This window comes from Bubalus bubalis, chromosome 1 (assembly GCF_019923935.1).
Source record: "Bubalus bubalis isolate 160015118507 breed Murrah chromosome 1, NDDB_SH_1, whole genome shotgun sequence".
Lineage (NCBI taxonomy): Eukaryota > Metazoa > Chordata > Mammalia > Artiodactyla > Bovidae > Bubalus > Bubalus bubalis.
Genome location: NC_059157.1, coordinates 182,324,924 through 182,397,012, shown reverse-complemented (window position 1 = coordinate 182,397,012; position 72,089 = coordinate 182,324,924).

The window sequence follows — 72,089 nt, the reverse complement described above, 5'->3', positions numbered from 1 at the left end:
AAAGTATTGGAGTTTCAGCTTCAACATCAGTCCTTCCAAACCCCAGTCCTTCCAACACCCAGGACTGATCTCCTTTAAGATGGACTGGTTGGATCTCCTTGCAGTCCAAGGAACTCTCAAGAGTCTTCTCCAACACCACAGTTCAAAAGCAAAAGTTCTTCAGGGCTCATCTTTCTTTATAGTCCAACTCTCGCATCCATACATGACTACTGGAAAAACCATAGCCTTGACTAGACGGACCTTTGTTGACAAAGTAATATCTCTGTTTTTTAATATGCTGTTTAGGTTGGTTATAACTTTCCTTCCAAGGAGTAAGCGTCTTTTAATTTCATGGCTGCAATCACCATCTGTAGTGATTTTGGAGCCCAGAAAAATAAAGTCAGCCATTGTTTCCACTGTTTCCCCATCTATTTGCTATGAAGTGATGGGACCAGACACCATGATCTTCGTTTTCTGAATGTTGAGCTTTAAGCCAACTTTTTCACTCTCTTCTTTCACTTTCATCAAGAGGCTCTTTAGTTCTTCTTCACTTCTGCCATAAGGGTGGTGTCATCTTCATATCTGAGGTTATTGATATTTCTATTAGAAGAGTCTAAAACATGGTCAAGGGGCAGTACCAAGATGGTGGAGGAATAGGATGGGGAGACCACCTTCTCCCCCACAAATTCATCAAAAGATTGTATGAATGTGGAGCAACCTCCACAAAACAACTTATAAACACTGGTGGAGGACACCAGATACCAAAAAAAAAAAAAAAAAACTCTTCAAAAGGAGGTAGGACAAAATATATAAGATGTAAAGAGAGACAAAGGATTTAGGGAAAGAGACCTATCGTGAGGAGGGAGTCGTGAAGGAGGAGAATCTTCCACACAATAGGAAACCCTCTTACAGGTGGGGTCAGTGGAGAGTTTTGGAATCTCAGAGGACAACATAACCGGAAAAAAAAAAAAAAACAAACACCACCACAGAATGCAGGCAACACTGCAGTTAGCAGCAGAGAAATGGCTCAGATGCTCACATCCATCTACCAGCAGCAAGTGGAGGCTGGGTGCAGAGGCGCAAACTGCATCATTGGTCCTTAGGGTAAGGACCGGGCATAAATGTCCTGAGTACAATCTGAGGGGGACAATGTGACATAGCAACTCATAGTGTGGGAATGCCAGAGAGACAAGAAAAAAAAAAAAAAAAAAAGGACCTTTCCTGAGAGAAGGCCCTAATGCTACTGGTAGATGACCCCTGGCATGCTCACAGAACAAAAGATTGTGCCCTAGCAAATACCAAATGAGAGCAAGCCTGCTGCCATTTACAACCCTCCCTACCCAGGAGCCCAGAGGCAGGTGTGCAACAGCCAGAGGCAGAAGGCAAAGGGCCACTGCAATCTCGGCCCCAGAGACCACACTTTCCACCGAACTGTGAGCAGGCTGCCAGTTGCCAACCTTGTCCTCCTGGGATCCTGGACGGTTCACATTAGCCAGGAGGGTCACAGCCTGAGATCAGCTCCCCAGAGGATCATATGGCACACCTGAAACTGTGCCCTCACAGAGCACCACACCTGGGAAACTGAGCGACTGGGACCTGAGAGGTGCATAAGCGCACCTGGGACAGTGCACTTGCTAAGCACCCGGATGCCTGTAAGGCTTGGACCTGGGAAGGATGCAGAATGCACAGCCCATCTGGGTCTGTGCCTGTGTGGAGTACCTGAGAGTCTAAGCAGCTTAGACCTGGGAAGTGCACAAAACACAAGACTCAGTTGGGACAGTGCCCTCATAGAGCACCATGGGTGGCTTGGACCTGGGAAGGGAGCAAAACACACAGCCCATCTCGGGTGCTCCATGCAGAGCACCTGAGAGCCTGAGCAGCTTAGATCTGGGAAGTGCACAAAACTCAGGGCCCTCTTGGGACAGTGCACTCACGGAGCATCTGGTAGCCTGAGCAGTGTGGACCTGGGAAGTACCCTCCACCTTGGGCTGTGGCATCCCCAGTGTGGTCCATCCACTGCGAGCACACCCCACATATGCTAGTGGTATTTGCAGTGTCCCTGCCTCTCCACAGTACAACTGAGCAAGTGAGCCTGAATAAGTAGCCACCTTCACCCCCTGGTGTCAGGGCAGAGATTAGACACTGAAGAGACTTCCAAACAGAGGAAGCCAAGATAAGCAAAAAGGGGGAAACCACCCTGTAAGTGACAGGTGCAACAGATTAAAACCCTGCAGTTAAGCTGAGACTGTGCATTTGAGGAGCAACTATAGACTCTGAGAATAAGTACAAGCCAGGACAAGGGACTCTCTGACACTGAAATGACCCCACACTGCCCAAAACAGCTCCAGAGAAATTCCTACATATATTTTTACTATTATCACTTTTTTAAAAAATTTTACTTCTTTATTACTCCTCTAACTTTCATTTTTATACCCTACCAATAAAAACAAAACCCTGTTGTTTTTTTTTAACAAATTCCATATACATATATTTCTTTTAATTTTTGTGATCAATTTTGTTTTGTATTTTTTATATTGTATTTTTGAGAGTCTAATCTCTACACTAGATTTTTGATCTTTGCTTTTTTATATTTGGTGTCAATTTTGTACCCTTAAGAATCTAATCTTTAGTATCCATTTTCATTTAGAGATTTGATTACTGGTTTGATTGCTGTCTCCCCTTTTGATTCTTCCTTTTCTCTTCCTGGACATCTCTATCTCCCTCCTCCCTCTTCTCTTCTCTATATAACCCTGTGAATCTCTCTGGGTGTTCCTGGCTGTGGAGAGTTGTTTCACCATTAACTTAGGGGTTTTCTCTTCTGTGCTGTGCGAATGGAGAAGTCTTGAGGCTACTGTAAGAGGGAGACCAAAACACAGAGGCAGGAGGCTCAACTCTAGAACTTTAGATCATCATAGAACTTCTGACCCCAGGGAACATTAGAAGATAAGAGCTCACCCAAAAGACAAGGATTCCCAATCTCACCACTATTATTCAACATAGCTTTGAAAGTCCTGCTACTGCTAAGTCACTTCAGTCGTGTCCGACTCTGAGCGACCGCATACTGGACTGCAGCCCACCAGGCTCCTCCATCCATGGGATTTTCCAGGCAAGAGTACTGGAGTGGGGTACCATTGCCTTCTCCATTGAAAGTCCTAGCCACAGCAATCAGAGAAGAAAAAGAAATAAAAGAAATCCAGGTCAGAAAAGAAGAAGCAAAACTCTCACTGTTTGTAGATGACATGATCATCTACATAGAAAACCCTAAAGATGATACTAGAAAATGACTAGAGCTAATCAATGAATATAGTAAATTCGCAGGATATAGGATTAAAACACAGATATCCCTTGCATTTCTATACATCAACAATGAAAAATCAGAAGATAAATTAAAGAAACAACCATTCACTATTGCAAGGAAAATGAAAATATACTTAGGAATAAATTTACCTAAAGAAACAAAAGTGAAGTGAAGTCTCGCAGTTGTGTCTGACTCGTTGCGACCACATGGACTGTAGCCTACAAAGCTCCTCTGTCCATGGAATTTTCCAGGCAAGAGTACTGGAGTGGGTTGCCATTTCCTTCTCCAGGGGATCTTCCCAATCCAGGGATCAAACCCACGTCTCTGGCATTGCAGGAAGACACTTTTACTGTCTGAGCCACCAGGGAAGGCTAAAACAAAAGACTTGTATATAAAAAACTATAAAGCACTGATGAAAGAACGCAAAGACGATACATATAGATGGAGAAATATACCATGTTCTTGGATTGGAAGAATCAATATAGTGAAAATGAGTATACTACCCGAAGCAATCTATAGATTCAATGCAATCCTTATCAAACTACTGAGGTAGAAATTATTAGGAAGCCAGTGTAGAACTCTGAGTAAACATCCTGCTACATTGTCCTGAATTTCTGGAATGTGTCTTTAGTCTAATAAATTATAAGCACTCAGATCTAGGGGAGGACAGTAGTTAAATTCTGTTCCATATATTTTAGGAAAAAACAACTGGTTATGATTAATCTTAAACCCATACATTTGGTCAATAAAATGGCCAGAGGGCATGAAAAAGGATGGTGAGTTTACACATGGATCAAGAGAAGCCATAAAGATATTAAGTATCTTGACCTTTAAATTGATTGGTTAGAAATAAGCAAATGTTCAAGCTGGATTTAGAAAAGGCAGAGGAACCAGAGATCAAATTGCCAACATCTGCTGGATCATCAAAAAAGCAAGAGAGTTCCAGAAAAACATCAACTTCTGCTTTATTGACTATGCCAAAGCCTTTGACTATGTGGATCAAAACAAACTGTGGAAAATTCTGAAAGAGATAGGAATACCAGACCACCTTACCTGCCTCCTGAGAAATCTGGATGCAGGTCAAGAAGCAACAGTTAAAACTGGACATGGAACAACAGACTGGCTCCAAATCGGGAAAGGAGTATGTCAAGGCTGTATATTGTCACCCTGCTTATTTAACTTCTATGCAGAGTACATCATTTGAAATGCCAGGCTGAATGAAGCACGAGCTGGGATCAAGATTGCTGGGAGAAATATCAATAACCTCAGATATGCAGATAAAACCACCTTTATGGTAGAAACCAAAGGAGAATTAAAGAGCCTCTTGATGAAAGTGAAAGAGGAGAGTGAAAAAGTTGGCTTAAAACTCAACGTTCAGAAAACTAAGATCATGGCATCCAGTGCCGTCACTTCATGACAAATAGATGAGGAAACAATGAAAACAGTGACAGACTTTAATTTTGGGGGCTCCAAAATCACTACAGATGGTGACTGCAGCCATGAAATTAAAAGATGCTTGCTCCTTGGAAGAAAAGCTATGAGAAACCTAGACAGCATATTAAAAAGCAGAGACATTACTTTGTTGACAAAGGTCTTTTTAGTCAAGGCTATGGCTTTTCCAGTAGTCATGTATGGATGTGAGAGTTGGACTATAAAGAAAACTGAGCACCGAAGAATTGATGCTTTTGAAATGTGGTGTTGGAGAAGACTCTTGAGAGTCCCTTGGACTGCAAGGAGATCCAACCAATCCATTCCGAAGGAGATCAGCCCTGGGATTTCTTTGGAAGGAATGATGCTAAAGCTGAAACTCCAGTACTTTGGCCACCCCATGCGAAGAGTTGACTCGTTGGAAAAGATCCTGATGCTGGGAGGGATTGGGGGCAGGAGGAAAAGGGGACAACAGAGGATGAGATGGCTGGATGGCATCACTGACTCGATGGACATGAGTTTGAGTGAACTCCGGGAGTTGGTGATGGACAGGGAGGCCTGGCGTGCTGCTATTCATGGGGTCGCAAAGAGTTGGACACAACTTAGCGACTGAACTGAACTGAACTGACATAGTTTAAGGAAAAACATATCCTTGGGCAAAATGATTTGTTTTGTTGTGTAATCATTAGCTCTGGTCTTAAAGAAAAAGGTGTTTTAGTAGATTAAGACAAGGAATGTAGACCAAAAAAAAAAAAAAAAAAGTTTGTCTTTTCTCCTCCTTGAGAACCCCAGACCCCTATCTCCTCCTTGAGAGTCCCAGATCCCTTTCTCCCCCTTGAGGACCCTGGACTTCTTATCAACCTACCTAAGAATTGACTCTCTCACCCAGAATGGGAGAAAATAATAGACCAAACAAGTGACAAAGAATTAATCTCCAAAATATACAAGCAACTCATGCAGCTCAATCAGAAAAAAAGGAACAACAAATCAAAAGGTGGGCTAAAGAACTAAACAGACATTTCTCCAAAGAAGATATACAGATGGCTAATATGTTAGTTCCTCAGTGGTGTCCAACACTTTGTGACTCCATGGACTGTAATCCATCAGGCTCCTCTGTCCCTGGAATTCTCCAGGCAAGAATACTGGAGTGGGTTGCCATTTCCTTCATACAGATGGCTAATAAACACATGGAAAGATGCTCAACTCATTATTAGAGAAATGCAAATCAAAACCACAATAAGGTATCATCTCATGCCAGTGAGAATGGCCATCATCAAAAAGTCTACAAACAATAAATTCTGGATAGGGTGTGGAGACGGAGAAGGCACTGGTGACCCACTTCCAGTACTCTTGCCTGGAAAATCCCATGGATGGAGGAGCCTGGTAGGCTGCAGTCCATGGGGTCGTGAAGAGTCAGAGACGACTGAGCAACTTCACTTTCACTTTTCACTTTCATGCATTGGAGAAGGAAATGGCAACCCACTCCAGTGTTCTTGCCTGGAGAATCCCAGGGACGGGGGAGCCTGGTGGGCTGCCGTCTATGGGGTCGCACAGAGTCGGACATGACTGAAGTGACTTAGCAGCAGCAGCAGCAGGATGTGGAGAAAAAAGGAAGCCCTCTTTACACTGTTGGTGGGAATGAAAAGTGATACAGCCACTATGGAGAACAGTATGAAGAGTCCTTAAGAAAAAAAAATGGGAATATAACTGCCATAAGACCCAACAATACCACTACTGGGCATACACCCTGAGGAAACCAGAATTGAAGAAGACACGGGTACCCCAATGGGATAGGGTGAAGAGGGAGGTGGGAGGGGGCCTCAAGATGGGGGAGACATATGTATACACATGGTTGATTCATGTCAATATATGGTAAAAGCCATCACAATATTGTAAAGTAATTATCCTTCAATTAAAATAAATAAAATAATTTTTAAAAAATAAAACATGGTCAAGAGAACACAGTTTGTGGTTTACTCATGCCACCCTTATGGCAGAAAGTGAAGAGGAACTAAAAAGCCTCTTGATGAAGGTGAAAGAGGAGAGTGAAAAGTTGGCTTAAAGCTCAACATTCAGAAAACTAAGATCATGGCATCTGGTCCCATCACTTCATGGGAAATAGATGGGGAAACAGTGGAAACAGTGTCAGACTTTATTTTGGGGGGCTCCAAAATCACTGCAGATGGTGACTGCAGCCATGAAATTAAAAGACGCTTACTCCTTGGGAGAAAAGTTATGACCAACCTAGATAGCATATTCAAAAGCAGAGACATTACTTTGCCGACAAAGGTCCATCTAGTCAAGGCTATGGTTTTTCCTGTGGTCATGTATGGATGTGAGAGTTGGACTGTGAAGAAGGCTGAACTCTGAAGAATTGATGCTTTTGAACTGTGGTATTGGAGAAGACTTTTGCAAGTCCCTTGGACTGCAAGGAGATCCAACCAGTCCATTCTGAAGGAGATCAACCCTGGGATTTCTTTGGAAGGAATGATGCTAAAGCTGAAACTCCAGTACTTTGGCCACCTGATGCGAAGAGTTGACTCATTGGTAAAGACTCTGATGCTAGGAGGGATTGGGGGCAGGAGGATAAGGGGACGACAGAGGATGAGATGGCTGGATGGCATCACTGACTCGATGGACATAAGTCTGAGTGAACTCCGGGAGTTGGTGAAGGACAGGGAGGCCTGGCGTGCTGCGGTTCCTGGGGTCGTGAAGAGTCGGACAAGACTGAGCGACTGAACTGAACTGATTACATGAAACAGAGTTCCATGAACAACTGTGTTTTAGAAAAAGTCAGAAGGATTTCTTAGCAGGACTTTGCAGTCCCTTTATAGTAATAATGTTTATTGGAAGTCTCCAAGAAATATATATAGTTCCATTGTTGTTTTTTGTCACTAAGTAATAAGTATATTGTTTACTTGCTAAGTCAAGTCCAACTCTTGCAATCCCCTGGACTGTCACCCACCAGGCTCCTCTGTCCATGGGATTTCCCAGGGAAGAATACTGGAGTGGGTTGCCATTTTCTTCTCCAGGGGATCTTCCCAATTCAGGATTGAACCTGTGTCACCTGCATTGCAGGTGGATTCTTTACCACTGAGCCACCTGGGAATCCCCCATATGGTTCATGCTGCTGCTGCTGCTAAGTCGCTTCAGTCGTGTCCAACTCTGTGAGACCCCATAGAGGGCAGCCCACCAGGCGGTCCCCTTTCCCTGGGATTCTCCAGGTAAGAACACTGGAGTGGGTTGCCATTTCCTTCTCCAATGCATGAAAGTGAAAAGGGAAAGTGAAGTCGCTCAGTTGTGTCTGACTCTTAGCGACCCCATGGACTGCAGCCTACCAGGCTCCTCCGTCCATGGGATTTTCCAGGCAAGAGTATTGGAGTGGGGTGCCATCGCCTTCTCCGCATTTGGTTCATAGCATTCGGCAAACTGATTGATGAAACCCACCTTTTTAGAACACTTCAGCAAAACACACTTTAGGAAGCATGAATAAAGTGACAAAAATCAATTAAATTTGCTTTTTACTTACAAACTGTATAGCACCAGAATAAGGTTATAAAAGAAAAACTTAAGTATAACAAATTATATTGTCATCCACTTAACTGCTTTACTCATTTAACCTTTTGTGATTTTCTTTTCTTTTTTAAAAATCTATAAGGGCTAACTTTTTAAAAATTTATTTATTTTTTAACTGAAGGATAATTGCTTTACAAAATTTTGCTATTTTCTGTCAAACCTCAACATGAATCAGCCATAGGTATACGTATCAGTCAGTCAGTCAGTTCAGTCACTCAGTCGTGTCCGACTCTTTGCAACCCCATGAATCACAGCACGCCAGGCCGCCCTGTCCATCGCCAACTCCTGGAGTTCACTCAGACTCATGTCCATCGAATCGGTGATGTCATTCAGCCATTTCATCCTCTGTTGTCCCCTTCTCCTCCTGCCCCCAATCCCTCCCAGCATCAGGGTCTTTTCCAATGAGTCAACTCTTCGCATGAGGTGGCCAAAGTACTGGAGTTTCAGCTTTAGCATCATTCCTTCCAAAGAAATCCCAGGGCTGATCTCCTTCAGAATGGACTGGTTGGATCTCCTTGCAGTCCATGGGACTTGCAAGAGTCTTCTCCAACACCACAGTTCAAAAGCATCAATTCTTCGGCACTCAGCCTTCTTCACAGTCCAACTCTCACATCCATACATGACCACAGGAAAAACCATAGCCTTGACTAGACAGACCTTTGTTGGCAAAGTAATGTCTCTGCTTTTGAATATGCTCTCTAGGTTGGTCATAACTTTCCTTCCAAGGAGTAAGCATCTTTTAATTTCATGACTGCAGTCACCATCTGTAGTGATTTTGGAGCCCCCAAAAATAAAGTCTGACACTGTTTCCACTGTTTCCCCATCTATTTCCCATGAAGTGATGGGACCGGATGCCATGATCATTTTCTGAATGTTGAGCTTTAAGCCAACTTTTTCACTCTCCACTTTAACTTTCATCAAGAGGCTTTTGAGTTCCTCTTCACTTTCTGCCATAAGGGTGGTGTCATCTGCATATCTGAGGTTACTGATATTTCTCCCGGCAATCTTGATTCCAGCTTGTGTTTCTTCCAGTACAGCGTTTCTCATGATGTACTCTACATATAAGTTAAATAAGCAGGGTGACAATATACAGCCTTGACGTACACCTTTTCCTATTTGGAACCAGTCTGTTGTTCCACGTCCAGTTCTAACTGTTGCTTCCTGACCTGAATACAGATTTCTCAAGAGGCAGGTCAAGTGGTCTGGTATTCCCATCTCTTTCAGAATTTTCCACAGTTTATTGTGATCCACACAGTCAAAGGCTTTGGCATAGTCAATCAAGCAGAAATAGATGTTTTTCTGGAACTGTCTTGCTTTTTTGATGATCCAGCGGATGTTGGCAATTTGATCTCTGGTTCCTCTGCCTTTTCTAAAACCCCTCCCTTTTGAACCTCTCTCTCATCTCCTTCCCCATCCCACTCCTCTAGGTTGATACAGAGCCCCTGTTTGAGTTTCCTGAGTCATACAGAGAATTCCCATTGGCTATCTATTTTATATATGGTAATGTAAGTTTCCATGTTGTTTTCTCCATACATCACACCCTCTCCTCCCCTAGGGCTAACATTTTAATTTGATTAAATAGCTTTCTCTTCTGCATTTCCTTCTACTGAAATTCCCATATCAGAAACATTTATTTCCCTTGAGAATGATTATTGTATACCTGTGTTTCTCAAAACTTAATGTCAGCCAGAGGGGAAAAAGCAATATATTTTAAAGGAGCACCTCATAATCCAGGAAGATATGGGTCCTTGCAAGCAGATAGGGTCCCTGACTGATATGGATGTGGAAATTAGACTACTAGTAATGAAAAGTCTCATGGTGGCTTAAACTTTCCAGATATTTGTCGTTTACTTAACATGCCCAGAGGTGAGGAGCCTATGGCTGGTTCAGAAACTCAAAAGTGTCCTCAAGGATCTAACAATGGCTATGCTTTCTTCCACTCTTCTAAGGATTTGGTTCTTTAAGCTTATACTTGTCACTTCAAGGCCCCAAGGCAAGAAGTGATAGGGATGAGAGCAGTCTAATTAGAAAACCTTCCCATTAACTCACTGACACAATTTTACCTCTAGGCCAGAGAGGCAGAGAAAGCAGAACCAGAAAGCCATGATACACTGCACTAATCATAAGCATTCTGTCAAGGCTGGATACGCTGCTGTTGGAAACTAAACTGAGGTTCTGTTAACCCTCCTATACTGTTGATGGGAATATAAATTGGTGCCACCACTATGAAGAACAGTATGGCAGTTCCTCATAAACTAAAAATAAAGCTATCATGTGACCCAGAATCCCCACTCACAGACATAGAGAATAAACTTGTCATTGCCAAAGGAGAAGGAACTGGGGGAGGGATGGATTCTGAGTTTAGGATTATAGTTGAAATATAATTATTTATAGTTAAATAATTATATAGTTAAATATATATAATTACATATAGTTAAAATATAGCATATTTTAGGATGAAAAGTATTATATAGACTGGATAAGCAACAGGTACTACTGTTTAACACAGGGAACTATCCTGTGATAAACATAATGAAAAGGAATGTATATATTAAAAAACTGAAGTTCTGTTAGCCAGGACTAAGGGAAAGTAACTCACAGTGTCTCCCACATATACAGATACTTTTTGCATAAGTAAGCACCCTATAGTCTAATTCTTAGCAAATAATTTTTTAAAAGACACTCCTTTACTTAAAAACACAGGAATTTTTTACCACCATATATGAGGGAGTAGAACTATGAAAGCTCCAGGCAAAACAAAGCTGTCAAAATCTAATGGTAATGCCTACAATCTCTTTTTTCCATTTAGGAAAATTAGTGTCATCTTAGACCATTATGTTCACTGAGAAGGACAAGTGTGGGATTCACAGTGACTGAGAAATTGTGTTTGCTGAGACAATAAATTATTTTTTAGCACTGCTCTAAAGAGATGAGAAAGCTGCAAAGTGTCCAGCCTTCTTGAGCCTAGAACAAGTTGTTTTTCAAATTTCTCTGAGTAGTAAGGGTTATAAATTGTATCTGTACACAGTAATTGTTAAGCAAAATTTTATAGAAAAGTAAGATAATAGGAACTATAAAGACTAAAGAGTAGAAATTAATCATAAATACCAATAATCTTTGCCACTGGAAAAAAAAAAAAAGGACTTCCATTCTGGCTCTCACATGAAAATTAAAATGCACCTCATGAGCTACTTGAACACTGGTCAGTTGGAAGACCTCACCTCAAGAGAGGCCAAACATCCTCTGCAAGGATATGTCAGTTCATGGGAAGAAGTGACATGTTCATAAACCAAATGGAATTGAATTGCATTTAACCATTAGAAGTACATGTGGGCCCAGAACAAAAAATAGACTTGTGGTTGCCAAGGGGGAGGAATGGATTGGAAGTTTGGAGTTAGTAGAAGCAAACTATTATATGCTGCTGCTGCTGCTAAGTCGCTTCAGTCGTGTCCAACTCTGTGAGACCCCATAGATGGCAGCCCACCAGGCTCCGCCATCCCTGGGATTCTCCAGGCAAGAACACTGGAGTGGGTTGCCATTTCCTTCTGCAATGCATGAAAGGGAAAAGGGAAATTGAAGTCGCTCAGTCCTGTCTGACTCTTAGAGACCCCATGGACTGCAGTCCACCAGGCTCCTCCATCCATGGGATTTTCCAGGCAAAAGTACTGGAGTGGGGTGCCATTGCCTTCTCCAACTATTATATAGAGAAGGAACAAACAATAAGGTCTTACTGTATAGCACAGAGAGCTATATTCAATATCCTGCCATAATGGAAACTATAATGGAAAAGAATATGAAAAAAGATATATGTGTGAATCACTTTTCTGTACAGAAGTTAACTCAACATTACAAATCAACTATACTTCAATAAAATAAATTTAAAAATTAAAAAGGAATACATGTGGGCCTATCATTTCAAAAGTTGTTTATTATATTTCTACCCAGTTTTGGATACTGAGGTAGGTCCTGGCAATATAGAAGCAAAGAGAAGCAAGCCCTACCCTCAGTGATTGGTAGCCTAGAGGAAAGACAAATGGGAAAAGCGATAAAAGCCATTCCTTAGAATGACAGTTCTTTTTCAGCCAAGCAGAGATGTTCAAGAAATCTCTCATGGAGAAGGGTAATGCTTTATCTAGTTCTAAAGATGAGTAGACACTTTCATTTGAAAACACCCTGATGCTGGGAAAGATTGAAGGCAGGAGGAGAAGGGGACAACAGAGGATGAGATGGTTGGATGGCATCACCGACTCAATGGGCATGGGTTTGAGTAAACTCCTGGAGTTGGTGATGGATAGGGAGGCCTGGCGTGTTGCAGTCCATGGGGTCACAAAGAGTTGGACACAACTGAGTGACTGAACTGAACAGACACTTTCCAGCAGGGGCAGAAGTTAAACAAGATTCCTGAAGAAGAAAAACAGACAGCAATTAGAGAAGAAGAGTGATGTTCAGAGACCAGGCACACAGTACCCCATGAATGTAACAGCACAGATTAGGATGACTATGAGGAGCAGCAAGAAAAAAAAAGCTGGAAGACACACAAGAGGTTGTGCTCCATGCAGTGGGGTAGGAGGCATAGAGTTTTGAGTTTTGAAAAGACCTTTCTTTTGTCCCATCCCCTTCACTACCAGTTTCCTGATTTGAATAGGATGTTTCCACTTTCTGAGGCTCATTCTCTGCCTCATCTGTAAGCTGGGATCATAAGTACATCCCAGGAGTCATATGTGGAGGAAATATAATGATTATACTAAGCACTTGGTGAGCTGCAAAGCAGTACCCTGACTTCCATAATTATTTTATCATCATGCATGCATTATTGCTAAGCTGGATATAAACAAAGAGCAACCTGCATTTATAAATATATGCCAACCAGGAAATAAAAATGGTGTTACTGTTTTCAAGTGAACAAGTGAAGGCAAAAGAAGCAGTAAACTAACTTAAGTTGTGAAAACTCACGTGGCAGCCAGAAAAATGCTAGTTCATTTAACTGCACAGTGATGATATGGCTGAGAGCTGTTAAACAGAGCACTGAACACTTCTTAGAGGGCTGATCAATATAATTCAGTGGTGATCTTACAGGAAACTTTATGAAGCTTCTTCATTTCTGTTGGAAACCTGTTTGCTGTTGGACATGCTCTAGTCCTCTCCCCAGGAACAGTGAGGCAGTCTTGTTATTGGAAGTGATGGGGAAATATACTGGCTATAACTTCACCACCATCACCATCCTAATTGTGTCTGGTTACCATGGAACCTGCTTATCAGAACAACTATTCACCCTTTCTCTGTAAAGACCTTTCTAAGGGACTCTGGTAGGATATAGGTGGTAACCAAAGCCAGAGCTGGCCCAGATACATAAATCTGAGCTCTGGCCTTAGCTAAGTAATTAAATATTCATATTCCTACATATTGAGAAGTGACCTCAGTTTTTCAGGCTCTGATTGCTCTGGACACAAAGAAAGAAGATTAGTGTGCTCTATTCTACCTTTGTAAGGCTACATGAGTTCACTTATTGAAATGAACACTTACTGAAAGCCTACTGCACATCAGGGACTTTACTAAATGGTCTCCCAGGAGTCCACAGGGCTGTGAGCTTTTTCATCGGGTGTTTATAATGGTTTCCTTCAGTCTCTTGTCTTTCTTTTCAACCATCCAAGAAAGTTTCTCAATTAAAGTTAAGTCTTTTTAAAAAGATGCAATTACTCTCTCAAAACTTGTTTCCGATGCATGATACTGGATGCTTGGGGCTGGTGCACTGGGACGACCCAGAGGGATGGTATGGGGAGTGGGGAGGGAGGAGGGTTCAGGATGGGGAACATGTGTACACCTGTGGTGGATTCATGTTGATATATGGCAAAACCAATACACTATTGTAAAGTTAAAATATAAAATAAATTTAAAAAAATAAATAAATGGCAATGCCTTTGCAATATTTCTGAAAGAGTGAATCTTACTGTCAAAATAATCTCAGACTTTCCAAAGAACTCTAGTACAGGAACTCATGAAACCAAGCCCCAGGGCTAATGTGCCAATAAGTATAAACATCATGTATTAGTGCATTTAAGTGGGAAAAAGATGGACTTTGAATGGGATGGTCCAGACTCAAAATTTTAATTATTTCATTCATCACATGTATAACTTTGGGTAAGTCACTTAATTTCTTGTCTGCAATCATTGCAATATCTGAAAACATCAAGACTACCTCTCAAGGTTATTGTGAAACTCAAATAAGGTGAGTATATGTAAAAAATTCTTTTTAAGAGCTGTAAGTTGTTATTTTCTCATATATCCTTCTTCTAATTCTAAAATGGAAGTATAACCAACTCCCAGTGAAGGTGTGAGTGATACAATTGGTCTGACAGTTCATGCTGCTTGGACAGGGGAAATGGGATGGTAGCAGCACACCCACTCGACATACTGGATGAGGAAAAGCAGAAGAAAATAAAAGTGATCAGTCTGAAATAAATTAATTAGGCCAAGGAGGAAGGTACTGCTTTCTTCAAACTCTTTAAAGATGACCCCGTGAAAGCAGGGAAAGACTTGTGAAGGAAGGCAGGAAGAGAATGCAAACTTCAGAATGCAGAATTAACTGATTACAGAACATCATAGCAACATGACTAGTAATTTAGGCTTCAGAATCAGGCTAAACTTGTGTCAAATTCCCATTCTGTCATTCTTTCTGAATGAGCTTTGGTAGGTTATTTAATTTTGTCAGGGCTTAGTTCTTATATCAGTATAAATGGAATTAATAACACTACTTGAACAACAAGGTCATACTGAATAGCAAAGGGAACTGTATTCAATATCTTGTGATAAACCATAATGGAAAAAAATATTTAAAAAAATAATATATATATATATATACACACACACACACACACATATAACTGAATCACTTTGCTGCACAGCAGAAATTAACATAACATTGTGAATCAATAATACTTCAGTTTAAAAAATACTACCTGTCTCATAGGGCAATTGTAAGAATTAAAGCTAAGAAGAGTCCCCCTGGATAATATCTCCAGCAATGGAGAGGGTAAACTGATACCATCTCAGTTCCCCTGTCTAAAAGCAGCATAAACTTTTAAACTCTGGATGGTGCTCCAAGCCAGTGATCTTTACCCACAAAAATCATATGAGGGTGAAACTGAATCCTTTCTTTGTTTGAGAACTTAGATGTGTGATGCTGAGGAAGCAACTAAGGAAGCAGTGGAGCCTGATAAAGAATTCATTCAAAATCCCAGATGATATGCAAAAATATCACCAAGCTACCCATAGCTGGTTAAAGAGGAAGGATCCCAGACACAGGCCAACAATGGAGCCAACAGGGAAGAGGAAGAGTTAAAACGTGGAGCCACTCTCACCCATGAAGCAGCTGCTGGAATTCTGTGGATGCATGTGCCCAAGACTATGCAGTGGGCATCCTTGGAGCAAATAAAGGCCCTGCCAGGGGTAGATGCCCTCTTAAGGCATTAGGTTTGCAGTCACCAAACATTTTCCTGCAAATGCAAGTGCCCTCCACCAGGAATCCTAAGATGATTTTCTGTCCCTAGCGAAGAACTGGGTCTATGTATATTACTTCTCATCCCTTTAGCTCTAATTGTTGTGCAGGTCTATGGAGGATAAGATCCCACTCAATCATCCCCTATAGAGTTATTCTTTTTGCTTATCTTCTTCTAGGCATTTGGAGCCCGGTAAAGAATTCATTCAAAATCCCAGATGATATGCAAAAACATCACCAAGGTACCCATAGCTGGTTGAAGAGGAAGGATCCCAGAAAGAGGCCAACAATGGAGCCAACAGGGAAGAGGAGGAACATGCATTTATCAAGCACCTGCTGTATAGCAGACTTCACTAGTTACCAAGGAACATGGCTCCTGTCCTCAAGGAGCTTACAGACCAGAAATGCTGCCCATTCTACATATAATGTGAATCATGAATGTCCACTGACATTTTCTAGTCATCACAGTAACAAATGCAAAAAATAAAGGGTGAAATTCATACTTCAAACACACAGTCATATCCAATTATTTGTGACACCATAGACTGCAGTACACCAGGCTCCTCTGTCCTCTGCTATCTCCCAGAGTTTGATCAATGTCATGTCCATTGAGTCAACAATATTATCCAACCATCTCATCCTCTGATGATCTCTTCTCCTTTTCCCTTCAAACTTTCCCAGCATCAGGCTCTTTTCCAATCGGTCAGCTCTTGGCATCAGGTGGCCAAAGTATTGGAGTTTCAGTTTCAGGATCAGTTCTTCCAGTGAATATTTGTGGTTGATTTTCTTTAGGATTGACTGGTTTGATCTCCTTGCTATCCAACAGACTCTCAAGAGTCTCTTCTGGCACCACAATTCAAAAGCATCAATTCTTTGGCACTTAGTTTTTTTTATGATCCAACTCTCACATCCATATATGACTATTAGAAAAACCATAGCTTTGACTGTATGGACTTTTGTTGGTAAAGTAATGTCTCTGGTTTTTAACATGCTGTCAAGGTTTGTCATAGCTGTATTACCAAGGAGCAAGCATCTTTGAATTTCATGGTTGCAATCACCATCCATAGTGATTTTGGAGTGTAAGAAAAAAAAAATCTGTCACTGATTACACTTCTACTCCTTCTATTTGCCATGAAGTGATGGGACCAGTTGTCATGATCTTAGTTTTCCTAATGTTGAGTTTTAAACCAACTTTTTCAATCTCCTCTATTCCCCCAAGAGGCTATTTAGTTCCTCTTCATTTTCGGCCATAAAGTTGGTGTCATCTGCTTATCTGAGGTTACTGATATTTCTCCTGGCAATCTTGAGTCCAGCTTGTGATTCATCAAGCCTGGCATTTCACATGATATACTCTGCATATAAGTTAAATAAGCAGTATGACAATATACAGCTTTGTTGTACTCCTTTCCCAATTTTGAACCAGTCATTTGCCCCATGTCTGGTTCTAACTGTTGCATCCTGACCCACATACAGATTTCTCAAGAGACAGGAAAGATGATCTGGTATTCCCATCTTTTGAAGAATTTTCCACAGTTTGCAGTGATCCACACAGTCAAAGACTTTCTTATTGTCAATGAAGCAGAAGTAGATGTTTTTCTGCAATTCCCTTGCTCTTTCTATGATTCAATGAATGATGGCAATTTGATCTCCGGCTTCTCGTCTTTTCTAAACCAGATTTGTCCATCTGCAAGAGCAGAGGGAAATTAATGATAGCTCCAGAAAGAATGAAGAGGCTAGGTCAAAGTGGAAATGATTCAGTTGAGGATGTGTCTGGTGGTAAAAGTAAAGTCTGATAAGGCAAAGAATAATATTGCACAGGAATGTTAGGTTTATGAATCAAGGTAAATTGGTTATGGTCAAGCAGGAGATTCTTGCACTCCAAAATCACTGTGGATGGTGACTGCAGCCATGAAACTCAAACATCTTAGGTATCAGTGAGCTAAAATGAGTGGGAATAGGCAAATTTAATATCTACTACTGTGGGCAATATCAATAACCTCATATACGCAGATGACACAATCCTTATGGCAGAAAGTGAAGAGGAACTCAAAAGCCTTTTGATGAAAGTAAAAGAGGAGAGTGAAAAAGTTGGCTTAAAGCTCAACATTCAGAAAACTAAGATCATGGCCTCTGGCCCCATCACTTCATGGGAAATAGTTAGGAAAACAGTGGAAACAGTGGCAGATTTTTTTTTTTTTTTTTTTGGCGGTGCAGGGGGGGAGCTCCAAAATCACTGCAGATGGTGATTGCAGCCATGAAATTAAAAGAGCTTACTCCTTGGAAGGAAAGTTATGACCAACCTAGATAGCATATTCAAAAGCAGAGACATTACTTTGCCAACAAAGGTCCGTCTAGTCAAGGCTATGGTTTTTCCAGTAGTCATGTATGGATGTGAGAGTTGGACTGTGAAGAAAGCTGAGTGCTGAAGAATTGATGCTTTTGAACTGTGGTGTTGGAGAAAACTCTTGAGAGTCCCTTGGTCTGCAAGGAGATCCAATCAGTCCATTCTAAAGGAGATCAGTCCTGGGTGTCCTTTGGAAGGAATGATGCTAAAGCTGAAACTCCAGTACTTTGGCCACCTCATGCAAAGAGTTGACTCATTGGAAAAGACCCTGATGCTGGGAGGGATTGGGGGAAGGGGGAGAAGGGGACGACAGAGGATGAGATGCCTGGATGGCATCACCGACTCGATGGATGTGAGTCTGAGTGAACTCCGGGAGTTGGTGATGGACAGGGAGGCCTGGTGTGCTGCGATTCATGGGGTCACAAAGAGTCGGACACGACTGAGCAACTGAACTGAACTGAACTGAACTGTGGGCAAGAATCCCTTAGAAGAAATTCAGTAGCCCTCATAGTCAACAAAGAGCTCAAAATGCAGTCCTTGGGTGCAACCTCAAAAATGACAGAAAGATCTGGCTTCATTTGCAAGGAAAACTATTCAACATCACAGTAATCCAAGTCTATTCCCCAACCACTGATGCCAAAATCTGAAGTCATCTGCTTCTAGGAAGACCTACAACACCTTCTAGAACTAACGCCAAAAAAAAAAAAAAAAATGTCCTTTTCATCATAGGGGACTAGAATGCAAAAGTTGGAAGTCAAGAGATATCTGGAATAATAGGAAAGTCTGACCATGGAGTACAAAATGAAGCAGGGCAAAGACTAACAGAGTTTTGTCAAGAGAACATATTGGTCATAGCAAACACCCTTTCTCAACAATATAAGAGATGACTCTACACATGAATATCACCAAATGGTCAATACCTGAATCAGACTGATTATGCTTCTTGCAACTGAAGATGCAGAAGTTCTACACAGTCAGCAAAAACAAGCCCTGGAGCTGACCATGGCTCAGATCATGAGCTTCTCATTGCAAAATTCAGGCTTAAATTGAAGAAAGCTGGGGAAACAACTAGGCCAGACATCCTGAAGTTTGAAGTCAAGTGGGCCTTAGGAAGCATTACTAGGAACAAAGCTACTGGAGGTGATGGAATTCCAGCTGAGCTATTTCAAATCCTAAAAGATGAGACTGTGAAAGTGCTGCACTTAATATGTCAGCAAATTTGGAAGACGTAGAAGTGGCCACAGGGAAGGAAAAGATCAGTTTTCATTCCAGTCCCCAAGTAGGACAATGCCAAAGAATGTTCAAAGTGAAAGTGAAAGTGTTAGTTGCTCAGTCATGTCCAATTCTTTGCAATCCCATGGACTATAACCTGCTAGGCTTCTCTTTCTATTGAATTCTCCAGGCAAGAATACTGGAGTGGGTTGCCATTCCCTTCTGCAGAGGATCTTACTGACCCAGGGATCAAACCTGGGTCCCCACCATTGCAGGAGGATTATTTACTGTCTGAACCACCAGGGAAACCCTGGTTCAAAAAGGTTCAAACTACCTTGATACAATGCATTGTATTAAATACAATGCATTGTATTAAATACAATGCATTGTATTAAACTAAACATATCCAAGATATTATCATTTCAACATGTAGTCAATAGTTTTTTTTTTTTTTAACTTTACATAATTGTATTAGTTTTGCCAAATATCAAAATGAATCCGCCACAGGTATACATGTGTTCCCCATCCTGAACCCTCCTCCCTCCTCCCTCCCCATACCATCCCTCTGGGTCGTCCCAGTGCACCAGCCCCAAGCATCCAGTATCGTGCATCGAACCTGGACTGGCAACTCGTTTCATACATGATATTTTACATGTTTCAATGCCATTCTCCCAAATCTTCCCACCCTCTCCCTCTCCCAGAGTCCATAAGACTGTTCTATACATCAGTGTCTCTTTTGCTGTCTCGTACACAGGGTTATTGTTACCATCTTTCTAAATTCCATATATATGCGTTAGTATACTGTATTGGTGTTTTTCTTTCTGGCTTACTTCACTCTGTATAATAGGCTCCAGTTTCATCCACCTCATTAGAACTGATTCAAATGTATTCTTTTTAATGGCTGAGTAATACTCTATTGTGCATATGTACCATAGCTTTCTTATCCATTCGTCTGCTGATGGACATCTAGGTTGCTTCCATGTCCTGGCTATTATAAACAGTGCTGCAATGAACACTGGGGTACACGTGTCTCTTTCCCTTCTGGTTTCCTCAGTGTGTAACCCTCTTACACTGTTGGTGGGAATGCAAACTAGTACAGCCACTATGGAGAACAGTGTGGAGATTCCTTTAAAAACTGGAAATAGAACTGCCTTATGATCCAGTAGTCAATAGTTTTTAAAAGATTAATGAGATATATTTTTCCTACTAAGTCTTGAATGTTTGGTGTATATTTTACACACACAGAACAGCTCAGCCCAAACCAGCCACATTTCAAAAGCTCAGAAAACACACATACCTAGTGTTTCCATGCTAAACAGTGCAGGTATAGTAAAGAAAATTTATTTTAGAAAATAATGACCATATAAATTGACGGAGAAGTCCTGTCCTGTAGGGTTAACAGTGGTATACTGGTAATTGTTTAACTCATTACAGAGGGGTAAACAATTTGTACTATTTTCTGAGTTCCATGGTACCTTAATTGAAATTTGGGGCCAAGTGGGAATTATACTTCTTCTGGAGCCTGGTGGGCTGCAGTCCATGGGGTTGCTAAGAGTCGGACAAGACTGAGCTACTTCACTTTCACTTTCTGGAACCATGAAATTGTCTGCAAGTGCTAATGAAGTAACTTGCCTCTCCTAGAAGGTAACCACAGAAGGAAGTCAGGTATGTAGGGCAGGAATAGAGATGCAGACATAGAGAATCACTTGTGGACACAGTGGGGAAGGAGATGGGGGGATGAATTGAGACAGTAGCGTTGACATATATACACTATCATGTGTAATATAGATAGCAGAAAGCTGCTGTGCAGCACAGGCAGCTTGGCTCAGTGCTCTGTAATGACCTAGAGGTGTGGGGGTGAGTACGAGGGAAGCTCATGAGGGAAGAGATATATGTATACACATGGCTGATTCATGATTTCATACAGCAGAAACCAACATAATACTTTAAATCAATTATAAAAATTGAAAATGTTTTTTAATTTAAAAAGGAAGTAAGACATAATGTGCTCTTGTCAATGGTCAGGTGATCTGGATTCTAATCCTGGAAATGTAACTACTATAAGGAAGCACTAGCACTTGTTCTTCTGTGAAATGGAGATTTTAGTGATTGCTATGAAGGAGCAAGGGCTTCCCTTGGTAGCTCAGATGGTAAAGAATCCACCTGCAATGTGGGATACCTGGTTTCCTTCATGCATTTTTTTCTCTTTGTTCCTTCATGCTGTGCTGTGCTTAGTCGCTCATTTGTGTCCGACTCTTTGCAATTCCATGGACTGTAGCACATCAGGCTCCTTTGTCAATGGGGATTCTTCAGGCAAGGATACTGGAACAAAGAGAAAAAATGCGTGAAGGAATCCTGCAAGATTTTCTACAAATGTCTAGTTTTATTACTGACTTTTGCAAACTTCAGTCAATGAGTTCTATTAATAATTCCAGCTTCCCCACTAAGTCAGGAGAGACTAAGGGAAGGAAGGCAGGTGGCCTCTTAAGAAGCCCTAAGGAAGCTCCAGACTATTGTGTTCATTCTGAAAAGATGAAGAGCAGTTGCCATACTGGGCTTGCCCAGTCCCCAAACACCCCAGCTGCCTGGGAAAAGGAGTTTCCTGGAGAGATCATTAATATGCCATTGAAATTTCTACATGTCCTTGTGACTATTAATGTAAAGAAGGGGAGAAGCATAGTTTACTCGTGATTTCATAATTATCACAAAGCAATGCAGCTTCTCAAATGCATCAGTTCAGTTCAGTTCAGTCGTTCAGTCGTGTCCAACTCTGCGACCCCATGAATCGCAGTATGCCAGGCCTCCCTGTCCATCACCAACTCCCGGAGTTCACTCAAACTCATGTCCATTAAGTAAGTGATGCCATCCAGCCATCTCATCCTCTGTTGTCCCCTTCTCCTGCCCCCAATCCCTCCCAGCATCAGGGTCTTTTCCAATAAGTCAACTCTTCACATGAGGTGGCCAAAGTATTGGAGTTTCAGCTTTACCATCATTCCTTCCAAAGAAAACCCAGGGCTGATCTCCTTGAGAATGGACTGGTTGGATCTCCTTGCAGTCCTAGGGACTCTCAAGAGTTCACCAACACCACAGTTCAAAAGCATAATTTCTTTGGCGCTCAGCCTTCTTCACAGTCCAACTCTCACATCCATACATGGACCACTGGAAACACCATAGCCTTGACTAGATGGACCTTTGTTGGCAAAGTAATGTCTCTGCTTTTGAATATGCTATCTAGATTGGTTATAACTTTCCTTCCAAGGACTGTCTTTTAATTTCATGGCTGCAATCACCATCTGCAATGATTTTGGAGTCCCAAAAAATAAAGTCTGACACTGTTTCCACTGTTTCCCCATCAATTTCCCATGAAGTGATGGCACTGGATGCCATGATCTTAGTTTTCTGAGCTTTAAGCCAATTTTCTCACTCTCCTCTTTCACTTTCATCAAGAGGCTTTTTAGTTTCTCTTCACTTTCTGCCATAAGGGTGGTGTCATCTGCATATCTGAGGCTATTGATATTTCTCCCAGCAATCTTGATTCCAGCTTGTGCTTCTTTCAGCCCAGCGTTTCTCATAATGTACTCTGCATAGAAGTTAAATAATCAGGGTGACAATATACAGCCTTGACGTACTCCTTTTCCTATTTGGAACCAGTCTGTTGTTCCATGTCCAGTTGCCGGGGTCCAGCCCCGGCTGATCCAGGGTATTCGAAGGAGAGACGGCTAGGCGACCTATTCAAATGTTAATTAGAGATAATAAAGAGGAATAGAATGAGGATAGCTCAGTAGGAAAATTCAGTGGAGAAAAGAAGCTGAGTGGCTTGGTTTACGCAGAAAATCAATATAACCCGTGACACCAGGTTAGCTCTGACCACGGAGGCCGCAGGCGCCCTCTCGAATAGCGGAAGGTGCCCCACCTTAGACACCTTCTCGAGTGGGTCTTAGAAGCCCAGGCAAATAAATGGTCGCAGAGGACATCCACGCTCCAGATGGACACTCAGCTGGAAGTTAAAGGGAAGAATGACATGGGGAGACCAAGCGTTGGTGAGCAAGGCCCATAGCTTTATTTTCAATAGGGGCTTTTATACCCTAAGTTACACATAGAGGATAATAGGGGATGCAAAATCAGCAGTCTTTGATGCTTATCAAAAACCAGGGTTTCTTTCCTGCAGATTTATCGTATACAAATGGTTTAGGTGATTTACATCATCTTCTGGCCAGAGGCCTATTAACATTTTATGACTCTTGACAAGCACTTATCAACAAAGACTTATTTTCTCTAAGAGTAATTATTTTAAGGTTTGGCGCCATCTTCCGAAGATAAGATTACGTTCCTGTAGGGTGGATGTGTAATGGGTTTACAAAGGAAAGAATTTACTACCTTAAGGGTCTAAAGTTACTAACACCAGGCCACTACTTATTTTTTCTACATACCAACTATATTAATTAATGCACATTCAAGGATACAATTCAGGGGATGTGAAAACTTGGCAACAAACATTGGCTCATCAATGAAATCTTTTACTAGTTTTATTCTGACAGTTTCTAATTCTCTGAGAGGCTCTAAGCTATTTGAATATCTTAAGCTTCCCGTGCCTCTGGAGGCTGGGAGACTGTAAACAATCGTATGCATAGCTGTAGGTGTCCGGGTAAACTTGTCAGGCGAGTTAGAGAGCCATCTGAGGGGTTTGGATTTAAACACTCCTAATTGCCCAGGAACTTTATTAATTGGAGCTGTAAGTTAACTCTTTGACAGAGAGAGTGAGATGGTGGTGGGGGACAGCCCCCAATAAAGTCAGAGGTGAGAGCACAAAGCAATAAAGTAGGCAGACTCTGGTTTTTTGGGGGGTAGATGCTCGAGAATATCCGGGGGCACTCCCGAGGCTCGATCCCGCCTTTGCGTATGCCGAGCCCCCTTCCTCATGACCTTTGTCACGAGTGGAATGTCTCTCGCCGGCTCCCGGCACAGTTCTAACTGTTGCTTATTGACCTGCATATAGGTTTCTCAAGAGGCAGGTCAAGTGGTCTGGTATTGCCATCTCTTTCAGAATTTTCCACAGTTTATTGTGATCTAGAGATCTAGAAATCTCAAATGCATTATTGTTTTTTAATCTCTAATCATGTCCAATTATTTTGTGACCCCATGGACTGTAGCCCATCAGGCTCCTCTGTTAATGGGATTTTCCAGACAAGAATATTGGAGTGGGTTGCCATTTCCTTCCCCAGGGGATCTTTCTGACCCAGAGATAAAACCTGCATCTTCTGTGTTGCAGGTGGATTCTTTACCACTGAACCAACAGGGAAGCCTTCTCAAATATATATTTCAAGTAATTGCCACTAATCCTACTCCCCAGAGCCCCAGCTGTGATGAACAGGCATTTCCGTCAAGATTCCTCACACAGTGGAGCTAGAGCAGATGATGCCAAGTGATCAGCAGATCCATCCTGATATGGATCATAATAACTACCATCATTTACCAAGTGTTTTGGGAGCTAGCTTCAGCCACAAAGGCACATATATTCTGGGCTGCATATTTAAGGGCAATAAATTAGGATAATTCTCAAGGTCTGAGCTAGGCAGAAGCCTTCCAGCCAGCATCTCCTCACTGATTAAACAGAGCAGGCTTGATATATGAGCTCTGTAATTCAGAGTAACTGCTGATCTTTTGACACAGACAGACAAACTCATTACCAAAATGTCTGGTAAAATGTCCAGAGCAGAAAGCTTGATGGTGCCAGGATCTCAAGAGAAGAGGTAGGTTTTATAATTGGATTTAGGATTGCCAGGCAAAATATAGGATGCTCATACAATATTTGGTCACTACTCATATTAGCAAATTATTAGTTGCTTTTCTGAAATATAAACTTCACTTGGTATCCTTTATTTTTCTTTGCTACCTCTGGCAACCCTAAGTGTACCTCCTAAGAGAAGAAAGTGGCAGCAGTTAGCTTATTTGTCCCACCTCAACTAGTGATATCCCTCTTCCCATCCTTTGCACAAGGAAAATAGATTTCTTGTCATAAATATTAATATTCTTATTATTGAATATTATTTTCAGGTCATACACTTTGAGGCAGGCCTGAGATACCTTCTTTTCTGTCTTTCCTTTGAATTCACAAAAATATTAAAACCCCCTTGAGAGGGGTTGAAGATGGTGGAGGAATAAGATGTGGGGATCATCTTCCTCCCCACAAATATATCAAAAATACATCTGCATGTGGAACAACTCCTACAGAACACCTACTAAACACTGGCAGAAGACCTCAGACTTCCAAAAAGCAAGCTAAACTCCACATAAAGTGGCAGGGGAAAAGCAATAAGACAAAAAAGAGACAAAACAGTACAGGCCCTGAACCTCTGGGAGGGAGTTGTGAAAGAGGAAAGGTTTCATCACACTTGGAAACCTCTTACAGGCAGGAATGGCGAGGAGCTTCAGAACCTTAGAAGGGAGCACAGCAACAAGTGCATGGAAGACAAAGCAGAGTCAGCACAGAGACCAGTGCTGACCAGTAGTTCCCAGCTGAGAAGCTATTTGCTCACCTGCCATGACAAGTGGGGACTAGGTGTTAAGGCTCAGGCTTTGGGGGTTGGACCCCATGGAGAGGCCTGGTGTTAACTGCACTGAAGATACTCTGAGGAGGCTAGTACAACACAGCTGAGGGAGTCCAGGGAAAAGCCTGGGTCAGCCAGAGAGGTAAGAGATCATTGTCATGGGGACTCTAACTCTGTGTACTCACAGACAACAGGACACAGCTTCTTGAGTGCCATAGGTGGAACAAGCTGGCTGAAATCTGCAATCCCAGAGGTGGGCATGCTTGTGGACCTGCTGCTGCCAAGGCTGGCACAAGTGCCAGAGATAGGGGGTGAGATGGGGCTGTGGTCTGAGACCCAAGAGATGGGTATGATGACCACTGCAGTGGCCACCAAGCTATGAGCAGATGCAAGTCACTGCCAAAAACTTCCTGGGAGTCTATGAATCTTGACTTTTCTGAGGGACCCTCAACCTTGGGCCAATTCCCCCGGGAAAGTGCATGACTTGCCTCAGAATGTAGCAACTTCCTACAGGTCTCTACCACCACAGGCACTCCCCACATACCCAAATTGTGGCTGCTATACCCCTCTCTCTCCCCAGCCCAACTGAGCAAGTGAGCCCTAATAAGCCTCAGCCCTCACCACCTCCTATCTGTGCAAGGAACAGACACTGGAAGGCAGCCTAGAAGCAGAGGTGAGGCCAAAACAAAAACTGAGCACCAGGGGCTGTGTGAACAAAGAAGAAGGGAATTCACTCCTGCAGCCACAGATGCAGTGAATTAAATCCCTGAAAATTAACCTGAGACTGTGGACTTTGGGGGCAATTGTAGACTTTGGAAGCAAGAACAAGCTGGAGTAAGGCCAGTAGGAGCTGACCTCACAGTGCCCACACCAGCCCCAGAGACATTTCTAAATATATTAGAGGGCTTTCTGAGTAGGCAGATTGGCTGTAGCTCACTATGTGGTGAGGACAACTGGCATCACAGGATAATATTCTTCTTACTTTGTTGTTTAGTTGCTAAGTCATTTATGACTCTTTTCCAACCCCACGATCCTGCCATGCTCCTCTGTTCATGGAATTTTTCAAGCAAGAATACTAGAGTGGGTTGCCATTTCCTTCTCCAGGATATATTCCTAACTCAGGGATTGAACCCAAGTCTCCCGCATTGGCAGGTAAATTGTTTACCATTGAGCCACCAGGGAAGCCCCGTGCTTCTTACTACCACTGTTTCTCTCTCTCTGCAGGCTAGAATACATCAGAATACATTATACATATATACATTTGGTTTTTTTCCTTTGTCATTTTGTTCTATTGTTATTCCTTTTCATTAATCCTTTAATATTTATTTTTACTTCCTTTTTCCTTTTTTAATGCTTTTATTTTTAAATAAATTCATCTTATTTTTTCCTATTTCTACAACAAATTTTTGTTGTATTACAATTTTTTCCATGTTTTTGGCTTTGTGTTTTTGCTACTCTAGTTTTTAGCATTCGTTTTCATTTATGGGTTTGTTTATTGGTTTGATTTCTCTCTTCTTTTTTGGGTTCCTCTCTTCCTTCTTTCTTTTTTATTCTTTTCGTGAGTGTGAGTTTTGAGTTTCTTTGTTTGTTCCTATATGATTAGTGTTGCTTTCTTTCACCATTTGTCTTGGGGTTTTGTCTGTCTGTTTGTATGTTGGTTTGATTCCCCATTTCTTTCCCTCTTTTTTTCTTCTGTACAGCTTATGGCATCTTGGTGCTCCAGCAAGGGGTCAAGTTTGAACATCCAAGTCCAGGATGTTGGACCACTAGAGAAGTCCTGGCCCCATGGAATACTAATCAGCAAGAGCTCACCCAAAGGCCTCCATTTCAACACTAGATCTAGCCCCACCCAGAGGACAGCAAGCTCTAGTGCTGAATGCCCCATTCCAAACAACTAGCAAAACAGGAACATAACCCTACACATTAGCAGATAAGCTGCCCAAAGTCATACTAAGCTCACAAACATGTCATAATACATCACTAGGTACAGCATTGCCCTTTAGAGACAAAAGATCCAACTTCACCCACCAAAACACAAGAACTGTTGGGGTCCTTTAATGGACCAGGACCTGGCGGTCCAGAGGTGACGATAAGAAAGTGAGAGAGAGAGAGAGGCTGATACTCCCTGGTTTATGCAGAAAACCAATAAAGCCCTCAACACAGGACTTGTGTCTCTCACGAAGGCACTGGGTGCCCTCTCGAGGCCGGTGAAGGCACAAGGTGCCTTCTCAAGAGAGTCTTAGAAGCCCGGGCAGGAGAGTGAGCCAGACGGGTCTCTGCGCTCCAAAGAATCAGCCAAGCAGAGAGAGAGAGAGAAAGAAGGAAAGAAAGAAAGACACTGGGACCCAAGCTCTGATGGAACAAAGGTGCTTTATTAGCAGAAATGCAGGCTTATATATGTTTCAGTTCAGTTTAGTTGCTCAGTCATGTCCGACTCTTTGCGACCCCATGAATTGCAGCACACCAGGCCTCCCTGTCCATCACCAACTCCGGGAGTATATATCTTTAGTAAGATGATTACTCAGCTATTACATCCTGTATAATGTACAGGATGACATTTTATCAATAGCCACAATATGGATAGTCTAATACATACAAGGTCTCTGACGCTGAAAAGAGTCACTGCATGCCTCATCCCATGACCTCAGTCCTGAGAACTGCATGCAGCTTTACTCATTGTTGGAATAGGAACTGATAAGGAACAGAGAATCCTTGAGAAGTAGAAAACAGCATGCAGGAATCCTCCTGTTAAATGTTCCCTGACAATTCCCCCTTATTTATTATATTTGTAAAAAAGGTCTTGATTACTTGAGTTTGTCATAAAGAGAATGTTTACTAAAGGAGATTCAAGCCTGTCTCACACAATGACCTCAGTTCCTGGGGCAGCCTGTTGTTATGCTTAGAAGAAGCAAAGGACTTGTGAGAAACAGCACGTAGAAATCCTCCTGTTAAACACTCCCTGACAATTCCCCCTTATTTATTTAAAATATTTGTAAAAAGAATTCTGACCATTAGAGTTTGTTTAGTTTTAACAATCTTGGCATGAAGGCAATGGTAGATGACAAATATAATAGTTAAGACAATCACCAAAATTACAGTTCCAGACCCAATGCTGTGAGTAATACTTTGAAACCATCTGCATGGGTCTAGCCCAGATAATTGGTCAGCTAGTTGTTCAGCTAGCTTTCAAATTGGTGGAAGAGGACAGATTTTTAGAAAAAGTTTCAAAAATTTCTTTTTGTAATAATTGTACATTCAGAGAGGCATTATCATGTATGTCTTGTTAATGAAATTTGATTGTTCCCAGTTGTAGGCAATATTATTGACATGAACAGGAGTAACACAAAATTGAATAGAATTCCAATCATATTTTAGCATCACCTGTTTCTGTACATCTATTAATTGATCTCCAACCCATTTGATGGTGGTTTTTAGTTCCTGTATTTCATCTTGAATATCCTCATCTATCTGAGCCTGAGTGGCCTACATAGTATGGGCATCTTTAGTCCAATTTTGAATAAAATTATGTGTTTGAATTGAGGTTTGTAAAACAACACCAGTGATGGCAGCAGTGGTGCAAATAGCTATTAATCCCAAAATGCCAAAAATCAGCCATCCAATGAATCGTTTAGATCACTGGAGCAATTTAGTAAGTAACCAGGAAGCAAGTCCAGCCATGGGATCTTCTTCCCAGGGCTGCTGGAGATTTATTGGTAACCACAGACTGTGTTGAGATCAAAGAATCAAAAGGGAGTCATTTCTCAAGGAAACAGAGGACTTAAGACAAGTATATAACTTACAATATATGCAAGTTACAGAACGTAAAGTCTTACTGAATTGTAAATTTCCTATAGCTACAACAAAAGGAAGTGGAACATAGGCTTGTATAAAATATGATTGATTATAACAAAAGAAATAGTTTCTATGACTATGATTGGTCCCTGTGAAATGTCCAGTCCAAGTCCTAAGTTCCTCAGTGCTTGCAGCAAGTTTCCAGATGTCTCATTGTTTAAGCCCAATCTGTTTATAAAGGATGATTCAAGGATGAGGGGGAGTCATTCCACCGTCAAGTCACCCAAGAAGTCTTCTGTCATGGTAATGTTCCATTGTAGTATTAGTAACCTTCTATGTTATTTGAGTAATATAATCACATATAGTGTTGTTAATATCATTTGAGCAGTTAGATAATCATATATTATGGGGTCCCCAAACATCAATTGTAAGATTAGCTATTAACGCTAATTTTCCCAATTTGGCCTGACATTTGTCCCAATGAATAGGAATATATTTAAAGTTCTTATTAGTAAACCCTTTGCATGGCATTCTTTGTTTTTTCCCTAATTCTTTCCCTAAAGTTTCAGTAGTATAAACATGGTTCATGGACAAAGAAAGGGCAGTAAATAATCCAAGCAGTGTCCAAAAGTCCTCTTTTAGAGGTAGGGCTAAAGCCCAAGTTTGTTGGCTAACATTTATGCATAATTCTGTTGGGCCCATATACAAAGGAAGGACTTTATAACCCAGAGAGATATTAATTAGTTTTTCTTCTTTTTCAGGATGAGAGAGCCCCTCCAAGTTCCAAGGAGGGGGCTTATGTGCTGAGTCATTAGTGGATATGATTGGTCCTATATCTGTCCATTCTACAACCTCCAATAAAAAAGGGGGATTAGGTACATAAGCCCATTAAGTGTGATCAATCAAGTCAGCCTGAGCAGGGGAAGCAAAAGCAAGCAAAGCAAGCATAGCGAAAAAAAATATTTTCAGGATTCTGAGGTATTCCCTGTTGAGAAATCAGATTTTCAGTTTGATTAGTAAGAGTTTTTATCTGTCCCCAAGTAGGGAGATCATAAAGTAGATGATGTTGAGTGTGGTGTTTTTGGAAATTTTTAAAGTCACCGTGGCTTGTATTGGAATTCCTTCCTCCTGAGGTTTTTGTTGTATTGTTTCTAGTCTGAATGTTGGGGTCTCCCTTAGGTTGAATCTTCTGAAGAGGAAGTTATATGAGTTTGTTGGATCCATCTGGAGAAATACAAGCATATCCCTTTCCCTGTAAGATTACATTCTTAGATTTCCATAGATTAGTTAACCCATCTTGATATCAAATGGGCAAAATAAGGGAGGTGTCCTTTAATGTTTCAAAATGTTTTTCTGCTCTTAAAATATCTCCTTGCAGTAAGTTTAAAAAATTTAAAATAAATAAAGCTATATTAACAATAGTTATAGAAAGAGAGGAAACCAAAAATGATGAACATTCTTAGGAAATATTTCGGTCCAAAAGAAGAAAAAAATCATCTAGAAATCTGTTTGGGACTGATATTTGGCTATGGTTTTAAATTAATGGGTTGATTTTCTCTTCATTCAGTATATATATTTTTACTGATATAAAAAGAAATGGCTGGAGAGGGTGTGGAGAAAAGGGAACCCTCTTACACTGTTGGTGGGAATGCAAACTAGTACAGCCACTATGGAGAACAGTGTGGAGATTCCTTAAAAAACTGGAAATAGAACCACCTTATGATCCAGCAATCCCACTGCTGGGCATACACACTGAGGAAACCAGAAGGGAAAGAGACACGTGTACCCCAATGTTCATCGCAGCACTGTTTATAATAGCCAGGACATGGAAGCAACCTAGATGTCCATCAGCAGATGAAAGGATAAGAAAGCTGTGGTACATATACACAATGGAGTATTACTCAGCCATTAAAAAGAATACATTTGAATCAGTTCTAATGAGGTGGATGAAACTGGAGCCTATTATACAGAGTGAAGTAAGCCAGAAAGAAAAACACCAGTACAGTATACTAACACATATATATGGAATTTAGAAAGATGGTAACAATAACCCTGTGTACGAGACAGCAAAAGAGACACTGATGTATAGAACAGTCTTATGGACTCTGTGGGAGAGGGTGAGGATGGGAAGATTTGGGAGAATGGCATTGAAACATGTAAAATATCATGTATGAAACGAGTTGCCAGTCTAGGTTCGATGCACGATACTGGATGCTTGGGGCTAGTGCACTGGGACGACCCAGAGGGATGGTATGGGGAGGGAGGAGGGAGGAGGGTTCAGGGTGGGGAACACATGTATACCTGTGGCGGATTCATTTTGATATTTGGCAAAACTAATACAATTATGTAAAGTTTAAAAATAAAATAAAATTAAAAAAAAAAAAGAAAAAAGAAATGGGATCTGACTGTGTTTTAAGTGGTTTGTGTTATTTGGGACAAAGGATTAAGAGCAAACATTCAAACTTTTTTTTCTAAGTGAAATTATTAAAAAGTTGATGCAGAATAACTTGATAAATGAAATGTTGCTCATATCTAAATATATTTGACCCTGTCCTTGGAAAAGAAATGCAGCCTGGTAGCTGTTGAATCTCTCTGTTCAGTGTGTCAAGGAAGATGATTATATTTTCAAGACAGACCTGAAAAGAAGGTGAATATTTTGCACTTTTGATACTCTTAGGAACAAATAACTTATTTGGCAAATGGTGTCTTTTTTATGTTGTTTTTATTTTGTATTGTGAAATAGGCATTGAAGTGGATGTTATTTTGTTTTAAGAATTTTACAGATTGGAAACAGAAATAAAGCTACATTAATAATAGTTAAAGGATTAAAGACTATATTGCATTAGAATCTAGTAAAGTCTATTCTAGATAAGGAAGATAAAAGTGCTCCAGTATATATCCTCTTATTTAATTTTTTATTTGCAGTTTCAGTGCATAATGTGTTTATGTCTTGTGTTTGTGGATTATAAGGAATGTTTGTAATCTGTTTAATAGAGAATGCATGTAAAAATTGTTTGAATTTGATTAGAAATATAGGCAGGGCCATTGTCTGTTTTTATAGAATTAGATGTTCTCATTATTGCAAAGTAAGTTGATAGGTAGGTTGTAACATGTTGTGTAGTTTCACCTTGGAGGGGAGTGGCCCATATAAAAGAAGAATTTGTATTGATCCAGACATGTAAGACAGAAGAGGAAGAAAGTTCAGGGTAATGAGTTAAATCCATTTGTCATAAAATTCTCTTTTATTTCTCATAAACCTTTTTTATATTTTGTATTCATCATTTTATTTGCCATATCTTCTACCCTTTTATTAAAAGTATACATCTTATTTTTCTTTAGCAACTATGAACTGTCTTGTATGTTAGTATTTTATAGATTGGTGAATATATTTATTATTTCATATTATATATTATAATATATATATTTATTAATAGTCTAAGATCTCTTTAGTTTTTCTATATTAAAAGCTTTTTGTAAGATGAAGTTAATGTTCAGTAATTAATGTTTTAAAATCTTATTTCATTTGGAAATGACCTAGCTATTTAATAAACTTTTATTATTTAGTTTCATATAACTCCAGAAACTTGTTACCCCAATCTTAAGAGATTATTTTAGATTATAATAATAGATTATTCTATTAAAAATATAATTATTTTTAATAGAGTTTATCTAAAAGTTTTCATCATATATATATATATATATATAAAGTAACCCTTTTGTTGACAAATTTAGCTTACCTTAAACCTAGGCATAATAAAAGTATTACATAGTGTTGATGATTCAAGACATGTCTTAATTAGATTAGCAAACAATTATATTTAAATTATATTTATATTTAAATAAACATTATATTTAATATTGAATATTTTTCAGTTTACATGAACCTAAATTTAAGTAGAGCTCATTAACTTCATATACAGTTCAGTTCAGTTCAGTCGCTCAGTCGTGTCCAACTCTTTGCAACCCCATGAATTGCAGCACACCAGACCTCCCTGTCCATCACCAACTCCCAGAGTTCACTCAAACTCAGGTCCATCGAGTCAGTGATGCCATCCAGCCATCTCATCCTCTGTCATGCCCTTTTCCTCCTGCCCTCAATCCTTCCCAGCATCAGAGTCTTTTCCAATGAGTCAACTTTTTGCATGAGGTGGCCAAAGTACTGGAGTTTCAGCTTTAGCATCATTCCTTCCAAAGAATACCCAGGACTGATCTCCTTTGGAATGGACTGGTTGGATCTCCTTGCACTCCAAGGGACCCTCAAGAGTCTTCTCCAACACCACAGTTCAAAATCATCCATTCTTCAGCACTCAGCTTTCTTCACAGTCCAACTCTCACATCCATACATGACCACAGGAAAAACCATAGCCTTGACTAGATGAAGCTTTGTTGGCAAAGTAATGTCTCTGCTTTTGAATATGCTATCTAGGTTGGTCATAACTTTCCTTCCAAGGAGTAAGCGTCTTTTAATTTCATGGCTGCAATCACTATCTGCAGTGATTTTGGAGCCCAAAAAAATAAAGTCTAACACAGTTTCCACTGTTTCCCCATCTACTTCCCATGAAGTGATGGGACCAGATGCCATGATCTTTGTTTTCTGAATGTTGAGCTTTAAGCCAACTTTTTCACTCTCCACTTTCACTTTCATCAAGAGGCTCTTTAGTTCTTCTTCACTTTCTGCCATAAGGGTGGTGTCATCTGCATATCTGAGGTTATTGATATTTCTCCCGGCAATCTTGATTCCAGTTTGTGCTTCTTCCAGTCCAGCGTTTCTCATGATGTACTCTGCATATAATTTAAATAAGCAGGGTGACAATATACAGCCTTGATGTACTCCTTTTCCTATTTAGAACCAGTCTGTTGTTCCACGTCCAGTTCTAACTGTTGCTTCCTGACCTGCATATAGGTTTCTCAAGAGGCAGGTCAGGTGATCTGGTATGCCCATCTCTTTCAGAATTTTCCACAGTTTCTTGTGATCCACACAGTCAAAGGCTTTGGCATAGTCAATAAAGCAGAAATAGATGTTTTTTCTGGAACTCTTGCTTTTTCAATGACCCAGCGGATGTTGACAATTTGATCTCTGGTTCCTCTGCCTTTTCTAAAACTAGCTTGAACATCTGGAAGTTCACAGTTCACATATTGCTGAAGCCTGGCTTGGAGAATTTTGAGCATTATTTTACTAGCGTGTGAGATGAGTGCAATTGTGCAGTAGTTTGAGCATTCTTTGGCATTGCCTTTCTTTGGGATTACCCAAAAACAAATACATACATTGAGACATAGATAGATAGGCATAGTTTTCCGTTTTAGAATTTTTTTTGACCAATTTTGTTTATGGCTTCAGTCCCAGATAGAGTGGTTTGTGTATCTCAAGGACATGATAAAAGTTAACTTTAGGTTTTTTCTTAGGCCTGTTTTGTTTCCCAGGCAGAATTGGAGCTCCAATAAAGTATTTTAACAAGTTAACCTTTTCCTAACTGCATGTGTCAGAAGAACCGGTTTTGCAATTTCAAAAAAGATTTTATTTTAATTAGTTTTCTCTGGAGTCTAAAGAATATCATGGCCATTCAGTGTCAAAAATATCATTTCTCCTTTTTGTAGTTATAGTATATTATTAATGATATATGCATGAGGGAATTGCTGTTACATAGGATGTAAAGCCTTGGCTACAAAATTTTTGACAAATATTAGGATTGTTAAGCATATTTTGAGGTAATACAGTCTATTGAAATCTTTTATGAGGCCTGATATGGTTAGGATAAAGGAGAGAGAAAGTGAATTTCTCCCAGTCTAAAAAGTGTAAAGGTATATTAAAAAAGCAATCTTGTAAATCAGTAATAATAATGTGCCAATTTTGAGGAATAGTAATAGGTGATGGGATCTCTAGTTGCAATGTATCCATAGGTTTTATAGATGCATTGACTTTTCTAAGGTCTGTTAAGAGACAGCATTTGTTAGAATTCCTTTTTATAACAAAAATAGGAGAGTTCTAAGGAGAGTAAGATTCCTTGATATGTTTTAATTCTAATTGTGTGTCTATAAGTTCTTTAGTAGCCTGTAATTTATCTTTTGTAAGGGGCCATTACTCTGTCCAAATAGGCTCCTCATTCTTCCAAGTTATTTTAATAATTGCTTTGTTTGTTAAATGAACAGTGGCCCTTAGGAAAAATGTGGGATGTATATCTGAGTTTGCCATTGCATAAGTAAGTCTCTTTCTATTAGATTAAGAGGTGCATTTATCACATAAGGTCTTAATGTTGTAGGTTGGCCTTTTGGTCCTTCATATGGATAGATCTAAACATTTTGATAAATTTCTTTTACTTTGTTTTGAGAAATTCCTGCAATTTGGCAAGAGACCTTTTGTATAGGCCAGGTGTTTTGTATAGGCCAGGTGTATAGGCCATAAGTGTTGACCAGAAAATCTTTTACTATTAATTTTGATATTTATATTTGGTCGGGCATATTTAGATACCAATGATGTCCATAAGGATTGTTTTTGATCTGTACTGCTCAATCTGCCTGTCTGTACATTATTAGAAGAGTTAATAGAAATGTAAGGCAAAAGAAGTAATTGAGCAATTTTGTCCCCCTTTTTGAATTTCCATAGAATTTGAGATGACATCATAATTTGAATCTCTCCTTTATAATTTGAATCAATTATTCCAGGGTGAACAGTAATTCCTTTAGAAGTCAAACTGGATCGGCCAAATGAAAGACTGAAGGTTTGTGGGGTCAGGAGTCCAAAAAGTCCGGTAGGTAGAAGGGACTGCTTAAGGGTAAAGGAAAAAATCATCTAAGGCTGGTATATTAACGGTAGCATTGCCGGATGTTGAGGGTTTGAGGGAAAAGATAGAATTTGCCCTTGGTTTTTGTTGTAGGACACCTCGGGGTTCCCGTTTGAAGTTCCCTGGAATAGGTTTTCCATCAATATCAAATTTAAATTTACAATCTTTAGCCCAATGCATTCCTCTACGGTAGTGAAGGCAAATTCTTGGAGGTTTTTTATTAGCCTTCTTAGGGCAGTCCCCTTTTAAGTGGTTTTTGTCTCTACATGTAAAGCATACTTCATTACCCTTTTTAAAGGCAGTAGCCATTGTTTTAGCTAGCATTTGCATCTTTTGAGTTTCTGATCCTAGATTGTGACAAGCCTTCAAATAATCAATAATAGTCCCAGTCTCACGAATTGCAGCGATAGCTCTTTGATATTCCTGATTTGCATTCTCATAAGCAAGTAATTTCTCTAGCTGTTTCTTGGTTTCTCCTCTGATTACAGTATGGGAAATAGCAGTTTCTAATCTAGCAAAAAATTAGCATAACTTTCATTAGGTTCCAACAAAGGAGAGACTTTTGGAGTTGCGCCTGTTGGCAGAGGAGGAGCATATGAAGCAGCCGGGGCAGGGCTAGTAAGAAAATTTTGAAATATTTTATGTTGTTCTAATTGGGCCTTTTGTAAAGTTTCATCATCTAATTCATATTCATGCAATAAGTATTCTGTCTGCTGTTCAATATTAAGAGGGCTAATAATTTACCTTGAAATGGCCAGAAATCAATTGGAATATTTTTTCCTTGCTTGGCAGCTCATCCAACATTTTCTTTGACCTGGTGCCAAATTTCTAAATCAAAACTGCCTTTATCCGGGAACCAAGGATTACATTTAACCACTGTTTGAAGCAAGCCTCTATTCATTTGTGAAACCAAAAGTTCCTGAGCTTTAAACAAATGGTAAAGTAAAGTAGAGCAATGATGGGGCTTTCCAGCCATTTGACCCATGTCTTAGTACTTACTGACTTCAATAGGTCCTGACCTCCATAGGTCCCGAGTCCCTCTGACCGAAATGCCACGTATACCAGAGTCTCTGTTTGGGGGCACCACTTGTTGGGGTCCTTTAATGGACCAGGAGCTGGCAGTCCGGAGGCGATGATAAAAAAGTGAAAGAGAGAGAGAGGCTGATACTCCCTGGTTTACACAGAAAACCAATAAAGCCCTCAACACAGGACTTGCATCTCTCACGAAGGCACTGGGTGCCCTCTCAAGGCAGGTGAAGACACAACGCGGGCAGCAGAGTGAGCCAGACGGGTCTCTGCTCCAAAGAATCAGCCAAGGAGAGAGAGAAAGAAGGAAAGAAAAAAAGGAACGGGGACCCAAGCTCTGATGGAGCAAAGGTGCTTTATTAGCAGAAATGCAGGCTTATATATCTTTAGTAAGATGATTACTCAGCTATTACACAGGGTGAAATTTTATCAATAGCCACAATATGGATAGTCTAATATATACAAGGTCTCTGACGCTGAAAAGAGTCACCTCATGTCTCATCCCATGACCTCAGTCCTGAGAACTGCGTGCAGCTTTACTCATTCTTGGAATAGGAACTGATAAGGAACAGAGAATCCTTGAGAAATAGAAAACAGCATGCAGGAATCCTCCTGTTAAATGTTCCCTGACAAAGAACTAATCCCCGCTCACCAAGAAATCTTCACAAGGTGCTGTCCAATCCCACACACTGGGGGCAGACTTCACAAGTAAGAACTACAACCTTGCAGCCTCTGAAAAGGAGACCCAAAACACAGTAAATGAAACAAAATGAAAAGACAGAGAAACATTCAGCAGATGAAGGAGCATGATAAAAACCCACCAGACTAAACAAATAAAGAGGAAATAGGCAGTTTACCTGAAAGATAATTCAAAGTAATGATAGTAAAGGTGATTCAAAAGCTCAGAAATAAATAGTGATGCAGATAAATAGAATATAGGCCCTGATTGAGAAGACACAAGAAATATTAATAAGGACCTAGAATAAATAAAGAACAGACAATCAACAATGAACAACATAATAACTAAAATAAAAAAATACACTAGAGGGAACCAATAGCTGAATAACTAAGGCAGAAGAATGGATAAGTGAACTGGAAGATAGAATGGTTGAAAATAACTGAAGCAGAGAAGCATAGAGAAAAAGAAAAAAATGAAATAAGGACAGTTTCAGAGACCTCTGGGACAACATTAAGTGCATGAACATTTAAATTATAGCAGTCATGGAAGAAGAGGAGAAAAAGAAAGTATATGAGAAAATATTTGAGGAGATTATACATGAAAAATTCCCTAATTTGGGAAAGTAAATAGCCACGAATGTCAAAGAAGCCCAGAGTCCTACACAGGATAAACCCAAAGAGAAATACACTGAGACTCATATTAATCAAGCTAACAAAAATTAAACACAAAGAGAAAGTATTAAAAGCAGCAAGAGAAAAGCAACAAGTAACATATAAGGGAATCCCCATGATGTTAACAGTTGCTATTTCAGCAGAAACTCTGCAGGCTAGAAGGGAATGACAGGATATTCTTACAGCGATAAAAGGGGAAAAACCTAAAACCAAGATTACTCTACTCAGCAAGGATCTCATTTGGATTTGATGGAGAAATCAGAAGCTCTACAGATAAGCTAAAGTTAAGAGAATCCAGCACCACCAAACCAGCTCTACAATAAATGTTAAAAGAACTTCCCTAGTCAGGAAACACAAGAGAAAGAAAAGACAAAACAAACACCAAAAAATAAAGTAAGTGCACACATCAATAATTACCTTAATATGTAAATGGATTAAATGTCCCAAACAAAAAGATACAGACTGGCTGAATGGATAGAAAAACAAGACCCTCTATATATGCTGTATACAAGAAATCTACTTCAGACCTAGAGACATATACAGACAGAAAGTGAGGGACTTGAAGAAGATATTCCATGCAAATGGAAATCAAAAGAAAGCAGAAGTAGCAATAATAATATTAGATGAAATAGACTTTAAAATAAAGATCATTACAAGAGACAAGGAAGTATACTACACAATGATTCAGGGATCAATCCAAGAAGAAGAGAAAACTATTATAAATATATATATATGCCCCCAACATAGGAGCAGTTCAATACATGAGGCAAATGACAACAACTATAAAAGGAGATATCAACAGTAACACAATAAGAGTGGTGGTAGTTAACAACCCACTGACACCAATGGACAGTTCATGCAGTCAAAAAACCAATAAGAAAAACAAATCTAAAATGGCACATTGGACAAGACATACCTAGTTGATATCTATAGAACATTACATCCCAAAATGGCAGAATACCCTTTTTTTTTCAAGTGCACATGGAACATTCTCCAATATAGATCACATCTTGGGTCACAAATCAAGCATTGGTAAATTTAAGAATATTGAAACTGTATCAAGCATGATTTTTTACCACAATGCTATAAGATTAGATATCGATTACGGGGGGCGGGGGGGTACTGTAAAAAACACAAACATATGAAGGCTAAACCACATACTTCTAAATACTCAAGAAGTCACTGAAGAAATCAAAGAGGAAATTTAAAAATACCTACAAAAAATGACAATGAAAACACAACTCAAAATATATAGGATGTAGTAAAGTTGTGCCAAGAGGAAAGTTTGTACCAATACAACCCTACCTCAAGAAATCAGAAAAACATGAAATAAACAACCTAACCTTAAACCTAAAGTAACTAGGAAAAAAAAAAAAAAAGACAAAACCCACAAAGTCAGTAGAATGAAAGAAATCGCAAAAATCAGAGCAGTAATAAACGAAAAACCAAATGAAAGTAATAGTAGCAAAGATTAATAAACTAAAGAGAATAAACAAAATGCTTATTCTCTATGGTAATAAACAAAACAGGCAAGCCATTAGCCAGACTCACCAAGAAAAAAGGGGAGAAAACTAAAATCAATAAAATTAGAAATGAAAAAGGAGAAATTACAATAGAGACACAGAAATACAAAAGATCATAAAAGATTACTATGAGCAACCATATGCCAAATAAGTAGATAACCTGGAAGAAATGGAAAAATCCTTAGGAAAGTAAAACCTTCCAGGGCTGAATCAGGAAGAAGTAGAAAATATAAACAGATCAATCACAAGTACTGAAATTCAAACTGTGATCAAAAATCTTCCAACCAACAAAAGTCAAAGGACAGATTCTAGGTGAATTTTATTCAAAATTCAGGCAAGTTCTATTCAAAATTCAGAGAAGAGCTAACACCAATCCCACTCAAACTGTTCCAAAATATTGTAGAGGGAGAAAATCTCCCAATCTCATTCTCCAAGGCCACCTTCACCATGATACCAAAACAGATAAAAATATCACAAAAAAGAAAATTATAGGCCAATGTCACTGAGAATACAGGTGCAAAAATCTTCAACAAAGTTCTACCAAACAGAATCCAACAGCACATTTAAAGAATTATATACCATAATCAAGTGGGATTTAGCCTAGGGATCCAAAGATTCTTCAACATATGCAAATCAATAAATGTGATACACCACATTAACAAATTGAAAAATAAGAGCCATATGATCATTTCAATAGATGCAGAGAAAGCTTTTGACAAAATTCAACAGTCATTTATGATAAAAAAAAATCTTCCAGAAAATCAGTATAGAAGGAATCTACCTCAACATAATAAAGGCTATATATGACAAACCCAAAACAAACATTCTCAAAAGTTAAAAACTGAGAGTATTTCTTCTAAGATCAGGAACAAGACAAAGGTTCCCACTCTCACAGCTAGAGAATTTTGCAATCCTAGCCATGGCAATCAGAGAAGAAAAAGAAATAAAAGTAATCCAGATTGGAAAAGAAATAACACTCTCACTGTGTCCAGATGAAATGATTCTATACACAGAAAACTCTAAAAATGCCACCAAAAACCTATTAGAACTAATGAATGAATGAATGAATTTAGTAAAATCACAATATATAAAATTAATACACTGATATCCCTTGCAGTCATATACACTAATAAGAAATTAGAAGAAAAAATTAAGGAAACAATCCCATTGAAATAAAAAGAATAAAATACGTAGGCTAAAACTAACTAAAGAGACAAAAACCTGTATATGCAGAAAACCATAAGACACCGATGAAATAAATCAAAGATGACACAAACAGATGGGGAAATATACCATGGTCCTGAAGTATAAGAATGAATATTGTTGAAATAACTATACTACCCAAAGCAATCTACAGATTCAATGCCTATCAAATTACCAAAGGCATTTTTCACAGAGCTAGAGCAAAAATTTCACAATTATTATGCAAACACAAAAGATCCCAAATACCCAAATCTTTCTCAAGATTGCTTCTTTCTCAAGCAATCTTGAGAAAGAAGAATGGAGCTGGAAGAATCAACCTTCCTGACTTCAAATTATACTACAAAGCTACAGTCATTAAGACAGTATGATACTGCACAAAAACAGAAATATAGATCAATGGGACAAGATAGAAAGTACAGAGATAAACCCACACACCTATGGACACCTTATCTTTGATAAAGGAAGCAAGAATATACAATGGAGAAAAGACAGACTGTTCAATAAGTGATGCTGGGAAAACTCAGCAACTATGTGTAAAAGAAGGAAATTAGAACATTCCTAACACCATACACAAAAATAAACTCAAAATTGATTAAGGGATTAAATGTAAGGCCAAAAACCATAAAGCTCTTATAGGAAAATATAAGCAGAACACTCTATGACATAAATCACAGCAAGTTCTTCTATGACCCACCTCCTAGAGTAATGGAAATAAAAACAAAAATAAACAAATGGGGCCTAATTAAACTTAACAGCTTTTGCACAGCAAAGGAAACTATAAACAAAGTGAAAGGACACCCTCAGAATGGGAGAAAATAATAGCAAAGGAAACCACTGACAAAGGATTAACTTCCAAAATATACAAACAACTCATACAACTCAATACCAGAAAAACAAACAACTCAGTCAAAAAGTGGGGGAAAGACCTAAACAGACATTTCTCCAAAGAAGACATACAGATGGCTAACAAACACATGAAAAGATGCTCAACATTGCTCATTATTAGAGAAATGCAGCTCAAAACTACAATGAGATATCACCTCACACCAGTCAGAATGGCCATCATCAAAAAGTCTACTAACAATAAATGCTGGAGAGGGTGTGGAGAAAAGGGGACCCTCTTGCACTGTTGGTAGGAATGTTCAGCCACTATGGAGAACAGTGTGGAGATTCCTTTAAAAACTAGGAATAAAGCCACCACATGACCCAGCAATCCCACTGCTGGGCATATACCCTGAGAGGAAACCAAAACTGAAAAAGATACATGTACCCCAGTGTTCATTGCAGCACTATTTACAACAACTAGGACATGGCAGTAACCTAGATGTCCCTTGACAGATGAATGGATAAAGAAGCTGTGGCACATACATACAATGGAATATTACTCAGCTATAAAAAGGAATGCATTTGAGTCAGTTCTAATGAGATGGATGAACCTAGAGTCTATTATACAGATTGAAGTAAGTCAGAAAGAAAAACAAATATCGTATACTAATTCATATGTATAGAATTTAGAAAGATGGTACTAATGAAATTATTTGCAGAATAGCAATGGAGACACAGGCATAGAGAAGAGATTTATGGACACAGTGAGGTGGAAGGCGAGGGTGGGATGTATGGACAGAGTATCATCGAATATACACTACCATATGTAAAATAGATAGCCAAAAAAAAAAAAAAAAGATAGCCAGTGAGAATTTGCTGTATGACTCAGGGAAATCAAACTGGAGATCTGTGACAACCTAGCGGGGTGGGATGGGGAGGGAGGAGTGAGAGGGAGGGGACATATGAGTACCTATGGCTGATTCATGTTGATGTTTGGCAGAAACCAACACAGTACTGTAAAGTAATTAGCCTTCAATTAAAAATAAATAAATTTATTTAAATGAGCAGAAGACCTTAACAGGCATTTCTCCAAAGAATACATATGGATGGCAAATAGATACATGAAAAGATGCTCAATGTCACTCATTATCAGAGAAATGCAAGTCAAAACTACAATGAGGTATCACTTCACACCAATCAGAGTGTCCATCGTCAAAAAAATCTACAAACAATAAATGCTGGAAAGCATGTGCAGAAAAGGGAACCCTTCTGCACTGTTGATAGGAATGTAAACTGATCAATCATTTTGTACTAAGACAGTCCAGTATGGAGATTCTGTTTTGCCGAAAATTTTCACTTTCATCTCAGGTTCAAAGGATTTGTTAACAAAATAAGCCACTCATTATATGTAAATAAATAACACAGACATTTATTAGAGAATTATCTATCTTACTTGCAGCATATTAACATTAAAGAAAAGGGAAATGTAAAGAGCAGAGAATACATCACCAAATTGGGTTTTGACCAACATCCAGACTTAATCAGTGCTGTGAAGTCCCATATACAACTAATTAAATGGCAGAGATAAGATTAAAATACAGAGTGACTTCAGGACTCATGTCTGGTGTAACACCTACCCATGGGGCTGTTTGGAAATGTTTGTTAACAAATTGTGAGGGATCTTCTGGAAATAAGAACTATATCACCTTCTTTTTAAGGTGCTTACCCCTTCAAAGAAAATGATGTTTGATTTTAAAAATTAATTACCAGTTGTACTTCATCAGTGACAACTGGTGTCTGAGACTTGCCCCAAGCTGTGTTTGCTATGACATTTGGGCTGCTGGAATATCTGAAGTCTGCTATGACAAAGAGGAGGGAGGCAAGAAGGAGGGGCAGTGTGGTGCAAGGGCAGGACCCAGGCTGTGAGGGGTGGAGGTGCTCTGTTCTGCTCATGAGAAGAGCAGGTCATTCACAGGATTGTTCCAGAACTTCTGTAGACTCATGTCTGATTCATGGAAAGGGAAGGTTGAATAAACTAGTGAGCAAGTACAGACTTTTTTGCCTATGATCTCCTTGGGCCATAAAGACGACATGAGTAGCATTAGTTGCTATGGTTACAGGACATCCTGGGTAAGTATTGGTGGTTTTGGATAGGGATTGGCACCACTGAGGTAGCAATAAGTCCTGGGGAGAAGGACAGGGCTTGGAGGAAGCCACCACACCACACTGGAGCATAAGAGGAAAAAGCTAAAGGAAGATTTATTTGGTGGTGGTGGGGAACTAAGAGGACTGAGACCTGAGCCAGGGATTTCAAGAACACTTGTGAGGAAACCAAGATCCCACCAGACAGGTAGGGGGCAGAGGTGAGAGAGAACAAACTGATTTGGAGGTATTTTTATAAAATATTCTTTATCTTTGGCTGACTTTGACTTTGCCTGGAGTATTTAGGGTATATTAAAAACAATGGGGGCTTCTCTTGTGGCTCAGCTGGTAAAGAATCTGTCTGCAATGCAGGAGAACTGGGTTCAATCCCTGGATTGGACGATCCCTGGGTGGGATCTTACTTTCCTCACAAGTGTTCTTGAAATCACTGGCTGTGGTCTCAGTCCTCTCAGTCTGCCTTTAGCTTTTTCTACCGCTACCAAATCTGCCTTTAGCTTTTTCCTCGTATGCTCCAGTGTGGTCAAACCCCTTATGACTATACAGTGGAAGTGAGAAATAGATTTAAGGGACTAAATCTGATAGACAGAGTGCCTGATGAACTATGGACAGAGGTTCGTGACATTGTACAGGAGAAAGGGATCAAGATCATCCCCAAGAAAAAGAAATGCAAAAAAGCAAAATGGCTGCCTGAGGAGGCCTTACAAAGCTGTGAAAAGAAAAGGGAGGTGAAAAGCAAAGTAGAAAAGGAAAGATATACACATTTGAATGGAGAGTTCCAAAGAATACCAAGGAGAGATAAGAAAGCCTTCCTCAGCAATCAATGCAAAGAAATAGAGGAAAACAACAGAATGGGAAAGACTAGAGATCTCTTCAAGAAAATTAGAGATACCAAGGGAACATTTCATGCAAAGATGGGCTCGATAAAGGACACAAATGGTATGGACCTAACAGAAGCAGAAGATATTAAGAAGAGGTGGCAAGAATACACGGAAGAACTATAAAAAAAGATCTTCACAACTGAGATAATTACGATGGTGTGATGATCATTCACCTAGAGCCAGACATCCTGGAATGTGAAGTCAAGTGGGCCTTAGAAAGCATCACTATGAACAAAGCTAGTGGAGGTGATGGAATTCCAGTTGCGCTATTTCAAATCCTGAAAGATGATGCTGTGAAAGTGCTTCACTCAATATGCCAGCAAATTTGGAAAACTCAGCAGTGGCCACAGGACTGGAAAAGGTCAGTTTTCATTCCAATCCCAAAGAAAGGCAATGCCAAAGAATGCTCAAACTACTGCACAATTGCACTCATCTCACACGCTAGTGAAGTAATGCTCAAAATTCTCCAAGCCAGGCTTCAGCAATACGTGAACTGTGAACTTCCAGATGTTCAAGATGGTTTTAGAAAAGGCAGAGGAACCAGAGATCAAATTGCCAACATCCGCTGCATCATCGAAAAAGCAAGAGAGTTCCAGAAAAACATCTTTTTTTTTTTTTTTGCTTTATTGACTATGCCAAAGCCTTTGACTGTGTGGACCACAATAAACTGTGGAAAATTCTGAAAGAGATGGGAATACCAGACCACCTGACCTGCCTCTTGAGAAACCTATATGCAGGTCAGGAAGCAACAGTTAGAACTGGACATGGAACAACAGACTGGGTCCAAATAGGTAAAGGAGTATGTAAAGGCTGTATATTATCACCCTGCTTATTTAACTTATATACAGAGTACATCATGAGAAACACTGGGCTGGAAGAAGCACAGGCTGGAATCAAGATTGCAGGGAGAAATATCAATAACCTCAGATATGCAGATGACACCACCCTTATGGAAGAAAGTGAAGAAGAACTAAAGAGCCTCTTGATGAAAGTGAAAGAGGAGAGTGAAAAAGTTGGCTTAAAGCTCAACATTCAGAAAACTGAGATCATGGCCTCCGGTCCCATCACTTCATGGGAAATAGATGGGGAAACAGTGGCAACAGTGGCTGACTTTATTTTTCGGGGCTCCAAAATCACTACAGATGGTGATTGCAGCCATGAAATTAAAAGACGCTTACTCCTTGGAAGGAAAGTTATGACCAACCTAGATAGCATATTCAAAAGCAGAGACATTACTTTGCCAACAAAGGTCTGTCTAGTCAAGGCTATGGTTTTTCCTGTGGTCATGTATGGATGTAAGAGTTGGACTGGGAAGAAAGCTGAGCGCCAAAGAATTGATGCTTTTGACCTGCAGTGTTGGAGAAGACTCTTGAGAGTCCCTTGGACTGCAAGGAGATCCAACCAGTCCATCCTAAAGGAAATTAGTCCTGGGTGTTCATTGGAAGGAATGATGCTAAAGCTGAAACTCCAGTACTTTGGCCACCTGATGCAAAGAGCTGACTCATTTTTAAAGACCCTAATGCTGGGAAAGATTGAGGGCAGGAGGAGAAGGGGATGACAGAGCATGAGATGGCTGGATGGCATCACTGACTCAATGGACATGGTTTTGGGTGGACTCTGGGAGTTGGTCATGGACAGGGAGGACTGGGGTGCTGCGGTTCATGGGGTCACAAAGAGTTGGACATGACTTAGGGACTAAACTGACTGACTGACTAAAAATCAATGGGAGTCTCATTCTTTTTACATAGATTTCAAGTTCAAAAACAATTTTCTCTAGTCTAACAAGATAATGAGAAAGAAAATGTAAGGAATAACGAGTGTGAATTGTCTCAAACTACATATCCTAGAATGTCTATCAACATATGATAAATCTGTGCTTTTATAGAAATTGTGGGCCTCCCAGGTAGTTCAGTGGTAAAGAATCCAAGAAGTGGGTTCTATCCTTAGGTCGGGAAGATATCCTGGAGTAGGAAATGGCAACCTACTCCAGGGTTATTGCCTGGAAGTTTTCATGGACAGAGGAGCCTGGCAAGCTACAGTCCATGACACACAGTCAAACATGACTGAGTGACTAAGCACATGCACGTGCACCTGTGCATGCACACACACACACACACACACACACACACACATTATGTTTTCCTTGTTATTAAGAATCTTTAATTCCACAGCAGGGCTAAGGTCAGGTACCACTAAAGGGATTGTGTTGTCTAACCTTTTGTAACAATCAATTAGTCAAAATACTTTCATGCATGTCTATACTATTTTTTCTCATAATTCTTTGAAAATCATGCATGCAGCCATTTCTAGGAATTTTTCCCCTTGCATTTGTTTCATGCCTTTCAGATTACTAACAGCCCACAGAATTATTTTCTTCTTGATTTCATGTAAATTCTATGGGATATCAAGGTTAGCATGAATTACTGTTAGTAATAAATTGTCATTGACTGAGTCTCCATTAAGGGCCAGGCATCGTAAAAGCAATGAACAACAATGGTTAATATTTACTGAGGGTTTTTATATCCCAGACATTATTAAAAGCCCTTCCTATGATTTAATTTACTCCAAGAAGCTTCTGATATAGACCATAAAGCCAGACACAGCCACTGAAATGTCCTGTTTGTTGAGGTCAAGAACCTCTTGAAGATGGGTCATTTTCCTGGAAAAGGCTAAATCTAGACAGGTGTTCACACACCCTTGTGGTACCCCATCCCTTGACCTGGTGCTACCAGACAGATTCTGGATTAAAACTGACACAGAATCAGTTGTCACATGTTCTGAGGGAGTCTGTACCCCTGTTGATTGGCTTAAACACAATCAGAGGCATGACAGAGTAGAGCCTAGCCCTGTGTTTCTTGGCTGATTAAATCATTTCTTAACCAGTGGAAGTGATAAAGAGAGATAGCATTTAAGCTCAACCAGGTCTGTTCTCTGAGGTCCAAGACAGGAAAAGGCAGGAATATCTCTAGAATTTGGGGCTTCACCTCATTAGATTTCTCCACTGGCAGTTCACAGTTAAGGACTCCAAGGAAAAACTGAAGTGGTGTTAGAAAGCCCAGGTGCAAGGGATGCATAATAAACCAGGGACTGAAGTGTAGGCCTGGGAACTGAAAAAGCAGGTTGTATTAATCATATTTTCCTCTTTTATTTCTTGGAAGAATTTGCACGCGCATGCACACACACACACACAATATTAATTATTCTATAAATGTTCAGTAGAATTCACCAGTGAAGTCATTTTTCTCTTTGTATTTTTTTAAACTACTAATTCAATCTCTTTACTTATTATAGGCCTATTCAGACATTCTGCTTCTTGACTTAATTTTGGTAATTTGTGTCTTTCTACAGATTGCAGTTTCTCTAAGTTATCTAACTTATTGGCATACAGCTGTTCACAGTATTCCTTTACCATTTTTTTTTTTAATTTATGAAAGGTGTTTAAAGCTGAATGTTGTGTCCCAGCAAAATTCTCATTGAAATCCAATCCTTGATGTGATGATACTTGGAAGTAGGGCTTTTGGTAATTAGATGAAGAAGGCAACACCCTCATGAGTGGGATTAGTGCCCTTATAAGAAAGGCCAGAGAGCTAGCACACTCTCTTTCCACCTTTCGAGGATATGAGAAGTCAACCATCTGCAGCCCACTGAAGCACTCTTACCAAAACCTGGTCACATGGGTCCCTGGCCTCAGACTTCCCAGCCTTTAGAACTATGATAAGTAAATGTTGATGCTTGATAAGCCACCCAGTACATAATAGTTTATTATTATACCAGCCTGAGCTAAGACAGTCAGTAATAATGTCTCTTCTTTAATTTCTGATATTAGTAATTTGAGTCTTCCCTTTTTTCCCTGGTCAATATAGCTAAATTTTGCCTATTTTGTTGATTTTTTTTTTTTATAATTGTTGGTTTTGTTGATTTTTCTTTACTGTTTTTCAGGTTTTCATTTCATTCATTTCCACTCTATTCATCATTCCCTGGTGGCTCAGACGGTAAAGTGTCTGCCTACAATGTGGGACACCCGGGTTCAATCCCTGGGTCGGGAAGATCTCCTGGAGAAGGAAATGGCAACCCACTCCAGTATTCTTGCCTGGAAAATCCCATGGATGGAGGAGCCTGGTAGGCTACAGTCCATGGGGTCGCAAAGAGTCAGACACGACTGAGCGACTTCACTTTCACTTTCCACTCTAATCATTATTATTCCCTTTCTTTGTCTTGTTTAGGTTTAGTTTGTTCTTTTCTTTTTCCCAGTGCCTTAAAGGTTAAGTTATTGATTTTAGATCTTTATTCTTTCCTAATACAGGCATTTTACAACTATGAATTTCCCTCTAAGTATTACTTTAGCTGCGTCTCAATGTTTGGTATGTTGCATCTTCACTTTCATTCATCTCAACCTAGTCTTAAATTCTCCTGTGATTTCTTCTTTGATTCATTGTTTACTTCAGAATGTTGGTCAATTTCCACATGCTTGTGAGTTTCCCAAACTTCTTTCTGTGATTGATTTCCAATTTAATTAGGTTTTAAACAACAACATACTTTTTACAAAATTAATTTTAAAATCTAAAAAAATGTTCTACAAAACTTGACTGTTTTCCTATATATAAACAATAACCAACAGGAATTTAAATTAAAAACACAATATCATTTACATTAACACATTCCAAAATGAAGTAGGAATAAATTCAACAAAAATATGTACAAGATCTGTATGAAGAAAACTACAAAGTTTTGATGAACAGAATCAAAGAAAAACTATAAGTGGGGTCATGTTCCATGTTCATGAGTAGAAAGATTACATTATCAAGTCCTGATTGAAATCCCATCAAGTTATTTTATGGTAATTAAACTGATTCTTAAGTTTATATAGAGAGGCATAGACTCAAAAGAGCCAATGCAGTATTGAAAGAGAGGAACAAATTTGGATGACTGACACTACCCAACTTCAAGACTTACTGTATTAGCCAGACTCATCAGGAAACAAAGGGAAAAAATCAAATCAATAACATTAGAAATGAAAATGGAGAGATCACAACAGACAACACAGAAATACAAAGGATCATAAGAGACTACTATCAGCAATTATATGCCAATAAAATAGACAACTTGGAAGAAATGGACAAATTCTTGGAAAAGTACAACTTCCAAAATTGAACCAAGAAGAAATAGAAAATCTTAACAGACCCATCACAAGCATGGAAATTGAAATAATCAGAATCTTCCAGCAAACAAAAGCCCAGGTCCAGGTGGCTTCACAGCTAAATTCTACCAAAAATTTAGAGAAGAGCTAACACCTATCCTACCCAAACTCTTCCATAAAATTGCAGAGGAAGGTAAACTTCCAAACTCATTCTTTGAGGTCACCATCATCCTAATACCAAAATGTGACAAAGATGCCACAAAAAAAAAAAGAAAACTACAGGCCAATATAACTGATTAACATATATGCAAAAATCCTTAACAAAATTCTAGCAGTCAGAATCCAACAACACATTAAAAAGATCATACATTATGACCAAGTGGGCATTATCTCAAGAATGCAAGGATTCTTCAATATCCACAAATCAATCAATGTAATACACCACACTAACAAATTGAAAAATAAGAGCCATATGATTATCTCAATAAATGCAGAGAAAGCCTTTGACAAAATTCAACATCCATTTATGATAAAAAGTCTGCAGAAAGCAGGAATAGAAGGAATATACCTCAACACAATAAAAGCTATATATGACAAACCCACAGCAAACATTATCCTCAATGGTGAAAAATTGAAATCATTTCCCCTAAAGTCAGGAACAAGACAAGGGTGCCCACTTTCACCACTACTATTCTACATAGTTTTGGAAGTTTCAGCCACAGCAATCAGAGCATAAAGAGATAAAAGGAATCCAAATTGGAAAAGAAGTAAAACTCTCACTGTTTGCAGATGACATGATCCTCTGCATAGAAAACCCTAAAGACTCCACCAGAAAATTACTAGAGCTAATCAATGAATATAGTAGAGTTGCAGGATATAAAATCAACACACAGGAATCCCTTGCATTCCTATACATTAATAATGAGAAAATATAGAAATTAAGGAAACAATCCATTCACCATTGCAACAAAAAGAATAAAACACTTATTAGGAATATATCTACCTAAAGAAACTAAAGACCTATATATAGAAAACTATAAAACACTGGTGAAAGAAATTAAAGAGGACACAAATAGATGGAGAAATATACCGTGTTCATGGATCGGAAGAATCAATATAGTGAAAATGAGTATACTACCCAAAGCAATCTATAGATTCAATGCAATCCCTATCAAGCTACCAACGGTATTTTTCACAGAGCTAGAACAAATAATTTCACAATTTGTATGGAAATACAAAAAAAAAAAACTCAAATAGCCAAAGCAATCTTGAGAAAGAAGAATGGAACTGGAGGAATCAACCTGCCTGACTTCAGGCTCTACTACAAAGCCACAGTCATCAAGACAGTATGGTACTGGCACAAAGACAGAAATATAGGTCAATGGAACAAAATAGAAAGCCCAGAGATAAATCCACACACCTATGGACACCTTATCTTTCACAAAGGAGGCAAGAATATATAATGGAGAAAAGACAATCTCTTTAACAAGTGGTGCTGGGAAAACTGGTCAACTACTTGTAAAAGAATGAAACTAGAACACTTTCTAACACCATACACAAAAATAAACTCAAAATGGATTAAAGATCTAAATGTAAGACCAGAAACTATTAAACTCCTAGAGGAGAGCATAGGCAAAACACTCTCTGACATACATCACAGCAGGATCCTCTATGACCCACCTCCCAGAATATTGGAAATAAAAGCAAAAATAAACAAATAGGACCTAATCAAAACTAAAAGCTTCTGCACAACAAAGGAAACTATAAGCAAGATGAAAAGACAGCCTTTAGAATGGGAGAAAATAATAGCAAATGAAGCAACTGACAAAGAATTAATCTCAAAAATATACAAGCAACTCCTGCAGCTCAATTCCAGAAAAATTAACAACCCAATCAAAAAATGGGCCAAAGAACTAAACAGACATTTCTCCAAAGAAGACATATAGATGGCTAACAAACACATGAAAAGATGCTCAACATCACTCATTATCAGAGAAATGCAAATCAAAACCACTATGAGGTACCATTTCACACCAGTCAGAATGGCTGCGATCCAAAAGTCTACAAGCTGGAGAGGGTGTGGAGAAAAGGGAATCCTCTTACACTGTTGGTGGGAATGCAAACTAGTACAGCCACTATGGAGAACAGTGTGGAGATTCCTTTAAAAACTAGAAATAGAACTGCCATATGATCCAGCAATACCACTGCTGGGCATACACACAGAGGAAATCAGAATTGAAAGAGATACGTGTACCCCAATGTTCATTGCACCACTGTTTATATTAGCCAGGACATGGAAGCAATGTAGATGTCCATCAGCAGATGAATGGATAAGAAAGCTGTGGTACATATACACAATGGAATATTACTCAGCCATTAAAAAGAATACATTTGAATCAGTTCTAATGAGGTGGATGAAACTGGAGCCTATTATACAGAGTGAAGTAAGCCAGAAAGAAAAACACCAATGCAGTATATTAACGCATATATATGGAATTTAGAAAGATGGTAATGATAACCCTGTATGCAAGACAGCAAAAGAGACACAGATGTATAGAACAGTCTTTTGGACTCTGTGGGAGCATTGGAGAAGGAAATGGCAACCCACTCCAATGTTTTTGCCTGGAGAATCCCGGGGACAGGGGAGCCTGGTGGGCTGCTGTCTATGGGGTTACACAGAGTTGGACATGACTGAAGCGACTTAGCAGCAGTAGCAGCAGGGAGAGGGCAAGCGTGGGATGATTTGGGAGAATGGCATTGAAACATGTATAATATCATATGTGAAATGAATCGCCAGTCCAGGTTCAATGCATGGCACAGGATGTTCAGGGCTGGTGCACTGGGATGACCCAGAGGGATGGGATGGGGAGGGATGTAGCAGAGGGGTTCAGGATGGGAAACACGTGTACACCCGTGGCAGATTCATGCTGATGTATGGCAAAACCAATACAATATTGTAAAGTAATTAGCCTCCAATTAAAATAAATTTATATTAAAAAAAAGAAATTTCTACAATCACACCAAAAAAAAAAAAAAAGACTTACTATAAAACTACAACAATCAAGACAGCATGGTATTGGCAAAAGAATAGACAAATGAACAGTTTAAAGATCCCAGAAATAGACTCCCATAAATATAGTCAACTGATCTTTGACAATGGGGCAAAGGCAATACAATAAAGATAGTCTCTTCAATAAATGGTGATTAAACAACTGGATGCCTACATGCAAATAAATGAATCTAGAGAGGTGGGGTGGGAGGTGGAAGGGAGGTTCAAGAGGGAGGGGATATATGTATACTTATGGCTGATTCACACTGCTGTACAGCAGAAACCAACACAACATTGCAAAGCAATTATCCTTCAATTTAAAAATAAATTTAATAAAATAGTTGCAATGAATATTAATGAAGTATTTCACTTATACCTGAAAAAAAAGCTCAAAATGGATCGCACACCTAAATGCAAAATACAAAAATATACAATTCCTACAAGATAGCATAGGAGAAAACCTAGATGTTCTTGGGTGTGGCAAAACCTTTTTTAAGATAAAACACCAAAGAGACAATCCATGAAAGAAATCATTATTAAGTTAGACATCACTAAAATTAAAAACTTCTGCTCTGTAAAAGACAATATCAAGAAAATTGGGATGTAAGTCACAGACTTGGAGAAAATATTTGCAAAAATCCAGATGACTAGGCAAACCTTAGATAATTTTTAGGGCAGTGAAAATAGTCTGCATAATGTTAAAAAGATACATGTCCAAACTTATAGAATGTACAGCACCAAAAATGAATCCTAGTGTAAACTATGGACTTTGGGTGATTACAATGTGTCAGTGAAGGTCTTCTTTGGTAAATTAGATAGATGATAGACACATATTAATAGATGATGATGATAGATAGATATATAGATGGATACTGGTTCCTGCTAATATTTAGTCTTTGACTCCAGTTCCTGACACAAAGCTCCTGAATTTCTTGTAATTTTCTGGCTGGTAGAAACATCTTTTGTTCTAATAAGGCAACTCTTGATGGTTGTCTGGATGGGGGCTGAACACCAGAAAGACCAAGTCATGACTAGCAGCTTGGAACTTTCAGCCCTACCTACTATTTTCCTGGAAGAGGAAAAGAACTGAAAATTGAGTTAACAATCAATTGTGCCTGTATGACAAAGTCTTTGTAAAAATCTCTAGACTAGAGCTTCCCTGGTGGTCCAGTGGTTATGAATCTGCCTTGCAATGCAAGGAACACTGGCTTAATACCTGGTCCAGGAAGATCCTACTTGCTGTGTGCAGCTAATCACGTTCACCTCAACCGCTGAATCCATGTTCTAGAGCCTGTGAGTTCTAGGGCCTGTGCTCCGCAACAAGAGAAGCCACCACATTACAGCTGGAGAGTATCCCCTGCTCAATGCAACTAGAGAAAGCACACAATGAAAACCCAGGCCAGGCAAAAATAAATAAATAAATTTTTTTTAAAAAAAATAACTAGACTATAGGATTTGAAGAACTCTTGGTTGGAGACCACCTTCACATGCCAGGAAGGTGACCCACCCCAATGCCACAGAAGTGTTTGTGCTCAGGGCCCTTCCAGACCTTCACTTGTGTATCTCTTCATCAGGCTGTTGATCCATATCTTTTATCAAATAATTTACTATATAATAAACCAGGATACATAAGTGTTTCCCTGAGTCCTGAAAACTGTTTTAGCAAGGGATCAGGGGATTTATGCTGCTTGGTCAGAAGTACAGGTGGAAACTCGGGACTTGTGATTTGCATCTGAAAGTGAAAGAAAAGAAAGTGAAGTCACTCAGTCGTGTCCGACTATTTGCGACCCATGGACTGTAGCCTACCAGGCTCCTCTGTCCATGGGATTTTCCAGGCAGTAGTCCTGGAGTGGATTGCCATTTCCTTCTCCAGGGGATCTTCCCAACCCAGGGATCAAACCCCGGTCTCCCGCATTGTAGACAGACGCTTTACCGTCTGAGCCACCAGGAAAGTCGATTTGCATCTGAAGTATTGGTCAACTTGTGGGACTGTGCTCTTAACTCCAAGACTAGTGTCAGAACTAAGTTGAATTACAGGACACGCAGAGGTTTGGTTTGTGTGGGAAAACCCCACACATCTGGTTTCAGAAATGCTGGGAGTGTGGGTAGAAAAATAACAGAAGAGTTTTTCCCTTTCCATATGTATAATTACTTTGAAGCATCCTCATGCCCACACTTTCTGAGCCACTTTAAGGGGAACTCATGTTATAACGAGATTCAACTCCACAATCAAATCTTAACATTCATACAGTGTTACATCTACATCCTTCAGTGGATGAGCTTGCCTATTTACCTTGTGCTGCAATAATTATTCCCACTTTAATCCCACCAGATGTTCACCAGATATCACAAAACAGTGTTTTTATTAATATATCAGACACAGGTTAGTTCCAGGGATGAAGCTGGGTACCCCAAGGCATACCGCAAACAGAGCTTTTTAAACTGACTCCTCATCCCTTCCATAATGTTGTAGGAGGAAATGCATGGAATCTAGAATCTTGCTGGACCCTGGCCAAAGATCTCAATCATCCTTTAATTGTTAGACATTTGTAGACTCTGAAATAGACTTTAACTATAGACTTTGAACCACATTACTATAAAATGGAGATTAAAAACACCTTCATTAAAGGTTTATTGTGAGCACTGAATGAATTATGGGTACAAGTTTCAATAACTATAAAATTATGCATTTATGTTAATAGTTGTTGTCTTATGCCTCACAGATCTCCTACCTTGACCTCAGCCTCACTCCACTTAAGAACTAAACAATAATTCATAACGGATGACAAGAAAAGAGTTCCAATCAAGATGTAAAGAATAGACTTTTGGACTCAGTGGGAGAAGGCAAGGGTGAGACGATTTGAGAGAATAGCATTGAAACATGTACATTACCATATGTGGAAGATATGACCAATGCAAGTTCAATGCATGAAGCAGGGCACCCAAAGTCAGTGCTCTGTGACAACCCAGAGGGATAGGGTGGGTAGGGATGGGGTGCTCAGGATGGGAGGATACGTGTATACCTGTGGCTGATTAATGTTGATGTATGGCAGAAACCATAATAATATTATAAATTAATTATACTCCGATTAAAATAAATAAATAAATTAAACAAACAAACAAAAAAGTCTACCCCTATGGGGAAAAATATTGGGAAGATCTCCTGGAGAAGAGAATGGCAACCCACTCCAGTATTATTGTCTGAAGAACCCCATGGACAGAGGCGGGCTTACAGTCCATGGGGTCACAGAGTCGGACATGACTGAGTGACTAACACATACATTCCGAGCTTCCAACTTCTTATTATGTCTGAAAAGCAAAAAGTATGCTTCAAAGTGCACCCCTCCAGTTTCAGAGTAAACCATGCTGCTAATCACCAATAGCAATATCAAACTCAAAAGGAGGAATGCTTGGTAATTTTTTTCAGTATTTGAAAGATGAAGCCTTAATTATGCATTCTGTAATTACGTGTTGTTGTTCAGTCGCTCAGTCGTGTCTGCCTCTTTGCGACCCCATGGACAGCACCCAGCCTTCCCTGTCCTTCACTATCTCCCTGAGTTTGCTTAAACTTATGCCCATTGAGTTGGTGATGCCATCCAACCATCTCATCCTGTCATCCCCTTCTCTTCCTGCCTTCTATCTTTCCCAGCATCAGGGTCTTTTCCAATGAGTCGACTCTACACATAAGGTGGTCAAAGTATGGGAGCTTCAGTTTTAGCATCTGTCCTTCCAAAGAATGTTCGGGGTTGATTTCCTTAGGATTGACTGGTTTGATCTCCTTGCTGTCCAAGGGACTTTCAAGAGTCTTCTCCAGCACCAATCAGCTTGTAATTCTTAAAAAGGCACATGAGGGGTGTTAATGATGGTTGCATGCTGTGTGGAGAAGGTAAAGCATATTTGATATTCAAGGGCCATTCTGTGGAATGGGTTCAGTTCAGTTCAGTTCAGTCGCTCAGTCGTGTCTGACTCTTTGCCACCCCATGAATAGCAGTATGCCAGGCCTTTCTGTCCATCAACAACTCCTGGAATTTACTCAAACTCATGTCCATCGAGTTGGCAATGCCATCCAGCAGTCGCATCCCTTGTCGTCCCTGCTCCTCCTGCCCCCAATCCGTCCCAGCATCAGGGTCTTTTCCAATGAGTCAACTCTTCACATGAAGTGGCCAAAGTACTGGAGTTTCAGCTTTAGCATCATTCCTTCCAAAGAAATCCCAGGGCTGATCTCCCTCAGAATGGACTGGTTGAATCTCCTTGCAGTCCAAGGGACTCTCAAGAGTCTTCTCCAACACCACAGTTCAAAAGCATCAATTCTTTGGTGCTCAGCTTTCTTCACAGTCCAACTCTCACATCCATACATGACCACTGGAAAACCATAGCCTTGACTAGACGAACCTTTGTTGGCAAAGTAATGTCTCTGCTTTTGAATATGCTATCTAGGTTGGTCATAACTTTCTTTCCAAAGAGTAACCATCTTTTAATTTCATGGCTGCAGTCACCATCTGCAGTGATTTTGGAGCCCAAAAATATAAAGTCTGACACTGTTTCCACTGTTTCCCCATCTATTTCCCATGAAGTGATGGGACTGGATGCCATGATCTTTGTTTTCGGAACGTTGAGCTTTAAGCCAACTTTTTCACTCTCCTCTTTCACTTTCATCAAGAGGCTTTTGAGTTCCTCTTCACTTTCTGCCATAAGGGTGGTGTCATCTGCATATCTGAGGTTCTTGATATTTCTCCCACCAATCTTGATTCCAGCTTGTGCTTCCTCCACCCCAGTGTTTCTCATGATGTACTCTGCATATAAGGTAAATAAGCACGGTGACAATATACAGCCTTGATGTACTCCTTTTCCTATTTGGAACCAGTCTGTTGCTCCATGTCCAGTTCTAACTGTTGCTTCTTGACCTGCATACAGGTTTCTCAAGAGGCAGATCAGGTGGTCTGGTATTCCCATCTCTTTCAGAATTTTCCACAGTTTCTTGTGATCCACACAGTCAAAGGCTTTGGCATAGTCAATAAAGCAGAAATAGATGTTTTTCTGGAACTCTCTTGTTTTTTCGATGATCCAGTGAATGTTGGCAATTTGATCTCTGGTTCCTCTGCCTTTTCTAAAACCAGCTTGAACATTTGGAAGTTCACAGTTCAAGTATTGCTGAAGCCTGGCTTGGAGAATTTTAAGCAACACTTTACTAGTGTTAGAGATGAGTGCATTTGTTCAGCAGTTTGAGCATTCTTTGGCATTGCCTTTCTTTGGGATTGGAATGAAAACTGACATTTTCCAGTCCTCTGGCCACTGCTGAGTTTTCCAGATATGCTGGCATATTGAGTGCAGCACTTTCACAGCATCATCTTTCAGGATTTGAAATAGCTCAACTGCAATTCCATCAACTCCACTAGCTTTGTTTGTAGTGATGCTTTTTAAGGCCCACTTGACTTCACATTCCAGGATGTCTGTCTCTAAATGAGTGATCACCCCATTGTGATTATCTGGGTCGTGAAGATCTTTTTTGTACAGTTTTCTGTGTATTCTTGCCATCTCGCCTTAATATCTTTTGCTTCTGTTATGTGCATACAATTTCTGTCCTTTATTGAGCCCATATTTGCATGAAATGTTCCCTTGGTATCTCTAATTTTCTTGAAAAGATCTCTAGTCTTTCCAATTCTGTTGTTTTCCTCTATTTCTTTGCATTGATCACTGAGGAAGGCTTTCTTATCTCTTCTTGCTATTCTTTGGAACTCTGCATTCAGATGCTTATATCTTTCCTTTTCTCCTTTGCTTTTTGCTTCTCTTCTTTTCACAGCTATTTGTAAGTCCTCCTCAGACACCTATTTTGCTTTTTTGCATTTCTTTTCCATGGGGATGGTCTTCATCCCTGTCTCCTATACAATGTCACAAACCTCCATCCATAGTTTATCAGGCACTCTGTCTATCAAATTTAGTCCCATACATCTATTTCTCACTTCCACTGTATAATCAAGTGGAATTGATTATAATCAACTTAGTTATAATCAACTAAGAAATTTGATTGAGGTCATACCTGAATGGTCTAGTGGTTTTCCCCACTTTCTTCAATTTCAGTCTGAATTTGGCAATAAGGAGTTCATGATCTGAGCCACAGGCAGTTCCCGGTCTTGTGTTTGCTGACTGTATAGAGCTTCCCAATCTTTGGCTGCAAAGAATATAATCAAACTGATTTTGGTGTTGACCATCTGGTGATGTCCATGTGTAGAGTCTTCTCTTGTGTTGTTGGAAGAGGGCGTTTGCTATGAGCAGTGTGTTCTCTTTGCAAAACTCTATTAGCCTTTGCCCTGCTTCATTTTGTATTCCAAGGCCAAATTTGCCTGTTACTCCAGGTGTTTACTTCAGGAATGGGTTCACTACATATTAATACATTGGAACTTTGCCACCAGTTTGTTCAGCTACAAAGAAGTCTTAAAGGCAGCTCCCTTTGGCACAGTGAGGGTGAGACAAAAGGAAAATTCTTTACAGAATAAGATTGCCCAAGATCATCACCTAGGGAGTTTACTGCTTAAATAATTAACAGCTTTGAGGTACTATTGGTCATGTACTGAGAAAGAGATCAGAAATTGTGTTGAATTGAAATTTTTGTGCTGGACATTCCCGTAAGTCATGGGACTCAACTGCCATTTTTGTATTGTTTGCTTCTGCTAGGATTATGCATTCCTTGTAGGACTGGTTTCCCTGGGTAGCAAGCCATTACCAAAAGCATTTCAAAATCAAAGGAATACAGAAAATATTGAAGGTAATCAGGACCAAGAAGCCTGTTTTCTAGATCAAAGATCAAGCCATAGTTTTGAGAGAGTCAATTCGTAGGCAGGTTGATAAGATCCCCGGGGTCCCCGAGGAGGAGAAAAAAGTCTGGGGCTTTCAAGGAGGAGATAGGGATCTGGGATTCTCAAGGAGGAGGAAAGGACAAACTTCTTTGTTTTTTTCCTCTACATTCCTTAGTCTTAGTCACATAAAACGTTTTTTTCTTTAAGCCTAGAACTGATGATTACATAACAAACAAGTCAGTTTAAACTCTGTACTAAAGATTATATAACAACAATGTATCCTGCTTGAGAACAGTTTCTCCTTTCTGAAAACCTTCTGGCTAATCCTGTTATCTTGAAGTGTAAATTATGGGATTGGGTCTAGTAAGATCTTTACAACCTTGAGACAGTCTTTTGATTTATTGTCATAACTAATTAAAAACCTATATAACTCCCTTGCTAACACTAGCAAGGTAGGCACTCTCTTTCCCCCTTCCGATGTCTGTGTCAGAAACTTTCTCTGTCCCTTTCTCACTTTAATAAAACTCTGCTACACAAAAGCTCTTGAGTGATCAAGCCTGGTCCCTGGTTCCGAAGCTAAATCTTCTTCTTCGGAGATCATGAATCCAACACCGTTCACCATAAGCTATCAGTGTGATCACCATGTTGCCACTGACTCACTCAGTGAGTGCCTGAACAGGTTGTGCCAACAAGAAAGTGAAAGTGAAAGTGAAGTCATGCCTGACTCTTTGCGAGTCCGACTATAGCCAATATAGTGAGCTCTGCCTGCTCACAGAAGGGTATTGGGTAGATTGTTTACAAATATGGCCTTCCTGCATCCACATCTGTTTGCAAGGTGATTTTGCAGTCCCTTCCATCAAATGTCTACTTCCTAATCTTTTGAGTCTGAGCTGGACTTGTGCTTATTTTAGTCAAGAATACACAGCAGAAGTGACATTGTGCCAGTTTTGAGCCTATGTCTCCAGAGACTTTATACTCTTTTTCTTGGAACCCTGCCAAGCCACCCAGTAAACAAGCTCAGGCCAGCCTTCTGGATAATGATAGACTCATAGCTCATATCTGAGGTTGTTGATATTTCTCCCAAAAATCTTGATTTAAGCTTGTGATTTATCCAGTTTGCATGTCACATGAATTACTCTGCATATAAGTTTAAAAAACAGGGTGATAACACACAGACTTGACACACCCCTTTCCCAATTTTGAACCAGTCCATTAACAGTTGCTTCTTGACCTGCATATAGGTTTCTTAGGAGGCAGGTAAGATGGTCTGATACTTGCATCTCTTTAAGAAACAACAGGCTAAGAACAACTAAAATGAATATATTCACAATGGAAATTGTACATTCAACTTCAAAAGCATATCTCATTTATAAGCCAGACACAAAAAGACAAATATCACATAATATCACTTATATGTGGAGAAGGAAATGGCAACCCACTCCAGTACTCTTGCCTGGAGAATCCCATGGATGGAGGAGCCTGGTAGGCTACAGTCCATAGGGTTTCAAAGAGTCAGACACGACTGAGCAACTTCACCTCACTCACTTCATACTTTATTACTGGAGAGGGAAATGGCAACCCATTCCAGTATTCTTGCCTGGAGAATCCCATGGACAGAGGAGCCTGGTGGGCCATGGTCCATAGGGTCGCAGAGAGTCAGACATGACTGAAGTGACTGAGCACTGAGCACATCACTCATATGTGGAATTTAACAAAAGCAAAACAAAAAAGATTCAAATAAATGTATTTACAAAATAGGAATATACCCACAGACATAGAAAACAAACTTGGTTACCAAAGAGGAAAGGGGAGGAGGGAAATAAATTAGGAGTTTAGGATTAACAATTACATACTACTCTATATACAATAGATAACCAGTTACTGTATAACACGGAAACTGTAGTCAATACTTTGTAATAACCTTAAAAGGGAAAAGAATTTGAAAAAGAATAAAAGAATCATAGTACTGTCACCTGAAAATAATACAACATTGTAAATCACCTATATTTTATTAAAAAGCACATATTTCTTGAGAATAAAGACACTCATAATACATAATTTAGATGAGAGCAGAGTTAGAAAGGTCAAACTTGGGAAGAAGTTCCAAACTCATATAGAAATACTGGACAGGCATAAAAGTTAAATCCATGATAGAACTGGAAGCAGTGTAACAGGGATGCTAGGGACTGTGGCCCAGAATCTCATAGTTATGAAATAGGAAAACATTGTTGTCAGATCATCTAATTTTCCTAGGACTAGTCTAGAACTGCATACTTCTGACATAAATCCTACAGGTTTTTAAATATTGTCTCATAATTACTTTTTCTTAAGTCTGTAAATTTAGTTAGGCCCTCAGGACCTCAGTACTAGCTGAAGTCTTATGAGCAAATAGGCTAATTGCTCTATTTCTTTGGGCTTCCCTGGTGGCTCAAATAGTAAAGAATCCACCTGCAATGCGGGAGACCTGAATTCAATCCCTGGGTTGGGAAGATGCTCTGAAGGAGAGCACGGCAACCCACTCCAGTATTCTTGCCTGGAGAATCTCCATGGACAGAGGGACCTGGTGGGCTATAGTCCATGGGGTCACAAAGAGTCATACATGACTGAGAAACTAAGCATAGCACAGTTTTTATTTCTTAAAAAAGTTTTTATTTACTTTTTATTTCCTGAAAAGAAATATTCCAGTCATCCCAAGGAACATAGTCAGAGGAGTCCCAGGGGCCATCTGAGTGGAAAAGCACCATAAATCCACAGATGTCCATTAATGAGGCAGAAGGGATCAGAAGTTGAGTTTATAAGATAAACAGAGTTTAGGCCACATTTAAAGTCCCAGAGAGAGAGAGTTCAGTGAGGAGTAGACAGAAAGGGTGACCAGAGATATGACTTAGAATCAACCCTGGGGAGAAGTCTCTCTGAACAGAGTCTGACTCCAGGAGAAACAGGATGTGGCTCTGTCCCTAGATCTCAGAGGTTGTGCCGATTAGAACTCATGCAGGAGTTGGGGTCAAAGTCAAGTTGTTTGATGCTAATGGGCAAGATGGAACCACTTACCAGGTAACAGCTGCTGCTGCCACTGCTAAGTTGCTTCAGTCGTGTCCGACTCCAAGGGACCCCATAGACAGCAGCCCACCAGGCTCTGCTGTGCCTGGGGTTCTCCAGGCAAGAACACTGGAGGGGGTTGCCATTTCCTTCTCCAATGCACGAAAGTGAAAAGTGAAAGTGAAGTGGCTCAGTTGTGTCCAACTCTTAGCAACCCCATGGACTGAAGCCTACCAGGCTCCTCCATCCATGGGATTTTCCAGGCAAAAGAGTACTAGAGTGGGGTACCAGGTAACAGAGGCCAGGGTTATCCCAGGCCCATCACACAGCCACAGAGGATGTTATAGTTTCAACTAGAGCTACTGAACTGAACTGAGATTGATAAGCCAAGGGCTTCTTATGATGACTCTTATTTTTGTTTGTTTATGTGTCTTTTGTTTGTGTGTTTTCATTTTTATTTATTTGTTTTTGGCTGTACTGGGTCTTCATTGCTCCACAGGCTTTTCTCTAGTTGCGGCAAGTGTGACAACTCTTCGTTGTGGTGTGTAAGCTTCTCACTGTGGTGGCTTCTCTTGTTGCAGAGCATGAGCTCTAGGGCATGAAGGCTTCAGCAGCTGTGGCACATGGGCTCAGTAGTCGAGGTTCCCAGGCTCTAGAGCATAGGCTCAGTAGTTGTTGCATACTGGCTTAGTTGCTCCACAATGTGGGATCCTCCCTGATCAGAGATGGAACCCATATCTTCCGGCAACTGGACTCTTTCACCACTGAGCCACCAGAGAAGCCCCTGCTTATATGTCTTAGTTGAAAAGCCAGCAAATATAAAAGTTAAAAACTGACAGCAGAACTGGCACCTTTGAATGAGAATAAATTCAAAAGATTAAGTGACTTCCTTGAATGTGTCTTATCTCCTCTTGCTGGATCTAGTTATTAATTTAAAGGTAGGAAAGGAAAAAGACCCAGAGGCTAGAAATACTTCTACCACCAGCATGGTGCCAAGCCAGTGCCCCACCTTCATGCCTTCTAGAAATAAAGTGTGGAGAGCATCATTCCTTAGTCCCTTTCAGCATGAATAGTGGCCATTTAGATCTGAGTATTTAGGCCTTAATGGCTTACAAGTAACAGAAAACATAATCCAAAGTGGCTTAAGCAAGAAAGGATTGGTTATCTTTCATAATTAAAATGTTCATAGGAAAATCAGGTGTGAGTTGATCCAATGATTTTCCCAGAAATCTTTCTTTGTCTTTATTTCTTGGATCTGCTGTCTAGATGTTGCTGCTACTGCTGCTAAGTCGCTTCAGTCGTGTCTGACACTATGCAACCGCATAGACAGCAGCCCACCAGGCTCCCCCGTCCCTGGGATTCTCCAGGCAAGAACACTGGAGTGGGTTGCCATTTCCTTCTCCAATGCACAAAAGTGAAAAGTGAAAGTGAAGTCGCTCAGTTGTGTCCGACTCTTAGCAACCCCATGGACTGCAGCCCACCAGGCTTCTCCACCCATGGGATTTTCCAGGCAAGAGTATGGGAGTGGGGTGCCATTGCCTTCTCCGGTCTAGATGTTGAACCCATGCTTAGTATTCACATGAGGGGAACATGGGTATAGCAACCTATAAGACTACATTTTTTATTTTTAAATTCTAATCCAGTGGAAAGAACATTTGCCCCTATCTCATATGCCTCAGCAATCATCTAAAGATATGTCATGGGTGAACATCTGACCCAGATAAAACTCATCTTCATTGCCAGAAGGCATGCAATAATTTGACTGACTTAGGTAACATGAATTTGGGTAACTCAGGAATTGAAGAGTGGAATTTTATGAACAAAAAGGGGAAGATGAACTCCCCTACCCAAGTAGTTGGTAGTAAAACTGAGATTGACAGACAAAGGATGCCAAAACAAAGACAAATGCAGTCTTACCTTGTGGCTTTATTGGATGTTCATATACCTTTTTCAGACTGTCTTTTCAAATGCATCCTTTCTAATAGGCTCATTCAGTTCAGCTCAGTTCAGTTCAGTTGGTCAGTCATGTCCGACTCTTTGCAACCCCATGAATTGCAGCACGCCAGGTCTCCCTGTCCATCACCAACTGGCAGAGTTCACTCAAACTCATGTCCATTGAGTCAGTGATGCCATCCAACCATCTCATCCTCTGTTGTCCCCTTCTCCTCCTGCCCCCAATCCCTCCCAGCATCAGGGTCTTTTCCAGTGAGTCAACTCTTCGCATCAGGTGGCCAAAGTATTGGAGTTTCAGCTTTAGTATCAGTCCTTCCAATGAACACCCAGGACTGATCTCCTTTAGAATGGACTGGTTGGATCTCCTTGCAGTCCAAGGGACTCTCAAGACTCTTCTCCAACACCACAGTTCAAAAGCATCAATTCTTTGGCGCTCAGCTTTTTTCACAGTCCAACTCTCACATCCATACATGTCCACTGGAAAAACCACAGCCTTGACTAGATGGACCTTTGTTGGCAAAGTAATGTCTCTGCTTTTGAATATGCTATCTAGGTTGATCATAACTTTCCTTCCAAGGAGTAAACATCTTTTAATTTCATGGCTGCAATCACCATCTGCAGTGATTTTGGAGCCCAAAAAAATAAAGTCTGACATGATTTCCATTGTTTCCCCATCTACTTCCCATGAAGTGATGGGACCGGATGCCATGATCTTCGTTTTCTGAATGTTGAGCTTTAAGCCAATTTTTTCACTCTCCTTTTTCACTTTCATCAAGAGGCTTTTTAGTTCCTCTTCACTTTCTGCCATAAGGGTGGTGTCATCTGCATATCTGAGGTTCTTGATATTTCTCCTGGCAATCTTGATTCCAGCTTGTGCTTCTTCCAGCCCAGTGTTTCTCATGATGTACTCTGCATATAAGGTAAATAAGCACGGTGACAATATACAGCCTTGATGTACTCCTTTTCCTATTTGGAACCAGTCTGTTGCTCCATGTCCAGTTCTAACTGTTGCTTCTTGACCTGCATATAGGTTTCTCAAAAGGCAGATCAGGTGGTCTGGTATTCCCATCTCTTTCAGAATTTTCCACAGTTTCTTGTGATCCACACAGTCAAAGGCTTTGGCATAGTCAATAAAGCAGAAATAGATGCTTTTCTGGAACTCTCTTGCTTTTTCCATGATCCAGCAGATGTTGGCAATTTGACCTCTGGTTCCTTTGCCTTTTCTAAAACCAGCTTGAACATCTGGAAGTTCACGGTTCATGTATTGCTGAAGCCTGGCTTGGAGAATTTTGAGCATTATTTTACTAGTGTGTGAGATGAGTGCAATTGTGCAGTACTTTGAGCATTCTTTGGCATTGCCTTTCTTTGGGATTGGAATGAAAACTGACCTTTTCCAGTCCTGTGGCCACTGCTGAGTTTTCCCAATTTGCTGGCATATTGAGTGCAGCACTTTCACAGTATCATCTTCCAGGATTTGAAATAGCTCCACTGGAATTCCATCACCTCCACCAGCTTTGTTTGTAGTGATGCTTTCTAAGGCCCACTTGACTTCACATTCCAGGATGTCTGGCTCTAGGTGAGTGATCACACTGTCATGATTATCTTGGTCGTGAAGATCTTTTTTGTACAGTTCTTCTGTGTATTCTTGCCATCTCTTCTTAATATCTTATGCTTCTGTTAGGTCCATACCATTTCTGTCTTTATCAAGCCCATCTTGGCATGAAATGTTCCCTTGGCTCATTAGGTCACACTAATAAAAAATGCAAAAGAAGAAGCAATTTTAATAATCTAATTTGTGTTTCCATTTGGGTCATTTCCAAGGCTTTTAGCATGCTGGACAGACTACTTCTTGTTTTTTTTTTATTTTTTAAAATTGCTGTTGTTTATATAGTTGTTTATCAGAAGGAATCATTGTCTTAGAGGCTGAAAGCAAGAACTAATCCAGAGCAAATGTAACCCAGGCTACTGCTTTTGGTTCTTTTAGAAGAAAGTTACACCCATTCTCCTCACTGGGACTGTTATCTGTGATTTTTCACCCTGGAGATGGCTTTGCAGACCTCAAGAAGACCAGCTGATAAGTATGAGCCCAATCTTACTCATTAGGCATCAAAATGAGATGACAACAAGGCACATAAGATTTGGGGAGAATATCAGATGGAAAATTATCTAATTAGGTTTTATAGGAGAACCAATAGGATAGAATTAAAGATAGAGATTTTAAAAATTAGCCCATAGAATTCTGTTTGCATTCTCCGTACTCCCAGAGTATCTAAAGAAACTTTTCTCTATGTGAAAGTTTGCGGTTGCAAGTCATGTGCTTCACTGGAATTTGTGGCCTCCAGAGGAGAGGAATTCAATCTGGGGCCAGAGACAAGGCTTGACTGATCAGAGCTTTTGTATAGCAAACTTTATTAAAGTGTAGTAGATACGGGGAAAGATTCTGACATAGACATTAGAAGAGGACAGAAAGAATGTCTGTTTGCTAGTTTTTAGCAAGGTGTTTTATGTCTGTTAGCGAGCTGCTAATCAGATAAAAGAGACACCTCAAGCCTGAGAGTGTTTCACGAGTTTACTCTCCCACAGTATGCATTTTTGAGATAGGATGGCACAAGGTGTGTCATCTCTGGCCATAAAATATTTGACATGAATGCTGGTTTGTTGAGCCATCATGAGCCCAAGTTTTGAGAAAAGGAAAAAAGTTAGTCTTAGGCAGAATCCGATTTGAAGAAAGGCAGATTCCAAAGCAAATACATAGTTTCATTAACAACGCTTAAGGAAAACATTTCCATAAGAAAAACACATTGGTTAGCTCAAGGTTTGAGAAAAGTTAAGTTCAGGTGGAATCAGGTGTAGTCAATAGAAACGGGAAAAAATTCTGCACTTGCAGTTTATTTCCTCCTACTGCTTCCGGGTCTCTGGCCTCCCTACCAAGGCTGTTAACACTCTCATATGGAACTACAGGAAATAAGACCCACTTACCTTTGCAGCCTGAAGATGAATTCATTGGTCCTCAAAGGCAGAAAAATACCATCACATGCTGGCAACCATTAAATCTCTCCCCTTGATTAGAATCTCTCTGCTTCTTTGGAAAAATTTTGGGGTGACTTCATGGGTCATCTAGCAAAGCTGGTAATTAAGTGGATCATGAACAGCAGGAATGACTGCTTGTGGAACTCTACTGCAGCTTGCTTAAATGAACTATCTGCAGGTGTCCTGTAAGACATAGTGATGGCACAAAACTTAGGCAATTCATAAAAGGGAAGAAATATGGGCAGTGTTTTGAGGCAGTGTTATTAAATTTTCAAGTGCACAGAAATGCAGGAAGATTTCCATGCAGATGATGTGGGTCTCATTAGTGTGGAATTGAAATCATAGTTAACCTGCTGACCTTCCACAAGGTTAAATGTGCTGACTAGCCTTCTAACTCACAAGAAATGCACAAGAGGTTTAAGTCTCATGATAGCTGTCTTGCAAATTTCACTTGCCTCTTTGTAATTAATCAAGCTGTAATGCTTCAGATCAGATCAGTCGCTCAGTCGTGTCCGACTCTCTGCGACCCCATGAATCACAGCACGCCAGGCCTCCCTGTCCATCACCAACTCCCGGAGTTCACTCAGACTCACGCCCATCGAGTCAGTGATGCCATCCAGCCATCTCATCCTCTGTCATCCCCTTCTCCTCCTGCCCCCAATCCCTCCCAGCATCAAAGTCTTTTCTAATGAGTCAACTCTTCACATGAAGTGGCCAAAGTACTGGAGTTTCAGCTTTAGCATCATTCCTTCCAAAGAAAGCCCAGGGCTGATCTCCTTCAGAATGGACTGGTTGGATCTCCTTGCAGTCCAAGGGACTCTCAAGAGTCTTCTCCAACACCACAGTTCAAAAGCATCAATTCTTCAGCACTCAGCCTTCTTCACAGTCCAACTCTCACATCCATACATGACCACAGGAAAAACCATAGCTTTGACTAGACAGGCCTTTGTTGGCAAAGTGATGTCTCTGCTTTTAAATATGCAATCTAGGTTGGTCATAGCTTTCCTTCCAAGGAGTAAACGTCTTTTAATTTCATGGCTGCAGTCACCATCTGTAGTGACTTTGGAGCCCAGAAAAATAAAGTCTGACACTGTTTCCCCATCTATTTCCCATGAAGTGATGGGACCAGATGCCATGATCGTCGTTTTCTGAATGTTGAGTTTTAAGCCAACTTTTTCACTCTCCTCTTTCACTTTCATCAAGAGGCTTTTTAGTTCCTCTTCACTTTCTGCCTTAAGGGTGGTGTCATCTGCATATCTGAGGTTATTGAGATTTCTCCCCGCAATCCTGATTTCAGCTTGTGTTTCTTCCAGTCCAGTGTTTCTCATGATGTACTCTGCATATAAGTTAAATAAACAGGGTGACAATATACAGCCTTGATGAACTCCTTTTCCTATTTGGAACCAGTCTGTTGTTCCATGTCCAGTTCTAACTGTTGTTTCCTGACATGCATACAAATTTCTCAAGAGGCAGATCAGGTGGTCTGGGATTCCCATCTCTTTCAGAATTTTCCACAGTTGATTGTGATCCACACAGTCAAAGGCTTTGGCATAGTCAATAAAGCAGAAATAGATGTTTTTCTGGAACTCTCTTGCTTTTTCCATGATCCAGTGGATGTTGGCAATTTGATCTCTGGTTCCTCTGCCTTTTCTAAAACCAGCTTGAACATCAGGAAGTTCACGGTTCACGTATTGCTGAAGCCTGGCTTGGAGAATTTTGAGCATTACTTTACTAGTGTGTGAGATGAGTGCAATTGTGCGGTAGTTTGAGCATTCTTTGACATTGCCTTTCTTTGGGATTGTAATGCTTAATTTGCTGCAAATTATTTTGCTTTTGAATTTTCTCCCAGCATAGGCTTTCTCAAGGCAGGAAGTTCCTCTCCATGAAATCCCAGTTCCAATCAGCCCTCACAAGGGAAAAGGATGCACTAGAAAAACTTGGAAAGCAAACATGCCCCTAGTGAACTAGTGAGTGTGGTAGCTAGTTGGATTCTCTTGTTGTCAAACTTCATATTTCTCTTCTTAATTCCTCATAGAATTCTTTCATATTTCCCTTCTTAGCTTCTCATAGACTTTCTTCATATTTCCCTTTTTAATTCCTCTTGGGTACCTCTAGTCCCTCAGACCCTTTTCATATTTTATTTTGTATCCATCTCTCAAAGCATAAATATTTGCTATAGATATATTAGCAGCAGTATACCCAAAGGTAAGGCATGGAGCAATCTCAAAAATTTCTCCTTTGCATTCTGCATACCCAAAACTATTGTACCTAAATCCTGACCCAATAACTATGTATCTGTTACCCATCATATTAGGGACCCTTCTTAGGGGACCAGATTTCTTTGTGTGTGTTGCACTAGTGGGTAGAGAAGGGGAGGTTTAATTACCCTTCCCCTAGAGGACAGTTCTGGTTGCTACCTGCCTTGGTATCATAAATGGTTATGAAAAATAAAGATGCACTGGGAAATGCCACTCATTCTATGGCCATCTTGCTATGCATAAAGAAGATTAGGGTCTCTGAGAAAATCCATTTGAGAAATCTGTTTAACTTTGTTTAATCCAGGTTATCAGGAAGCTATTGCCACAATAGTGCTGCATAACAAATAACCCCCAAAACCCTGTCTTACAGAAAGCAGTTATTCTGACACTCACAAGTCTGCAGGTTGACAATAACTTGGTTAGTAAATCTGGGCTTTGGTTTGGTCTGCAGGTTGACAATAACCTTGGTCAGTAAAAGACTGGGCTCAGTTGGGCACCTCTGCTTCAGGCTGAAGATTGACTGATGTGGCTCCGGGCTCAGACCACCTCTGGAATACCCACATTGGGACCCAGACCAAAGGAGCAGCAGCTGCCCATGGGACACTCTTGCACAAGCTTACTTCAAACTTCTGTTCACATTAGATCAGCTAACATCCTATTGGCCAAAGCAAGACACATGGCCAAACCCTAGTCAAGGGGCACCAACTATGAGGCTACAGCTTGAGCATGGATGTCTAATTCTACTACTTCCAACACTCCATTAGCTTTCTGGAGTTCCTTCCATCCCACTCTCACCCCACCAGCATTTCAAGTATCATCCCAGAAGTCTCCAACTTTGTTTTGAGCACAGGACTCTTTTCTGACTCTTATCTACCAAAATTAATTCCATGGAAGACAACTTAATGCTAGTCTATATACAGTTAATTAGATACATGCCACAGAACTTGGCTTGATATTCAAGCACAGTGCACAAGAGAAAAAGAGGAGAGGTTCTCAGAGACCCTGTGGTTTCTAAATACACATATCATGTATCTATGCAACATTATCAAGAATTTGAAACTGCAAGACTATCCTCACACAAAATTTGAAAATTTTTCAAGACTTTTCAAAGAAATGACACAGAAACTCTTTGCAAATCATGTAACCTTCTTTTGGGTTTGCAAAGCCAATTATTTTACTCTTGTGTCTATGGTCAAGTGATCAGTGCTGACTCTTTGGAGTAGGTTTACTTCAGTAATTGTCTAGCTCTCCTCCTCAGCAGCAAAAGTCTCAGGAATCTGGCCCAGAGTCTGAACTGGGCTGTGAGAAGGCAATGTCAGCTTCTTTATCATCTGCTTTATTTTTTGTTTCAGGAAGATCTAAGGGATATAGCATCTGAGGAAAAACTGCATTGAGAAACAAGTAGACAAT